We start from the raw sequence: 72089 nt of genomic DNA, 5'->3' as shown, positions 1-72089 counted from the left end.
AATCTCTAAATTCAACAAAACTGTAACCAAAAATTGCAAAGAGGGATTCCATAGATCCATAGATCTTGAAGAGAAAAGAAAAGCCAAGAAAAGTCTGAGGAAGAGTAAGGTTAGAGAGAGGAGAGGACTCATTCCACTATATGTAAATACTTACCAAAAAACCATAGTAATTAAGATAATGTGGTCTTGGCACAAAGGTAGACAAATAGACCAATGGTACCGAATAGATGCCCAGAAATAAATCAACACATATTTGTACAGGGCTGTCACATTGCACAGGTTCAGGGGACACCATTTACATTGTATTCTCTGTTCCTCAGGATTGTTACATTCAGACAGAATACGATGTGAATGCTGCCTCCTGCAGTTGTACATAGCAGTAGCCATGTTTATGTAGGAGAGAGGAGGCAAAAGATTAACTTTTCAATAAATTGTGGTAGAACTAAAGACTGACGATTCATGCAGAAAAAGATAAGGTTAATTAAATTAATTTGTTTAATGCAAAAATTACTTCTAGATGGAGCCATGGCCTAGATAAGGAAAGAAAAACTTTAAAATTCTAGAAGAAAATTTAAAAATGGCTTTATAACATTGGCGTTGAGAATTATTTCTTAAGTGAAAGACAGATAACACAAAACAATATTTTGGTAAGTTTGACTATATAGAAATTAAAAACTTGTCCTTGACAAATGACATCATGAACAAAGTGAAAATTCAAACAAAAGACAGAAGGCATTTGCATCATATATTTCCTAGGAAAAACTGATATTCAGAATTAAAGAATGCCCATAAGTCAGTAAGAAAAAGATAAATAATCCAACAGATAAAAATCAGCAAAATAAATGAATACGTCACAAAGGAAGAAAGTCATCAAATTTGTGAAAGGATTTTCAATTTTATTTATGCTCAAAGACTTCAAATGCATGAAATTTTATTTCATACCTAGATGATTAGGAACAAATAAGAAGTGTATAATTCCAACTAATTCTGATTAGTAATACTATGGGGACAGGGAAATTTCATGCATCACCAGTGGGAGAGTAAACGGGTACAACACTTTGTAATGCAACGACAAAATCTGGTAAAATTAAAGACATGCATCCCCTATGATCTAGAAATTTTACTTTAAGGTAACTACCCTAAAGAAATTTGAACATAGACACAAAAAAATCATGCACAGGTCTTTTTTGTGTACCATTTCTAATAGAAAAATATTGTAAACAATCAAAATGCCCATCAATACGGGAATGGATAAATTGCTGCATATTTATATAATTAAATATTTATATACTATATAGTTACATAATTGCAGTTTAAAAAATGATCCAGAACTACATTTATCATCATGGAAAAACAAACTTTAAATAATAATATTGAGAGAAAAGAAAAAATGCATTGCTAGAGGATACTTGTTAAGTGATGTAGGAATCACTATTTAAAATTTTACAACTCAGAAAATAATAAAAATTGCAAAATTACATGTTTTTAAATAAATGCATATGCTGTGATGAGATAATAGATTAGAAGGATATATAGTACCTTTGGGATGATATTCATTTATTAAGAAAGAAAGAAAGGAATGAGATGGGGTTCCTTTAGCCAAATATATATAATATTTTGGTTGTATTTTTAAAATTTGAAGGAAATATGTCAAAATGTTAACATTTATAAATTGTGGCTTGGGACAGTACATGTGTATCTAATATATCATTTTTGAACCTTTTAGCATGCTTGTAATATTTGGTAAACAGAATAGAGACAAAGAAGGAAAAGAAAAGGGAGGAAAGGGAGAGGAAGACAGAGATGGTCTTTGGAGAAAGTTCTGCAATTCTGGCAAGAACTGTGGTTTAGTAGAGAGAGTTGGCTATTGGCTCAGGCAGACAATGTTAATTCTAGCAACTTTGAACTTGAAAATGATAACTTTTGAAGGACTCTGCTTACTTACCTATTAAATGGATAGATTAAAGTTTAAGTGAAAGTTTTCCGTGGAGACTAAGCAGGGGAAACTATAAAATACCCAGTGCAGAGCCTGGTAACAATGTGTAGTCTCCATGAGTAGTGATGCCTTCTCTCTTCCTTTAAGCAGTAGGACCTAATAAAGAAAAAAATTGCACCATCTGATGGAAGTCAAATCCTCCTTCTAATGTTGTTTCTTTTTTTTTTTTAACCTCAGTAAAAAGTAAATTTGAAAAGAGATTAAATGCCCGTGGCATGATCAAAGATGCAGACTTTAGAGAAAATTGTAGGGCTTCAGTTTCCATCAAGGTATCCATTAAAAAGGTAGTTGAGAGGGGCGGGCCGCGGTGGCTCAGCGGGCAAAGTGCTTGCCTGCTATGCCGGAGGACCTCGGTTCGATTCCCGGCCCCAGCCCATGTAACAAAAACGGAGAAACAGAATACAAGAAAATGTTTAAAAGATGTTTCCCTTTCTTCCTTCCTTCCTTCCTTCTCTCTGTCTTTCCTTTAAAAAAAAAAAAAAAAAAAGGTAGTTGAGAAAGTTCTCATGGCTCTGCATTTAAGCTCAAGTGATTTATTTAAGGAGATCATGGCACAGGTCCTTTACCCTTAGTTGTTAATGACCTTTCTTTGTAGAACTGAATGGAACATGCAGTCCGGTCAATTGTAGACTCAATGACAAGAATTAAAACCCAAAGCTCCCTAATGAGATCTGTGCTTATTCCTTGTGGCTCAAAGAACACTGTGGTTAATGGTTTACAGCCTGCCAGGTCAATCTCCTTGGAGAAGCAGAATTAAGATAGGCATTCCCTGGGTTGTATAAACAACTGTCTGTAGTAGGACCCTTGGCCCTTCTTTTATCACGCCAGAAAATTCTCAGAAGGCAGCCACTGTCTGATATTTATGGTTCCATAAGCATTTGAGTCTGAAAAGCCCCTAATTCTGGAAAATGACCACTAGTCGGTTGTTAATACTGAGGTAGAAGGAAAAGTCACTCTTAAGAAGGAAAAAAGAGCAAAGGGAAAAGCTCATGAGGATAAACATGTGATGCGTGATGTCTGCTAATAGAGTAAATGTACATGTAGATTTAATACATGCATAACAAAGGCCTTGTGCCTTTGCTGAATCTGTAATACACCCCAGAAAAGAATGTGCTATTTTAATCCACTCTTGTGGGGGTAGAACTATTGTGGGTGGGACTTTTTGATTAGGCTACTTCAATTTTGCATGACCCAACCCATTCAACATGGGTTTTAATCCTTCACTGAAGCCCTTTTGATAGAATAAAAGGTAGAGACACCTAGGAGAGAGCCATTGAAACTAGAACATAGGATAAAATACCCACAGAGGCTCCAAGACATTTTAGACAGAAGGATCAGCAGATGTCACCATGTGCCTTCTCATGTGACAGAGGAATTCCAGATACCAGAAACTTTTTGTCTGAGAAATTACACTTTTTTGTGTGCCTTAATTTGGACATTTTCACAACCTTAGAATTATAATGTGTAACTTAATAAATCCTCATTGAGAAAGCCAATCTATTTCTGGTACATTGCTTCCTGACAGCTTTAGCAAGCCAAAAGAGATTTTGGTACAGAAAATTGGGGTGGCTTCTGAGCTTGCAAATGCAAAACATGTTGGAACAGCTTTTTAAATGGATATGGGAAAGATTTTGGAAAAGTTGTGAAGCATTTAATAGGAAAGGCCTAGAATGCTTTGAAGAGACTGTTGGTAGAACTATGAAATCTAAAGATACTTCCAATGAGGCCTTAGATAGAAATGATGAATGTGTTGTTGCACACTGGAAAGAAGGTGATCTTTGCTTTAAAGTGGAAGAGAATTTAGCAAAATTGAGTCCTGGTTGAAAGGACTGGATGAAAATGATAAAAGGGAGAATTTAAAAGTGATGAGCTAGAATACTTAGCTGAAGAGATTTCCAAATTAAGTGTGGGAAGTGTGGCCTGGTTTCTCCTTGCAGGTTGTAGTAAAATTCAAGAAGAAAGGTACAAATTGAGAACTGAACTCTTGGGTACAAAGAAATCAGAAATTGATGATCTGGAAAATTCTGGGCTTCCAGCAAGTGAGATCCCAGAGGATAGTGCTCCACATGGGCATTTAACCAAACATTAAGCCAGTCAGCCATATCAAGATAAGCCAAATTTGGAAATGGAATTATCCAGGAGGGATCTGAAGGAAATCCTACTGTCTGAAAATTTTGACCCCTGTATACTGCATGCCAAACCAACAAAGTTTTTGCAAGATCTATATGAATGGAACAACTGCCAGTCCAGACTAAAAGGAACAGAAAAGGAACAAATTGTAGGAAAAAATGACTTCAGAGGCAGAACCCTGGAAACTAAGATCTGGAGCCAAGAAATCTTGGGCCAGGAGAGAAACCCCAACATGCACGTGGACAGAGTGAGTCTGCCCTGAAGGCAGAGGGCAGGTCTTCTGTCTGGAAGAGTTTTGGTGCCCTGGGCTCAGAGAGGATAGAGAACATACCCTGGGGATTGTGGAGAGCCTGTCCACCACCCCACTGTTCTGAAGGGGTTGACCATTTACCCCACAGATGTCAGTCTTGGTGCTAGCCAGATGCTTGAGAAGGCTGGCGCCAAGAACAAGGTGATCTCTCAGTGTTCCCCAATGTTGCAACCCTCACCACAGTGTTTGGAGAGAGCAAGACCACTGCATAACTGCTTATAAAGGGTTGGACTGATGCTCTTTCAATCCCCAAGGATAAAACATCTTTCTATAAATGACTCTGAGACTTTGAAATCTAATGGAGTTTGCCCTGTAGATTTTTTGGAACTGTTGGGGAACTTTGACCCTTATTTTCCTTCTAATTTCATTCTATAGATGTTGGAAGGTTTATCCTATGAGTGTCCCTCCTTTGTACATTTTAAACAGATAACTTATTTTGAGTGTCACACATTCATAGCCAGAGGGGAATTTTGTCTTTAGGACAAACTGATTTTGATGAAACTTTGTACTTAACTGTTGTTACTGAAATGATTTAAGATTTTGTGGTATAGTGATGTAATGAATATATTTTGCATATGAAAGGAACATGTCTTTTTAGGGTCCAAAGAGTGGAATGTGCTGGTCTGAATCTGTTATGTGTCCCAGAAAAGACTATATTCTTTTAATCCTTTCTTGTGGGGACAGACCTGTTATGGGTGGGACCTTTTGGTTAGGCTATTTCAATTGAGATGTGACCTGGCACATTTAAAATGTGTCTTAATCCTTCACTGAAGTTCTTTTGAGTGAATAAAAGGCAGAGACATTTTGGAGAGAAGGACCAGCAGACATCACCATGTGCCTTCCCATGTGATAAAGGAACCCCAGATTCTGAGCAGCTTTTCCTCTGAGAAGATGTCTTCCTCTTGATGTCTTAATTTGGACATTTTCATTGATTTATAACTGTAAATTTGTAATGTAATAAATTTCCATTGAAAAAGCCTACCCATTTCTAGTATATTGTGTTATAGCAGCTTTAGCAAAACAGCAAAATAGATATTTCAAAAAGATCTATATTTTTTGAATAGAAAGAAAAATTGTGACATAGAGTATTGGTCAAAAGAGTGGATTAAAATAGTCTAAATTCACATAGGCTTCAGGCCTGGTATAAACTCATGGTCTTGGGCTTGTTGGATTGAAAGGAAACTAGAGAGGTTCTCTCATACATATCTCTCTTCTCTGCACTAAAATAATCTTTAGGGTAACCCAGGCAATTCTTTGCCTTATTATGTTAAAAAAAAAAGATGGACATGGGGAGTGCATGAACTTCCTCAGACACAAGTGTCCCCATGTCTTAAAAAATAGCCCTCCATTTTGAATCCATCACTACACATTATCATGATTTTAAAATTATGTACAGAATCGCATAAGGTACCTACTACTAACTAAGATACCTAATAACTGAATCAGTAGTTGTGATTCATACCTTTTCTAAATGTCCTGTCTCCAAGGTAACGTATTTCTACCTGACAGGCTGGAGGGGCTAGAGAGAAGTGAGAAGTTGAAGACATGATGAAGTTGTAGCCAAGAATGAGGTGGTCACTGGCTGATGGATTGATTCTGCCAAGAATAAAACAATTCATAGAAATCAATGTCCCTGACCCCAGGTGCATCTCAGAATGCCTGTTGCATTAGAGTTGAGTTGCAAACACTACACTGCCTCATTCAATAACACTAGCACCCAATAGTCATATTAAAAACTACCTATTAAACCTGAACTCCATGATAGAGAATCACCTGAGATCTGCAGGTTAGGCAGGCCTAAGAAATCCAGGCAGGTGTTAAAGAAATCACCAGTATCTTGCTAAGAGTTTCTAACAGAATTCAGGGAAGGCATGAAATCTCCTTTCCAGGATTATTTGAAAGCATCTAACCTACTTGTGCGGGGATAATCGCATCTGAGAAGTGGCCCAAGCTTGAACAGAGCTGCCTGGTTATTATGCGTCCATTCAAGGTAGAAACCACTCTGGGCTTGGCCCAACCTAGCTAGCATATTTAGTACTTGTGGTAGGTTAAAAGACATCAGCCATGGACATGTGATGGCCTGCAGTTTATAAAAGAAGGAAACTCAGTTCTAGGCCCAAAGGAGCACAACAAATAGTGGATCTTTACATATGTTGGCCCTTTCCTATAGCTTCCACTATAACTCCTTTATCTCCTTCCTACTATAACACCTCATCTCTCACTCCTGCTACTGCTATCTGCCTGAAGACACAGAGCTCTTATTCTGAGAGAGCTGAATGTCTGGGAGAGAGCAGGGCTGCAGATGCAGAATGCTCAGTAGTACCTGCTCCTGTTACTAAGCAGCCAGTCTATGCTGGGCACTAAGCTAAATGTGGACACTTAAACATTGCACCTCCATAAGGAGCACTATTATTATTTTCATTTTAATCATAAGGAAACAGAGGCTTAGGGAAGTTAGCTTATCTAAGGATATGCAATGAACAAGTATAAGCAGTCGAGCTGATACTCTAACGCTGGGAATATTACTTAAAAATGCACGCTTTTAGCACTGTATTCCACTGTGCACATTTGATATAATTTTGTCACTTGCTATTTGCAGAAAATGGCCAATCAGAGTCTCTCTGGCTCTCAGCCTTCTCTTACATAAAATAGGATAATTATCCTTTTTATCTTTATTCCGAAAAAAGTTTACTAAGTCAATGTGAGGTTCTGGGCTACTTACTTAGATACAGAAGTGAAAAAAGAGGTGTGAAGATGGAAATAATTTTAAAAAGGTGAGAGAAGAAGGTAGATATTAATGTGTTACAGTGTGTGGAAAAAGCTATGAATAAAATTAATAGTTGAGTGGTATAACCCGGGTGTGCAGGGTGGGTATAATTTAGACGGGATGCTCAGGGAAGGCCTCTTGCAAAAATGACATTTGACTTGAGGAGATCTTAAAAATAAGAACGTGCCATTCCTGTTAAATCCATTTTCTAGTTGTGGGCACACTGTGTGCCAAAACCTCGAAACAGAAGAAGGCGTGGCATGTTTGGGGAATAGAAAGAACCAGTAAGAATCGGTGTGGCTGGGAGAGTCAGTAAGTAGGAAAGTGAACAGCAGGAGGCTGGAGGGTTCTAGAGGTTATTCTTGGCATCTTTTTCTCTCTTATCCTATCCTATCCTGTCCGCTCTATTTAAAAAATTATTTATCAATTGGATAATTTAATCAGTGTAAACAAAACAGACCAGATTTTTGTAAACGGTAATGGGAAGTCTCGAATGTAGAAAACTAGTGGTATAGAAACAGTAATGAAAAGTGTGAAAATGCTTTGGGAAAGTTAAAAGTTTTAGACCAGTTTAAGTTATTCTTTGTTATTGTTACTTGTTTGGCTTTTGTTTTGTTGTGTTTCTGTCTTTCTCCGTTCCATTGGAGGAAATATGTGGACTGAAATGGATGGGTATAAGAAGTGGCTTTATTCCCAGGAGGAGCCTTGAAGGTGCTGGGCTTCTAATGCAAAGCCAGTGTAACCCTTCACTCATTCATCCAACAAATATTCATTGAGTGCCATGAAAGTCACTGTTAACTGCCTACCTGACACCAGTTCTCCTGGTATCCCTTGCTAATGGCACCCCAATTTTTTTGTTACTGCATTTTCTCTGTGCTTAGTCTCACAATTTCTCAGACTCCTTTCCAGATAGGGAAGGCCCTATGACCCAGTTCTGGACAATAGGATGCAAATGGAAGGTTCCTCTGGGAAAACTTGGTCTTTCTTAATATAAAAGGGCCTGGCAGACCTCCAGAGATAGAGGATACATTGACCAAGGGCCCAGCTGCTATGGTCTAAAATTCACCTGTGCATCAATATTTTCCTGGGCTGCTACAGCCATTAGTTGTGCACAGCAGAGACAGTAAGTTGGACTTGCTCCTGGGACGTACAGGACTCCTGTGACAGGTGACTATGCTTCCACGTACACGTGTCAGATTGGAATGCAGTCTAGGATGCATCGCCTAACTATCCTTCTCCTTGTCTTTCCCTCACAGCCAGACTGGCATCTTGGTCTGACAACTCTCCCAGCCTCTCCTGGCTCCCTTCCAATTTCCTCTCATAAGCAGTCAGTCCTCCTACTTATAATTTTTGTGTGTTTAATACTGCCTTGGCATCTTCTTCTCAGAAGATCCAGTGTATCGCAATCAGAGAGTTTGCTGTGTATTCTTATTAAGAAAATCTCCAAGAGATACTAACGGAAAAAAAAAATCAGGGTTCAGAACAGTATGTAAAATGTGACATCAGTTCAGTTAAAATGGAGGGAAAATGAAAATATGAATGTATAGTTGTCCTTATATGTATATATAGTGGTTATTTTGGGGAGGAGTTGGCTGCTGGGAAGGCAGATAAAAGATGGGAAAGAGAGGGAGATGTTTTTTAACTGTATACTTTTTAATAGTTAGCCAAATGAAGATATTACATACACCAAACTTTTTTTTTTAATAAAAGATTCAAGTCTTATGAAAGTACTGCAGGTTTTCCAGATTCTTGCTGCTCTGGAACTTGTGGCACATATTCTTAATAAAGCTTTTTTGTAAGTCTTAAGAAGACATCAATTACTCAGCACAGTTGTATGCTAGAGCCCCAAAGCAATCACACTCCTTATGAAGCTGTGAAAACTATTTAACACTCTTCTAACAGGATTCTACCACCATTCACAATACACACAGCCACATCAACAGAGCCTCTCTTCAGAATCTAAAGCTGACGGTGTACTGAATTGATTACTGCCCAAGTTTAAACATATGGTGAAACCACCTCAGATTTCAACCCATGAGTTCTGAAGATGGCAGATTCAGAGAGCCTCGCAATGACCTGTTCAATTTCCACCCAAAGAGCAGGTTGTTTAATAAGACGAGATGTTGTCTCCCCTGCTGAGTTGTAAGATGAACTTTCTCAACTACCAAAAGCAGTCTGAGAGATTATGATATTTGTAGGAATGGAGGTCAAATTAGTAATAAAAACTCTTTATTATAGGCTTTACAAGTGAAATATATTTTAGAGATTTGTAAAAAAAAAAAAGAGTTTTGTGAATTTGGGTGCTGTTTCACACTGGAATTAACAAGAAAAATTATTTAGCTGTGAATTGAGAAAAAAAAGATAACTGTACTGCCAAGCTTCAACTTTTCAAAGTTAAGTAATTTGTCTGGGAACTTTAGACTATACTATTACCCTTGTTTCCAACCCCCCAAAATGATTTGGGATGTCTCCAAAGGTGAATCCTGTATATTACAGGGCACCTGTGCTCTAGTGAAGAAAATATTATCACCTAGAGCACATTTCCCTACTAACTCTCGTTAGAACTTTTGAAATGTTTGCTTGGAGATCACAATAAGGAGGGCTACTCCTTATTGAACTTTATTGAACTCTTTATTGAGCTACTCTTTACTTATGAAGCTCAGGCCCTGTTTTGAAGACTTTACAATTATTGTCTCCAAATGTCAGACCAGCTCTGCAAACTGGGTATTATTTTTCCTTTGCATCGTTGAAGAAACTGAAGTTCTGAAATCAAGTAACCCCGATGAGGCAAGTGAGGATTAGCCCAGGGCTGTCAGACCATGAATCCCATGATCTTTTCCCTCTGTGAATTGCCTCACAGCACAGGCAATGGGAAAGTACCCCTTACAAAGGACAAGGTAGATGACCAGCCAACGCTAGTTTCCTTCCTACTTGTACTTCAATCTCTTGGCACAGATTTCAGCATCTGTGCCAGTTTCAAACTGGCATGTCCTTTAATCCTGATTCAAAATTGTTCAGTGTGATTTTTGTATTGAGTTGCTTCCGTGGAGATGTGACCCAACCAATTATGGTGGTAACTTTAGAGTAGATGGATGGTTTCCATGGAGATATGTCTCCACCCATTCAAGGTGGAGTCGCTTACTGGAGTCCTTTAAGAGGGATCTATTTTGGAAAAAGCTTCAGAACTGACACAGACAGAGATATCTGGAGATGAACAAAGAAAGCACCCTTGAGGAAACAGTTTTAAATGAGAAGCCAGGAGAGAAAGCTAGCAGACACTGGCCACGTACCTTCCCAGTTGACAGAGAAACACTGAACGTCATCAGCATTTTCTTGCTTTCTTGAGTCAAGATATCTTTCTCTAGGTGCCTTGGTTTGGACATTTTTATGGACTTAGAACTGTAAACTTGTAACTTAATAAATTTCTTTTTTTTTTTTAAAGCTAACCCATTTCTAGTATATTGCATTTCTGGCAGCATTAACAAACTAAAACACCGTCTGTGCTGAAGGTGTCTGAATAATTGCATTTTCAACTGCTTGTGGATCCAGGGAAACCAAATGGGGAAACGTCACACACATCAGTTAGGTCCTATTTTTAAGCCACATTGGAGCCAGTGCAAATGAGCCAGGGAAAACTAGAATCTCACTCTTTCAAGGGAGAGCCAGCCCCACTTTTAGGGAAAACATTTCACCTAGTGATCCTATTCAGTCTCTACCAATCAGAGACAGAAGTTATTCTAATGTATGGAGACTTCCTCTACCAATAGGAAAAAATGCCAATCATTGGCAAGGCCATTCAGCACACAGCATGTGAGTGCCACCTCAGTTAGTATCTACCAGGCGTGCCAAAGAAAACTGAGGAAACAGAGTTGCATGATGTTAACAAGAGCTCAAGAAAGCTAACATAGGAACAAACTACCTTAGCATTCTTTAATTGAGACACTGGCTACCACAATATTTTGTTTTATTTAATGTATTTATTTTACTGCATAATGCATTGCTAGAAGGCAATGAAAAAATATACTACAGAAGATGTGCATATTAAAAAGGAAACACATAACTACTTTTTTTCTGTGCCATTCTATTTTAACATTTGTAAACAGTATAAAGATATATATTTTTGCCACATATGAAATCATATCATATTCATTATTAGGCATCTTGTCTTCTCTTTGAATACATCTTTGAAGGTGTTGTAGCGAGAGTACATATAGCAGTGTGCAACAGAAATCTGGCTAATTGAAGCAGAAAGGCATTTAGAATTGGGATATTGGGTAGCCACCAGAATTGAGATGGCCTGAGAACCAAGCCTGGAGACCTCACAACAGGGAATTATTCCAAACCTCATTACTGAGCTGGTCTGCTAAAAGCACCACCACCGGGTGCAGCTGCTGCTGCTTCTTCAGCCGGCATAACAGTTGCAGGCCCTTGGATGCCACAACCAGAAATTCTGTCCCTGCTGCCCTGCAAAATGAACAACTTATTGCCTTCACCACTGCTTTGTCAGAGTGGACTTTGCGTAGCCCCTGATATGAAGAAGCCCCTGCTTCTTCATATCACAGCTTCCAGTACAAAATCTGTGACAGATCATTCTGAATGGAAGAGTCTAAGTCCTGTGCCCAAGCCTCAGTGAAGGGAAGCATGAAAAGAGCTTTCAGCATTTTCCCCTTGGATAGTAAATGTTGAGCAGGACTTTTAAGGTCAGGGATCCCCAAATAAAGTTGATGGGTTCAAATGCTAGGCATCCCCCCCAAATTATCAACCATCCACTAAACAGAAGGCTTTTTTTTTTTATTATTAATTAATGGAAAAAAAGAACTTAACCCAACATTTAGAAATCATACCATTCTACATATGCAATCAGTAATAACAGAAGGCTTTTTCTTTGTAAATTGTTGTACATCATATGCCTGTATCAAATGCATTTAATCAATCCTCAACTGTGAGTCTAAGTAGTAATTCAAAGACATGTATGTACGTAATTTTGCAATTATCTCCATAAGGTGAATTCAAAGCAGTTGCCTTTCAGAGTCAAGGAACATGTGCATTTCTAATTTTGACAGTTATTACCAATATGAGTTCCAAAATGTTGTTCCAACGCACCCTTCCAAGCAGCAGTGTGTGAGAGCCCCTGACTCAACACACCCTGGTCAGTAGTGGATCCCATGTATTCATTTTTGTCAATCTGACTAGTGAAAAATGGTGCCTTACTGCTCCAAATTCCACTTCTTGAAGTATAGAGTGATGTTCCTTTTTTTTTTAAATGCCCCATTTCTTTTTCTATGAACTAATTTGCTATACTTTCAAGTGAGATTGTATTGCCCATTCCTAAAATAAATATTTGGCTCATTGGACTTAATTTCTCTAAATCTTGAGATGTTGGTATATTCCTACAACAAAATTCCATAAAAGACAAAAGCTCCTTTAAGACAGTGTCAACAAGCATACATGGTTTTGAAGTCAGGTACCATTTACACATGTGAAAGACCAAATAACTGGGGAATAGGTGGGAAAAGAAGGACAGCTTATTTTGCCACCCAGTTTCAGCCCTACAATAACTGTAGGTCTGACTGAATGAACTTATCTCCTTCATGAGACCCTTCCAGCAAGTGTCCCAATTTTATCAAACTCCTTGTGAAGTGGGAAGATGAGGAAAGCAGTGCCGCTCCAGTTCAACACGAATATCTGCAGTTTAAAATTTCTCATCACGTGCTTTGGCTTCAATGAAACTTGTAAAGTGGGGCAAATGGAGAGAGGCAACATTGCTTGTTTAAGGTGGAATTGTGTTTCCAACATTATGAATATGCGTAATGGATGGGTGCAAAGCATAAATCAGTGTTTCTCAATGTGTGGGCCCAATCCGGCAGCATGAGCACCACCGCACCACCTGGGAACTTGGTAGAAATGCAACTCTCAGGGCCCACCCCTCACTTAAGGAATCAGAAACTCTAAGATAGAAGGTAGGACCCAACATGAGAACTGGGTAGTGTAGAGAAGAACTGTGGTGGTTGGTTTTTATCCTTTATCTGGAAGTCTCTGTCAACATGTCTCCTAGCAGAGGTTTCACTGGCTCCCAAAAAACAATCACGGGGTCACAGGTAACTACAGTTTCCTTGGATAATCTCATCCTTCTCAGGAGTCATGGCAGACCACCAAACAAATACCTGGAGCAAACTGTACTTTCAACCAAGTACTTTAAAGTTTTGCTGGGACTTTTAACTCTGGCATACCTATTTAAGAAAGGAGGGTTCAATGCATGTATATTTACGCATCCACAACTGTGTCCATCAGTAAAACTACCACCTGCAGAGCATAGCTGTCCAAGGGAAGTGAAAGATTGGCCTCCATTAAGTTTGCTCACTGTGGTGCAACTATATTTTTGGACTTCTCCTTATCACAGTGTGACGTCCATTTGCACACCACATTTTCCCAGTGACTGAAAAGTGATCGCTGCTGCTTGGCAGCCTGCGCTGCATTTATTTCTCACAGTACTCAGTCCTGGATGTCCCCATTGAGCACAAAGCCTTTGAAGTCTATGGTGCATATAATTCAGCTGACAGTGGACGACATTGGAGTCCATCTAAATAAAGGCCAAGCCTGAGCAGGCATCAAAATATCTCTCCCCATAATTGGCAAGTTCTATTATTTTACTGAACTGTAAGAAAAAAAATCAAAACAAAATTCTTTCTTGGCTACATATTTTCTCAGCTTTGCAGTAATGAATATTTCTTTCCATTTGAAAGTGTTTGTTCTGTATGTCACAAAATCCTCATGGGCTCCATCAGGCTCGCATACTTTGTTAATATTTACCAATACGCAGACTAAGAAAACATGGAGATATGGTTAAGAATTTCTCAGGTCTTGTGACCTATGAAGATATGCTGGTTTCCCTGGAGTCTTTTGATCTAATTTGAGTAATTTTTTTTTTTAATTAGGGTTTATTTGCTTCATGTACGATGTTGGCAATGATGTCCTAAAGCTAATTTCAGAAGACAGTGGACATTTCCAGGAGAGACACTTGTTTTCTAAAAGGATCTCTAAGAAAGAGGGAGGACAAGGAGGAGAATTTCAAACACCGAGACAAAGACGGCCAATTCACTATAGTCCTAATGTAGCAAACACTGAAATAGTTACAGTAACTCCAAGCTTTCTCCTGCTCCCTTTCATGGACCCTAAATCAGGATGGGAAACATTCTGCCTGTTACTATTTTTAACTTCCCTGTGCAATATAAGTAAACCTGGCCTAATAATAAAAACAGGACACAGAGGATGCTAAGAGTTGGCACAAGGGCATAAAAACACAGAGAATATAAAATGTAATAGCAATTGCAAAATGTAATACAATTGCATAAAAATGCAATTAAATCAGGTTGGATAAATAGCTTCCAGGATGATAGCAAGAAGAGGGAGTTCATTTCAATGGAGTGAAAATGGCAAAAAAAAAAAAAAACAAACCCACAACTGTATAAATAATTTAAAGCTAGAAATGAAAAAAGTTCCATGTGGAGTTTAGAAGACAATTGAGCTCATCTGACCTTATGCAAGTTGGTTAACCTCCTGGGGCTTTCTTTTCCTTATTAGGAGGAGGGGACAGAAGGGAGGGCTAGACTACAAGATCTCAAAGGTCTATTCAAATTCTAACTTCCCCTCCTGGGCATGGGAGGGAATGGAAATGTAGGATATCAGTACAACAACTTTAGTGACCCTGGACGCAAAGAAAAAAAAAAGTACTGACAAACTGTGAATTTGGGTTTCATATGAAGCACTGATTTTATCTACTGGGATCCTTTGTTATTCTTATAAAAATAAAAGATAAGAACAAATGCCTGCAATGGTTGAATTTCCCTGTTTTCATCTTTTCTAGCTATAGGTATCACTTACCTGGGTTTACGAAAAGGCAGCCTGATAGAGATAAAATAGCCCAAGTGGACAATGCTACCCTGGGGATTCAGGCTCAATCACTCACTTCACTTTCTGTCCATTTGCTGCCTTTTATTTGCTTGATGTTTGAAGATACAGAAGTTAGCTGGGAGCTAATGAGTGGAGAGGGAAAGGGAAACCTGTATTATTGCAAATCCGAAGGCTCATGGACCATGGGTGAATAAAGCAGGGACTCTAGTGAGAGCTGTTAGATATTTAAATCATCTATCCTGAAAATGTGTTGAAGGAAAGGAAAGCAATACCCTCATGCAACGTAGAGACACCAATCATAGAGGCCAAGGGAGAATGTTGTGTTTATAGTGCATAATCGTAAATCTATGGGATCTTGAAGAAAAGCAAAGAGATGTTTTTAATCTTGCCCTCATTATGCTTTAATATAAACAAAAAGGTAATCAATCCAGTGTTCTTCATTGTCAGTTGAGAATGTATTTTCTATTCTTCTCTTCCTCAAAGCAGCTTACCAGTAAAGATGAAATTGAAACCCAATGGTTGTAAATGAAAGGCTGTTGACTCACCCATGGTCTAGCGTTCAAATTCCCAATGGAAAATGCATCTGTGTGTCAGTCATATGATGGTTATAACTGTTGATGACCAATGGCATTACTGATTTCTCCATAATGGGAGAAAGGCAGGGGTTGTCCTGGTCGTGTGATTAAATGATGAGCTCTGCAGTCAGACTACCTGGATCTGAATCATTCCCTGACTATGTGACCTTAAGTGAGGAGCCTCTGGGTAGTAGTGCCATTATCCATGAAAATGTTGTCTTCAACAATATCTGTGAAGATATTGTCAGCAACAAATCTAGAACAGGTTCATCATGGTGATTAAAACTGTCATAGACTATGCTTGTGGTGCTTGAAACAGGGCCTTGAACACAGTAAATACCATGTGCATGTGCAATTACTACAAAGAAAAGGCTTCAGGAGGAGACTGACAGCAAAAAGAATATTCCCATAACTTCATGTCAAGACTCAAGTGGTCCTGAATTCTGTGCAAGGGTCATAGCTGAAGAATATCCTTGTCTAGTATCTCCTTCTCCTAAGCAAATATTCCCAGCTCCCAGTTATATTATAGATTATTTTAAAAGGAATGAGTCTGATGAGAAAATATTAGGAGCTATAGCTGGTGTTCTGTTTAGGAGAGCAATTTGATGGAAGTTATGTTATATCAACAACAGAGGAAACTTGGCCTTTCCGGTTCATTCAGGTTACAATAACACACTCAGGTTACCAGCAACCACAGGAGTTAATTTTGTAGGAATACAGGAAGACATGTAGCACAGAAAGCAGTCTAGGTTTAGAAAACCCGGAGTTAATGAAGAACGGAATCATCATTCAGAATAGAACAGCAATCTTGAAGTCCTCTAATCTCATGACTCAGCTCCTCTGACTCTAACTTCTCCCTCTTTCTACTTTTCTCCTCTTCTACGTGACAGTCATTAGTATTTCTTGTAGCCAACCCCACCCCCCTTCACCCCACCAAAAAAAAGAATCTGATTGGTTCAGTTGGGTCTTGTTCTGTTTTTATTTATTCACTTTGTTTTTGTAGGCGTTAATGTACCCATTTGGCAGAGTTCCCAAGTTAAGGGCCTCTATCGATCTCTATCTATGCTATTTGTTGACTTAAACTCAAACAGCACCATTCCCTGGTCAGTGTGAAAATTTTACAGTGCAAAGCACAACAAGGTACATCAAGAAATGACTGCTTGGTTGCACTATTTAGAGGCCAGAAGCTGTGGGTGTAACAGCCATCCATAGCATCATAAACTTATTTCTAGTGCAGGACCAACTTTGTGCACCATATGCTGTCATATTAATCTTCATAGGCTAAAAGGCAAGTATCATTAGCCTTTAAGTTGTCTTGAACTCCCCATTATTTTGATGATTTCTACAAGGCCACAATTAACTGAAGCTGGTGTCCTGACACCACAACTGCTAATAAATCCCAGTAACAGCAGCAGAAAATCTTTGATACAGGTCTGGTTATAAAAATTTTATGAAATTTATAAGCCTGGATCAACTGAGTTACTAAACTAAAACAACTCAATTACTCTTGGGTTCAAGCAAATACTGTAAAAGATGTTCCCTCCAAAAGAAAGAAATCTACCTCTTAAACAAATTGAAACCTTAATTATGGAAAATGCATTAAATGGTGCAGCATGTGACAAACTCCATATTTCTAGGACTTCATCTTTCAAAGATTTTAAATGCACTCATCTCAGTATCAAGTACCATGATGATTTAAAATAAGATATCCTATTTAACTCAGTAGAAAACTGGAAATTTGCATACCTGAAGATATTGAGTATTATTACAGATACCATTGATAAATACCTACACAAATAATATGATTTGTGAATTCTCTTGGCTCCATACTGGAATAAACTGAAGAGCTTCTTAAAATAATGATGGCTGGACTCTAGTCCCAGGGATATCTGGTTTAATTTGTGTGAGGTGGTCCCAAACATCAGTGTTTTTTAGTAATGTTTCCCAGGGATTCTCTAATGCAACCAACCCTTAATGAAGGGAAGGGTTAGTGTGAACCAGAAGAGTCTGAGAAAAACTTGTGTATAGGCAGGTTTTAGAAAATACATTTTGCTCAAGGACAGCTTAAATCATTTTGTGAATAGATCAGGTAGAGCAAGATTATGGAGAAATATAACCCCCAAACTGAAGATTTGGACTTTTAACATAGCACTGGGTTTAGTGAGAAATTTGTATTTTCATCACTGTACACTGGAAAAAGAAAGGGGAGATAGACACTTTTGGAAGGAAGAACCAACAGGACTCTGAAACTGAGTGGGAAATCTTCTACTCACTATGGTTTTACAGGTTATGAATTTTTTTCATGCTGAGAAATACCCCAATTTCATTCAGAGCCTAAGAAACTGCAGTAATCTAACAATTGTATGTATCCATACAACTTCTAATTCGTGCTTCACTGCAATATCACCTTTAGTCAGTAGATTCTACTTTCTGAAACACAGTATAATCCAGTCTATGAAATCTTTAGCATTGAGGTGATGGGAAATGAAAAATAAATTGTATTTATTCCCTATCTTTCAAGTTCATCTAAAGTAAATAATATCTATTCTGCACATCATGTACAAGGATATATATCTTCTTGAAACTTTCTGTGTAATAAGTAATTGAACTTTGGGTAGCTTTTTGTTGGGGTACAATATCAGAAGACAGCAATCTTATCTCTATGAAAACCTTGAAACTTTTGCTATATGGGAAATAGAAATTTGTTTAAATCAGTTTCTTCTATCAAATAACTGTTTGGACTCTGAGCAAGTCAGTTAACCTATTGGGGCTTCAATTTTCTATCTGTGAAATCAGGAAAATGACCTGGCTGATATGTAACATTCTTTCTAACTCGAAGATTCTATCATCCAATTGCTCCTCTAAGTTCTCTTTCATTGAATGGTTAATGGTTTTGAAAATAAATATTCTTTGGATTATCTACTTCTCAATATTTTTACATTTTGGCATCTCCAAAGACAGACGTCTGTTTCCTTGATATTTAACATGTGTAAATGCAAATGTTGGTTGAGTTTGCACAACTTATCCAGTGGAACTGAGAATTAGGGTCAGTCTCAAACTTTACCAGGTAAAATATCCAGTTGGGTTGCTATTGTCATTGTCCTACTCTCAGCAATATCTCCTTCCTTGTCATTGCCAAGAGATAAGAGCAGATGTCTTAAGAATGGCATTCCCTCTAATTTTCCATTAAGAATTTCCCTATATGTACCTTCCCTGATAAGTATGTTCAGTGTTCCATGAAAAAAAAAACAAACTTTTGCCTCCACTGAAATATTGGAATCTCTTAGTAATGGTTGCCTCGCTTGCCATGATTGATAGGATAATAAGGCATAGACTGGAGTTAACAAGAAGGACAACAGGATTCAATCGAAATGTTTACCATGAGCACGCTATAAAGGAGTTATTTCCACATGTAACTGACAACTTGGCTTCAGGCCATTGAAAATGCATGAATAAGGACAGGCTCAAAGTCTTACTTCTTTCTCAAGCCACAAAGCCATCATCAATCAAAAGGGAGGTTCTGCAGGTTATTCATTTACACACCGAAGATAAGAGGATATCTCCCGTTCCACATTTTACTGAGTACAGTGCCTGAGAGCAGAAAAAGACCTGGAGGTCTTGCACCAGCAATTAAATGAACAACCCCAAAGTGAAATGCATCATTTCTCTTTACAATGAATTGGCCCCTACACCCAGAAGGGGACTTTTATGAATTGAATCATGTCCCCCTCAAAGACGTTTCCAATCCCCAGTACTGTAGATGTGAGCTCATTTGTAAAAGGGACTTTTGAAGATGTTATTAGTTAAAGTGAGGTCAAACAGCCATGGTGAGCCTTAATCTATGTGACTGTAATTCTTGTATGCAGAGGAAATTTGGATGCAGGATGAAGAGAGAAAAGGAAAGAAGGACAGCTATATGATAGAGTACAGATTGAATTATGGATTGTCTGCAAGCAATCCTCAGAATGCTACAGAATTCAGAGAAAGCATGATCCTGTTGACAGCTCTCAAAACTGTGAGACAATAAATTCTTGTTTAAGCCAACCGGTCTGTGAGTTTTTGTTGAACAGCCTTGGCAAACTAAGACAGGGACCAAGAAGCACATTCCTACCTTGTGGTTAGAAGGCAAAGAGTTAGAAGTAATCAGACAATGGCACCTTGAAGATAATGTTTAGATGTTATTCCTCTAGAAGTATCTAAAGATTCTGGGTGTTGGAAGCGCTATCTTCACCCCTAGGATAGTAGCTATGTGTTAATTAAGTTAATGCTGAATAAAATGAGATCTTAGATTCTATCCCTTTAAGAATCGTTTGTGTTTAACTTTATACCACCAAGGCCAAGGATAGAAGCTTTCTTTAACTTCAGCCTCCTGAGAATGTGAATAAAACAGAATGAAGCCAGAAAGTGATGGATTGGCTTCAACCAATATCACAAATAGAAAAAATAGCTTCAGTCCTTGACCTATAGCTGCAGATGTTTCATCCACTTTGTGTTTCTGCATACAATGAAAACACTTTTCAGTAGCCTCATTTTTAGAATAAACTCATGCAAAAATGCATTGGGAATAAAAGGTACTCCCTTCAGTGGACGTCATTATTTGATATTCCAAACATCATGTAGCTCACAGTTTATTTTGTAGAAAGCAGAAGAACCAAGCTGTGAAACCACATGTGCTGAGTTAGTTTCAAATATGATAAAATACTGAAATATTTCACCTTCTGTATGTAACCCAGAATCCACAAGCACCAAAATATTTGGCATCTCATTCAGTGCTGACAGAATACAAACTGAAGGGTGCTTTTGGAGAAGGTTCAATCAGTATGATCAAGATAGGCATTCACTTCAAATACTTAAAATTTTTAAGATCCATATTGCATCCTCAGTTTATCTGTGTTGTTTTTCTTTTTTATTACAACTGTACTCTAGCAGCCTATTCTTTTCTTCATTTTGTATGGTCTTAATGAAGACTGAGTCTGGTTAAATTGCAATTTCTTTTTCTCTGTAAGGGAATAGCTCAGACTAGAAGGGAAGCACATCCATTGTTGGCTCCGCTGTTCTCTCTTTAGAGCTCTCTACACTTATTCTGGTCTGTTTTTCTTCTTATCCAAGAACTGGAAAATCCCTTTATTCCTTGAGTTCTGGTGGGGCTCTTGGGATTCCATCTGGCAGTAGGAAGAGGGGGGATTCTGAGAAGGAGTACTGAGCTCTGTATACTTTATAATTAGCTTCATTTCAAAATGCAGTCAGAGGTAGAAACCCAGGTCCAAATATCTGAATAGCTCACAAGACTATGCAGATTTCCAGATTTAGAAAGCCTGAATCATCATGAGACCCAAATATACCAGTTCGCTTAGTCCTTTCTAGAATCTGTCTCTTACTGCTTTCTCCTTTTACTTCCTTCCCTGTCCCCATTCACTCTACCGTTTCCCTTTCTACAAAATTTGTTATTGATATTTGTGCGTAATTATGTAATATAAATGTTATTCAGAAAAATGACACATATTTTTATTAAGCTAACACTGTAATTAAAACTAAGACATTGTCAATATCACAGTTACTACTTGTATGCTCCCCTAAATTCCATTGTCTGTCGTTCACCACTATCATGAATTTTGCTTATGGTCCCATTTCTTTTATTTCTAGTTTTACTGTATAAGTATTTCTAAATCAGTGTTTTTCAAAATGCAGGTTATGACCTATTAATAGTCATCAAATAAAATTAAAAGGTTACAACCAGAATTTGACTTTAATGAGATAGAATAGAATAGAAAGGAAAACATGAGAGTGCATGGGACATGGTAAAGGTAAGTAATGTGGCATAAAAATTTGTTTCAGTTGCACGCGTGTGTGTGTGTGTGCGTGTGTGTGTGTGTGTGTGTGTGTGTGTATGATGTGTATGTGTTTGGGTATGTATGTGCATGAAAAAATAATTTCCTCCTGTGGTCCATGGGTCACAGTGTAAAATATATTTCTTTCAGTGGCCAATTGTCAAAATAGTTTTAAAAGCACTGCCCTAAATAATATATTATTTCTGTTTGTTTTCAGCTTCTTAAAAATTATATAATGCTGTAAATATTCCTTAGTAACTTATTTTTTATGGTCTAAGATTCATCTATTTTGATTTATTTTCATTGCTGAATAATATTCTATTGTGAGACTATAAAGCAGTTGATTTATACTTTCTCCCAAAAACTATCATTTGGGTTGTTTCCAGCATTTTACTATAACAAAAAGTACTGCTGTGAATATTCTTTGGTCTCTTGTAGGATTTGTACGAAAGTTTCTATAAGAATATACCTAGGAGTGAAATTGTTAGATCTTAGCATATACTCATATTAAGCTATACATGATACTGCGAAATTATTTTCTAAGGTGCTTATGACTTTTTTCTTTGAGTGCCTTCTTTTCCTCTACTGTCATAGGCACCACAGGAAATACCCTTGTGTTCTGAATTTGTAACATGGCGCTTACATTCCAAGCTGCACTGGTCCTTAAATCCTGTGCTGGTCCTTATTGGCCTGAATATGAAAGGCATTTTCTTTCCTGGAATCTGAGACACTCCTTTTAAAATCAAGTGAAGGTCTCAGCAGCTCTGAGCCCTAGAAATCTTTTCATTACCAATGATCTGTTGGATTCTTAGGAAGGGTTATCATACAACTACTTGTTAATTAAAGTCAAGACCTGTCTCTAAGTTCTTCTATAGAAGAATTCAGGTATAGATTCTCAGGGTATCTGCATTAAGTTATTGCCATCAATTTTTTTAAAGAACATTTCCATTTCATTCTTTTTTGTAATTCCTCTCTGTTAGGATAATCTAGATTATGCTGCAATAACAGACATCTCCCAAGATCTCAGAGGCTTAAAGCAACACACTTTCTTTCTCACTCTCATCAGTCTGCACAAATCTCTGCTACACATCATGACCCTAACTGGTAGAACTCTTCCTTCCTGTGGTTGTGCCATGCACAGCAGTCTCCTCAACCACCCCGGCATCGTAAGAGAGAGAGTCTCGGGCATGGGCTTTTCACTGCTTTAACTTGGAAGTGACACATCATATTTTATTAGCCAGCATTGGTGATATGGTCTTGTGTAAGTGCAATGGTACTGGAAAATGTAGGAAAACTAATGGAATACTGGGTGAGCAGTCCTCTCTCAGCCATACTTTATTTGAACTTCCGATTAATTTCCTTTTGTATGCTTTGGCAGTACATCCAACCCGCTTTTTAGACTTAGATTACTGCATCCGCTTTGTCTAGATTTTTTCATGAGTCTTTTTGATGATATTTTTACTCACTCCTCTAGAGCACGAAATCAGTACCCCATCCCTATAGCTTTATAATATTAAATGAGATTGACATAGTTGCCATTCCTTACAGCAGGCGAAACACATACTTCTATCAAGGGAAAAGGAAAGTTGTCCTCGTCTATGATTTATGTTTCTTCTTGACATCTATAATGGATTCTCAGTGTGACTGAGGTGTGCACAGAGAGCTCAGAGTGGGAGGCACTAAATCCAGAAGAGGTGGTTCTGAGACTATCTTTTGATTCTCCCCGTAATACCTGAGCAGAATATTGAGGGACAAGTAATAGTTCAGCTAAAAGGAAAAAAAAAACAAAAAAAACAAAAACACAAAAACGTGAAAGTCATTCTAGAAATAAAGAACAATTTGTCCAAAGGCAGAGACATGAAAGAGCATTTTTCTGTTTTTAGAAATGCAAGGGCTTTGGTATGGCTGGAGCAGGAGGTGAATATCAGGAGGTTGCAGGAGATGAAAAAGGGTAGAAGACACAGATAATGAAAGAACAGATTATATGTAAAAACAATGGGGAACTATTGAAGGATTTTAAGCATGACGATATTGCTGTATCTGAAAGATAATTCTGATAAAATTATCAGGGATTGGGAAAAAAAAAAAAAAACCCCGAGGGATTGGAAGTCAGTGAGACTGAGTCAGTAGAAGTGTTAGGAGGCTTGTACACTTGTGGCAGCATAGATAAAGAGGAGGAGATGGGTATATACAACGTTAAGAAGATAGAAAATCAGAATGTAGAAATTAAATATATGTTGGCAATGAGAGAGATGATGCAAGCGTTAACTCCCTGATTTAAGGGTTAAAAAGGAGAAGTGCAAATTTAAGTTTGAAAATAGAGTTTACTCTTTGTTTGGCGGCTGTGGAATATCATGGTATATATTCCGGTCTTGAGTGCAGATGAAGTAGCGATTAAACAGGACGTCACCCCAGGAAAGGGAGAAAAACAGAAGACAGAAATAAAGAGCAGGCCATGCCAGCCTCCTCACCGAGGACAACCTGGGGAAAAGGTGTGTCTCTGCCAGCGGGATGGATGAGCCTCATATGACCTACGAGACAAATGATGTGGTGAATTAAAAAAAAAAAGATTACTAAAATAATTTTGAGTTGCTTTACCTCACCAATTTTAACTTCCTAAGCACATTTCAGAATGAATTCAATGATGAAGAAAATCACAAATTTCAAGGAACTAACACATTGGAAGCACCTGTGATTCACCAGCAAACACGAAATATATTTTATTCTCCAGAAGCTCTTATCTTCTTCAGTGCACCGCTGGAATAATCATGATAAACCTGACAAGACTGCCAGGAGGTGGGAAATGAGTGTCGTAGTATTCTGTGGCATCCTTATAAATAAGAGCTGATGTTTATCCATCCACAAAACCATTTTGTGCCAGCCTGCCTTAGGTCATGGTGTGGTTAAACAAAGGAAATCCCAGTTTTCTACCTGCCCCAGCTAACAAGATTGGTATCAGATGTAACTTCTATTGAGCCAATTGGACTCAGGAAATCTTATGCGTGGAGTAATACCGTGGGGTATTAGAACTTTGCCAAGAAGCTCAAAGCTCATCTGAGTCATTGAGTCAGTAGCCACTAGGAAGTCTGTGTGGGATAGGAGATGGTTTTGTATCCAGTTTTAAAGGATTTGAACCTTTAAAATCAGCAAATCAGCAGCCAAGCCAGAATTCTAGTAAAGTCTTCTTTTTTACTAAACCCAAATTTAGCAATATCACCTAAGTACCAGGGGGGATCTTGGAGGATGCTTGCTTTAGAAACTCCCTCAAATGAACCCAGCCACATCCCCAGTTTGCTTGGTGCAGAGCCACTTGGATTCATCAGACAGTTCTTGGGGAGGTGGCCCCATCTTCACTCCGCTCCCTTCTCTTACCATCCTCTCCAGAACTGCCGCTGCTCCTTTTAGCCTGATTCCAAGCCAGAGGCCCTGCTGCTTTTACTAGAGGCAGAAAATGAATAAGGAAGAGTGATATTTGCCATCAACAAGTACCCTGGGACTTGTACTTGTTGCTTTGGCAATACACTTCATGATATTTTGAGCTTCTATTTCACTAAAGTGACGATGGTGATCACACTGTCTTGCCTTTTAGGCTTATTATATGGCTTTTAAAAAAAATCTGAAAGCATTAAACTCAATGGTCTCACATAGTTTACAACCTCTAATAGAAAAGCACATTTTCAAAAATATATCTTAGAGAAAGGAAAACATCACTTCTCCTTTAAAAACGGAAGGGTAGAAATCACAGCAGTCATTATTCCTTTCTACTCAGAGCTGAATTGTTCTTCTGAGAACCTTTTCCATTGTGCTTTTAAATATTGTATTATGTGACATCAAATCCTGTTTTAATGCAACATATTGATTCTCTTATGGGCTAGGGTATTATCGTCTTAAAGGGATCCAAAGTAAATGATTAAACACAGCTTATGCCATTGCAGTCACCAGCAATTTAGCAGTTTCTTTTGATTGGTATGTTTAATGGCTGGCTGCTCAAGTGATGAGGGATAGAACTTCTTACATTTGTGGCTATAAAATGAAAGCAAATGACAACCCAAAGCTTACCTTCCCCCTAAAAGACCTAATACATATAAATTTTAAAAATACAGCAGGCCTAGTTATTTTCGCATAGAGGCTATTTCCCCAAAATTGGTACAGCTGGAAAAGCAAGAGGTAAAATGTGAAAACTGTTTTATTTTATTCAGTGGACTTTTGTGGCAATGGCAAGTGTTATGCTGATGCCCAGAAACCTTCACCATGTTTGCTCTCAGTCAAAGCACACCGCTATTGTTTTGGAAAGCACAGTCCTGACGTAAAGCATTGCAGTAATTGCCTTACCAGCAGCAACATGTAAAATGGAATCAGTGTTACTCTCACAGAACAGTGCCAAATGGAGAAGATCTGGGCAGGAGGAAGAGATCAGAGTGCTGTTCATGCACTTATTTGGAAAGAATGACCTGAACTTGCCCTTCTATGATTGCATAGCCTCCTGTGCCATGAAAAATGCAAAGCCCCAAATAAGCTCCCTGTGTTTGGGGGAAGATTGAAGACTGTTGCCCGAGATAAATCCTGCTGGTCATTCCTGGGGCATATTTGTCTATCAGATTTTCAAGGGGGTGAGACAGAGAAGGGAGTAGAATCAATGGCATATGGGTTTTAAGGGTTTGAATTCAAAAGAGCATTTAGATGCAGGGATCATTTTGGAGAGAGACTTTTTACTTGGGAAAGGAGCATGTATCTTCCCAAGACTTTTGGAATTATCCCAAAGTGAGTATCATAGGGAGGCAATTTGCTAGGGGTCCCTTCCCCTATGTCCCTTCCAAAGATGATTCTTGAGATTTCATGTAGCTCAGCCTCTCTGTTTACATTTAGGAAAATAAGGTTTTAATTAGTAGTGACTTGACCAAAGTTACTAGGTTGGTCATTTGTGGAGGTGGGACTAGGCTTCATTCAAGCTGACTCACTTGTGATGTTGCATTTCATATCATCATTTCCATTTCAGTTCCTCGCTATTTGGCTGGAGGAAAAATATCTAAAATTACTTTTAAAAGAATTTTAACAGCTTTTGCAAAATATACATCTTATTTCAGATAATTCAAAACTAAACATAATCACATTGGGCTGAATGGTGACATGAAAGCTATAAGAAATATTTCCAATAGGTTCATTTTCAAATTAGCAAAAGATTTAAGATTGTTTGTGTGTGTGTGGGGGTCAACCATCTCTAAGGATGATATATGCTTCCGGTGGGCAGAGTCAGGGGACAGGCATCCATGTCTAACAGTGAGATATGCCCCTTGGAAGGAAAAGTGGGATGGGCTCGTGAAGCTGTTCATCTTTAAGCATGGAATATGTCCCTTGGAGGGGAGAGTGGAAGCTATGACAGAGCAAGGATTAAAGCAAAAAAAGAAGCTGACAAGTGGTAGCCCAACAGCAGCTTCTTTTCAGAAGAAATATGGCTTTCCCACTACAAGCGTGGCACATTATTAACAAATGGACATTTAGGATGAGACAGCCAAGGAACAAGGAGCAAATGATAAGCATTCTGGAATAAGCACTTAGGGCTATCTGGGGTGATGTCCCTATTTTGGGGAAAGAGAGAGATTTCTGTCAGCATGCCCATAAGCGACATCCCTGTGCAAAGATCTAATTTGACACAATCTGAGAGGTGATAGCGTCTAAGAGTATGAAGGCAATCCTGAGAATGAAAGAGGTGCCCTAGGATGCGATAGGTGTGGTCATACACAGGAGATTGCCCTACAAAGGAAATTTTGCCCCACAAATAGATATTGTGAGTGCAGAGGGAAATGGACTCCAAATAGGAGATCATAAATTATAGGTGATAACATAGCTCTCTCAAATGGGAAGTGGCTACTTCCTATAAAAAGATCCTCAAGTCAATGTCCTGGGAAAGTTAGGAGCATCCCCATTACTTTTTCCGAGGTGTTACAGAGAAGCAGAGCATCCTATTGGTGGGGAAGGCCATGCTTTTATAGACACACACACAATGTCCTGCTAACATTTCAGCTTGTGCTGTTGGGTTTACAGCAATACTCTTTGGACCCTGTTCAGGGAATTTTGCTTGTACAGTATTAGGCTATGAAAGGAAAATTATCTTTGCTATTTATTGCTTAATGAAATAATGAAAACACAAAATCTTTGGTGGTGGTGGTGGTGTGTTGTAGGTGAAAATAAAAAAGTCTAAACAAAAGAATCATTCTCCCTGCCCTCTTTCCCCAAATGCGTGTACCAATGGGGCACTGCCTCTGGGAAAGTCATGGCAAAGGAATCTCTCCACATTCAAATTTAGACATGAATACTTGAAATGAGGAGTACAGTAATTGGGAGAATGGCTTTCAGCCACTTGGTGAATGAGAAGTGGCAGCCAAGGAAACACAGTCATTCAATCCACCCCCAAATCAAGAAAGCTGTTGATTTCTTCATTTATTATTTTAGTATCTTATGGAGAAAGTAAAATTACAAAGTGATTTGCAGCCAAATTTTTCACCGCACCTCTAGAAATTGCGATGGTATAAAGTAGGGTGTGTGTGTGTGTATGTGTGCAATTTTAGAATGTGATAATCTGATTAGGATGGTTTTAAAGCTGAATGGTCATGGGGGAGGAGCTGGAGATGGATCAAGGGACTTTGGGTTCTGGTCTGTTCAACTCAATTCCAACAACTGGAACACTCTCTTCCCCACCCTGGAAAAATCCTCACCTGGACTGGGCTAGGGCTACTTTTTATAGCTATAGCAGCCACTGGATACTAAGAACCACTAGGTGGCATTTGTGATTTATTACTTTAGAAGATGAGAGTTTGAAACCTCACTACTGGTCCCTTACTTAGGTTGAACCAAACATTTAACATACCAACGCATTTCATTCAAGAAATGCATAGTTGATTCTTTTATCCAGCTTGGAGGGGGTGGGAGTGGGGTGACTCGCTTGGGAGGTTGCATTTCAGATCATCTACACTCTTCTGCAGGTCCTCTCTGACCTCACACCATCAGCTCACAGAAGGAATTACGTGTCTACAATTAAGCTGTAAATAATGCAATCATTCCATTCTTGTCCCATCACTCCAGTCCCAACCACAACAAATAGTGCTAATCACATACTTATTCAAGTGTGTAATTATTCACAGTTAAACTTCTGTCACTTTCACCCTGTTTGGAAACAGCAGAACACAACCTGTAATTAGCAAATGTGGCTCCAGGCACTTTAGCTTGGGAGTGTGCCAGGGACTCAGCACCTAGGCGCCCCTTTGATCTGGAAGCTGGCAAGGCGTCTCACCCTGAGGCCACAGGGCTATCGGCTCTCTCTGCCAGTCACCCAGATCAATGAATATGTCAAAGGCATCTATCCCAAACCACATGTTACTTCCCTCTCTCTCTGTGGTTTCTGTCTGTAGTATGTATTTCATAGACTTTCCTTTCCTTTTTGAACCCTTTGACTTCAGTGGAAGGGGTTACCGATAAGGTCTCCTAGCCCGTGTACTTTCGACTCAGGTTAGAAATGAAAGTCCCAGTGGTCCTGTGTGATGGTTCCTGTTCTTTCTTAACTTGGCAGTTTCCTTAAACGCACACACAACGGAGGAAGGAGGACCTTTGTTCTCTCACCATGCCCCACAAGGAAGAGGAAACCAAAGGCTTTTGTCCAATCGCTGCTGTGTGGACCACTTCCTCCCAAACTCTAGCTGAGCTGCCCAGCATATGGATGTTCTGGTTTCCAGGGAGACCAGGTAAACCTTAGGCATTTCTGAGCAAATCCATTACTGTCTTAGCAGAGGAACAACCTGGCAGCATAAAACCTTCCCAGGGAGAGGTAACAGTGTTCTAGGTAGAAAACACGACTTAGTAGCCAGCTTCTTTCTCTACAGGGTTGTTGGATGCCTTGAGGTGTGAGGTAGTGCTTTGAGCAAAAACATATGGAGCCCATTGAAAGAAATTGTGAGGCATAAAGGCATAGTATGAACATTCGTGTACTAGATTTTTGTTTACGTGTTTTATTAAGACCGATGATTTGCTTCTTACAAGAGAGAAAGGTTATTCTACCTTCATTAAGCCTTCCAACAGCAATTACCTAATAAAAACAAGTTTGCATATCCAGCCTAGTTTAACGTCTTCTTCTCTTGACATATCCAATTAAGACAGAGGTTTGTACTTCAACCAAAACATGAATACTCCTCATAGGAGAAGAGTGAAAAAAAAACTGCAGTTCAGTCTTTGCACATAAACATTAGTCAGCCTTTGGTTCTAATCATAACAAGGCTAGGTTTTTTTCAATAATATTTTGAAGTTTCGAAGGAAAGAACAGCTATGCAAGGTTCTCTGTCAGAGAAGATTGAACTCAGCATATAAAGTTTGTGAGAGTAGAAAGTGAAGCATGAGCAATACAGAACAGTGTCTGGCCAGCTACTTTAACCAAATGAGCCAAACTAGCCCTGGCAATCAGGTGATGACAGGTGTATGAGCTAGGTTGCCATGATGTTTTTATTTTATAAGTTTTTTTAAAAGATAAAATACTATGACTGCTTCTGCATGAGCAGAGGAGAACAGTACTGAGAAGTTATCTGGAGATTTTGATTAATGTAGACTGACTAATGCAATCTGGAGGATTAGTTAAAAAATAAACCAAAAAGGACTTCTATTTCTCTAACAGTGGTGATCTTTAACAGAGCTTTGCTGATAATAACACTGTTGACTTTTAAAACGCCACTTAATTTAGTCCATGTAGATACAAATAAGATTCTCACTATTATTCTCTTCAAAATGAATTTTTAGATGATCTTAATGTCCATGCCACTAACATAATAAAAAGGTGATGAAAACTATCATCACTGCTGGCTTGTAAGACAGGTACAAAGATTCTCCCCCACCCCACACTGTCCTGTTCTTTTATTCTTCTATTCAGTAGGACTAAAAACCTTTGTAAAAACTCATTTCTGTCCTAGCTTCAGGGAACAGTAGGGTATTCAGTCCAGGAACTGTTTTCTGTTTCCAATAAATTTTTATATATGAATGTATAATACACGTGGATAAATGCACACACACATACATGAGAGCAGAGAACTAGAACCAAATGACCAACTTCGGTACCCATCTCCTTCCATCTCCATTGCTGCCACCTTAATTTGAGGTCTCTGCCGTTTCTCAAGGTCACTGCCGTCTCCTAACTCATCTTCCAGTTAGGCTCTCCCTCTCTCTAGTGCATTCTCCTCATGGCAGTGAAATTGATTTGAAAATGTAAGACTGATCATGTCACATAAAACCCTCCAGCACCTTCTCATTGTACTTAGACTATTCCTTGCCCTGGATTTTGAGGCCCCCCTGATTCTGTTCCTGCCTGGTTACACATCTTCATTTCATATTCCCCTCTCTGACTAGCCTCACTGGAATTTCAACTGTTTGAGTAAGCTCACAGTTGTGCATACACTTCGTACTTTCTGATTGGATTATTCCAGTAGCCTCAGTTTACATGGCCAGTCTTTTAATGACCACCCAACCTCCAATGGGTGGTGCCCGCTGTCCTTTCAATCTCAGCCTTGTGATTGATTCTTTCATGGACATCACCATTTGTAATCCTTTATTTATCTGCTCATCTTAGGTTGATACCTGCTAGAATATAAGCTCTATTGCACAGCGTCCAGGACTATCTTATTCACTGCTGGATCTCCAGTGCCTATCCTTGTACCCACCATAAAGCAAACCTGTGAAAATGATTTGCCAAAACAAATAAGCAAATAAATGTAACCAATCCAAAGGCCAAAAGGAACAGTGGGGAAACCATCTTTTGACAGTTCTTTGAGTAAATGCAAATAAATTGAGGCAGAGAATGACATGTTTTCCCTTCATTTTATTTAGGAAATTTTCAAACAAATTGGTGAAAGAATTTTGTTCTGAAACCACCCTCCCACCCAGATTCTGCCTGGGTTAATTAATGAACATTTCACTATTCTTGCTTCATTACTCATCTAGCCATCTTTCCATCCCTCTATCTTTTAATCCATCTGACTTTTGATGTAAATTTCAGACAGCAAGACACTTCCTGCTAAACAAATCAGCATGCATATTGTTAACTAGTATTCAATATATGTTTACAATTTTTCTTTGATATAAAGTTCATGTATAACAAAATGCATAAGCATAAGGTAATTTTCAGTAATTTTAAATAAATGCGCACACCTATATAACTCAAAGTCCCATCAAGTATCACCATCCAGGAAATTCCCTCCATGTCCTTAGTAGTCAATCCGTAACTCTGCCCACCATTATAATTTTTCCAACAGAGATGAGTTTTGCCTCTTCTAGAATGTATGTGGATGGAATTATACAGTATGTAGTCTTTTGTTTAAGGCTTCTTCTACTCAAATATGTTTATGAGATTCATCAATGCTGTTGCATATATTGGTCATTCATCTTTTTTAATTTGCTGTGCAGTGTCTCATTGTATTAATCCACCAAGGTTTATTTACTCATTCTCTTGTTGATGGAAACAAGGAAATTACAGTTGGACAGATAATGAATACAGCTGCCATGAATATTCTTATATGAGTATTTGTGTGAACTTAGTTTTCATTTCTCTTGGATAAATACTTACAAGTGAAATCATGAGTTCTAGGTAGCATTGGGTTATACAGTATATGTTTATTGTTGTAACAAACTTCCAGACTTTCTTCCAAAGATATTGCACAATTTTATTTTCCCATCAATAGTGTAAGAGTTCCTCCACAACTTGGCAACACTTGATGTCATCAGTCTTTTTAATTTTAGCTATTCTCATGGCTGTTTAATAGCATTTCATGATTTTAATTTGCATTTCCCTGATGGCTAAGGATATTTAGCACTTTTTAATGAAACAATATTATTATTTTGCTGCTTTTAACTATGGTCTATAATTTATATTAGGGTTCATTGTTTATGCTGAACCATTCTATGCTTTCTTAAAATTTTTATTCTGTAAACATACATACAACCTAAAATTTCCCTTTTTAAGCATATTTGAATATGCAACTCAGTGCTGTTAGTTACATTTATGATGTTGTGCTACGATTACTCCAAAATTTTCCATTATGACAAACAGAAACTCTGTGCCAATTAAGTATTAACTCCCCATTCCTTACTCCCATCCCAGCTCCTGGTAATCTGTATTCTAAGTTTCCTGCTCTATGAATTTACATATTCTAGTTATTTCCTATCAGTGAGATCCTACAACATTTATCCTTTTTTTTTTTTTTGGTCTGACTTATTTTGTGCAACATGATGACTTCAAGGTTCATCCATGCTTTTGTACATATATTAGAACTTCATCCCTTTTTATGGCTGAATAATATTCCACGGTATGCATTTACTACAAATTGTTTAGTCATTTACTTGTTAATGGTTACTGAAGTTCCTTCAATCTTTTGGCAACTATGAATAATGCCATTATAAACATAGGCATGAAAATATCTGTTCATGTCTCTGCTTTCAGTTCTTTTGGATATGTACCTGGAAGTGGGATTGCTGTGTCATATGGTAATTCTATGCTTAACTTTCTGAGGAAATGTCAAACTGTTTACTGCATTGGCTGCACCAATTTACAGTCTCACTGACAACGAATGAACATTCCCATTTCTCGAAATCTTCTCCCATCACTTGCTATTTTCCATTTTTTAATAGCAGCCATTCTAATGGATATCCAAAGGATCTCTTGGTGGTTTTGATTTACATTTCTTGAATGGCTAATGACATTGAGCATCTTTTCATTCGCTTATTGGCCATTTATACATCTCCTTTAGAGAAGTGTCTATTTAAGTCTTTTGCTCATTTTTAATTGAGGTGTTTGTCTTTTTGTTGTTGAATTGTAGGATTTCTTTATATATTTCTTTTAATAAGCCCTTTTCAGATATATCATTTCCAAATTTTCCACCATTCTATAGATTGTCTTTTCACATTCATGATAAAGTCCTTTGATACACAAAAGTTTTCAATTTTGATGAAGTCCCATTTATCTATTTTTTTTTCTTTTATTGCTCATGCTTTTGGTATGAAGTCAAAGAAACCATTGCCTTTCACAAGGTCCCAATGACATTTCCTTGTGTTTTCTTCTTGGACTAATGATGTTCAGTACTTTTAATGTGCTTATTCACCATATGCATACTCTCCTTGCAAAGTGTTCAAATATGTTGCCCATTTTCTATTAAGTTGTTGGTGTTTTATTAATATAGTAATAATAATAATAGTGCTCTTTCAGATACATGTTTTACGAACATTGCCTGTGGCTTACCTCTTCATTTTATTAACAGAGTTTTTTGATAAGCAGAAGAGAAGTTTTAAAATTTGATACTGCCAAATTTATCAGTTTTTAAGGATATTGCTTCATATAACCTCTAGAAGTTTGCCTACTCCCAACTAATGAAGAATTATTCTACTATTTCCTCTGAAATCTTTTACCTCTAGATAATCTCTCTCTTGAGTTAATTTTTGCTTGTGGTGTAAGATAGGAATCAAGGTTCATTTTCCCATATGTATATCCAATTATCCCAACAGCATTGGTTGAGAAAATGTTCTGCTTTGGGATTTTTGCTGAAAATTAAATGACTGCCAGAGTGTGGATTGAATTCAGAGAGCTCTGCTCTGTACCACTGATCTATATGTTGATCTGGATGCCAATACTATGTCTTGATTATTGCAACTTTCTATTAAGTCTTAAAATCAGATAATTTAAGTCCTCTGACTGTGCTCACTATTTTTTAAAGATTTTTTTATTATTCTAGGTCCTTTGTATTTCCATATTAATTCTGGAGTCAGCTTATCAATTTATACAAACATACTGCAGGGATTTTGATTGAGATTACACTGAATTGTGGATAGCACTTTTCTGATGCAATTTTAAGGGCCTTGAAAGGCATCTGTTAACCAATTCTGTCTTACGAATTGTAGAGTCCTGTCAGTTCTCCATTAAAAGTTTATTTATTTGGATTAAGATATTTTGTCATTGGGTTCCCTCTGCTACAAATAATAGCTAGTAGTTTAAATGTATTTATAAGCAGTACACTCACAATCTCATTTAATACACAAACATCAAACAATAAGAAATTATTTTCTCCAATTTACATGTGACATACCTGAGGCAAAAGGGCTTTAAATAACTTGTCCAAGGTCACACAGATAATAAGGGAAGATTTGAAATCAGAAGTATCTTGCTATAAAGTTTAAATGTCCAAGGAAGCTAAATGTTATTATTATTATTATTTTATCCATTGTCATATGAGACTGGAATTTTGCATCAGCTTTTATCTTTCAGAGCTGGGAGTCAAATACGGAAGGATGGGAATACGGAGATCAGTTTGTTTTATCATGGTGAAACAGGCAGAAACCTTCAAAGAGAGACCCTGATGTGGCTTTGTCTTGGGATGTCTATGGCAAGAAGATACAGGATGAGGACTGAGAAACCAGAATGAGGAGGCATCTGAGCAGAAGGAAGATGTTAAGACCTGAAGGCAAGCTGAGCTTTCTTACAATTTGGCCAGCAGGGCCCTGACTACAGTCTGACCATCTGAAAACAGCTTGTTCTAATGACTTTGCTGCCTGGGAATATTTATATCTTGAGAAACTCACATGTGATACACTTGGCAATAGTGCAGGGTGCTGGGCCCTCCCCCTCCCTGCCTGATAAGCTCAAGGCAGAAGAGAGAACATAGAGATTCACAAATGAGCTTTCTTTGTAGGGCACTGGCTGCTTTGAAATTCTTCATTAAATCTTTTTCACAAATAAATTGCCCAATGTCCATGGGGAATATTTCCGTCTTTTAATCCTACGCAATTTGAATTGGCTCTAACGTTGAGAGTGTGTGGCAGGAGTTTGGTGTGGAGGGTCTTGGCAAGGGAAAGACCCGTGTCAGAAGCCCAGCCCTTGCAATCGCATTTGAATAAGTGACAAAAGGAGGCCCCAAAGGGGAAAATTGGAGTAAGGTTATATTTTGTGATGTGTTTAGCCCACGCAGTGACTGTGAATTTTTGAAATGGTAAAAGTTAATTATGCACCTTACCTATTGGTTTAGTATCGGTTCCAGAATTGAAATAGCAGGGTTCAACTTTCCTCTTACATGCTGGCGAGCTATTCTAGATTAATAGTTTAAATAAAATGTCAAGTATCCCATTGCCATGGAAACATTAATACAATATAGCACTTGGTGCTATAAAATTACAATGTTATGAATTACCTTCGTCTCAAGACACCTTCTGAAATGGCCAGAGCTGCATCGCTGAAAAATGAGTCATTCAGGCTCAAAGCAAGAAATGGTGTGAAATGCTCCTATTCAGCCATGTCACCCTGAATATAGTGAAAAGATGGACAAATGTCAGCTTCTTTCAAAGGACAGGAAGAGGTAGGATTAGGGTGGGGTTCTCATTCTCATGGAGGAACCGCAGCAGGGGGCTATCAGTTTTAGTGGTTTTCATTTCTGGGGAAGGGGTTGTGTCAAGGCTGTGCCAGTCACCTGGGGCTAAAGTTCAGGAAGGCGCAGCACACACTTTGGGGCCTGCTCCAGGACCTCCCAATGGAACACATGTTCCACGGCCTTCTCCAGCCTGATTAGCAGAACACTGCTGATTATGTTATGCAAATGGTAGGAGATGGATTTCACATTTCCCCCAGCCAGGCTTTGCACAGCTTTGCATTTATTATCCCCCTTTAAAAATACAGAGTCCTCAGAGAAGGGGAATGGCTTGTTTTCATTTGTTCTCCAGCAGAGTTGGCACAGACCTGTCATGCAATCATCTTGGGCTGTGATCTGCAAAGCTGCCCTTTGTTGTTCAATTCCCCCCAACCTCCAGATTGTTTACAAGACACACACAGACATCTGCATGCCTCAAAACAAGTTATTTCCCGATTTGGCAAAACTGTCAACCTGGGTGATGAAAATGTTACTGCATTTGCTGACATGCCATCTGATAAACCTGGAAGTTATGTCCCCAGCATCTTGTCTCATTCACAGCCCAGGGTGGTAAATACTCAGCAGGTCCTGGTTCTAGATGATTGTGCAATCAACCATCTGCCCCTTAGCACTTCTGATACTGTTTTCCACTCATTGGCATTTGTCACTAGGAAAGCAGTGACTACATTTCCCAGTGTTTGGAAATGGATTAAGCTTTTGTTTGGCGTATTACCAATAAAATCTAGAAATCAAGGTTGGGTGTCTTGATTTTAAAAGGAATCTTTAGTTTCCATAGTGAAAATATTTCTGAACTATATGTCATGGTAAGATTTTCTCCCTGCTATTCCTATTTGTAGTCATGAAGGCTAAAAAAAAAAGATAGAGTAGCTTTCTATTAACCTCTCCTCCCTCTCCCACTCTCTCCTTCACTCTGCCCCCCAGTTCTCAATCCAGGAAGGAGCTGATATAACTTGCGTAAAATGAGCACTGGAAATTAATGATGCAGAGATCAGCTGACATACCCAATTCCTTCACAAGAATTTGTATGATGATTCCCCATAATTTACAAGACACAGCCCAAGAACAGTATGAGCTCATCAAAGTAGGGGGAAAAATGGCCTTTTGTCACAATTTGGTAAGAGCTCCACAGATCTTTGTCAAACAGGAGTAAAACTTTGTAGGTCTAGAAAGGTTTATTAAAACAGAGATTTATAATCCAGCTTTGCAAATAGCTACTCGCCTCCTAGCTCTGGTGAATCATATTTCATTCCAGAAATGTGGCATAAAATACTGATATATACACATACTCGCACACACACTCACACACATAAATTGTATACATATATATATTTTTTCAACAATCATTGCTAACAATCACACTGAGCATCTATGAATGTGTAATGTACTAAGCCTTATAGGTTAATCTAAATTGATTGCTAATTATAACAAAGGCCACCATTTGTTGAATCTCTGTTATGAGACAGAAGATTTACAGATATTATCTCTAATTGTCACATCAAATCTGCAGAGTAGATATTGCCTCCACTTTTCAGATGGGGAAGCCGGCATAGAGTTTGCAGTTTGTTATATGGTGCAATCAGGATTCAAATACAGATCTGTACTGAATCAGAGTCCATGCGCTATGTATCAATAAGGAATTTTGTAATTTCAAGTGACAGAAAACCCAGTGAAACTGGCCAAAATAATAAAGGGAATTTATTGTCCTACATAAACAAAAAGGCCAAAGGTTGGCCTCACTGGGTGTTTGCTCCAGCAGTTGAAATCATTTCTCAAGAGCATAATTTCTTGCAGTCCTGTGTTTTCCTGAAGTATCTTTATCCTCAGGCTTCACATTGTGGTGCAGCAGCTCTGCCTCTCACCTCAAGATACCAAAATCCCGCCCCAGCGATTCTCGATGGCACTTTAACATCTTCAACATGTTAAAGAGAGGCTAATATCTTAATTCTCAGAAAAGACTGAGGGAGCTCCTTGGATTGATTTGGAGCTGTTACCTACCCCATGAAATGCCATATTCTTTTACTCCATCCTTGGGGAAAACCTATTGTGGGTGGGACCTTTTGGCTCAATTGAGATGTGACTCAGCCCATTCAATGTGAGTCTTAATCCCTTTACTGGGCTCCTTTATGAGGATAATAGAGAGAAACACCCTAAGAGAATGAGCAAGGACCACGAGAGCTGAGAGAGAAAGCCACTGAAACAAGAAGCCAGGAGAAATGGGTCAGCAGTACCACCACGTGACTTCCCATGTGACAGAGGAACCCCAACACCATCAGCCTTTCTTCAGAGAAGGTATTTTCCTCTTGATGCCTTAATTTGAACATGTGCATGGCTTTAGAACTATAGATTTGTAACTTATTATCTATTAACTATAGATAATAAATCCCCATGGGAAAAGCCAACCTATTTCTGGTATATTGTATTCTGGCAATTTTAACAAATTGGAACACTCCTCTTTCCTAGAATCCTACCAAATGTCTTCTGTTAAGTCATTTGGTTTGCTAGGATTACATTCCCATCCTTGAGTCAATCTCTTGGCCAGGGTAAATGGGTCTATTGGGGCCACATCTGGAACTGGGAATGGAACCAATCCCACCCAAACCACAAGATGAAGAATAGAGAAAAGATGTTTCCTCCCAAGCTGCCAAAGCCAATAACAAGAAAGTAAAAACAAGAAAAACAAGTTTTCTGTTTGTACCTCTATTAAAGGATATATAATAGACATAATGAAGGAAAAGATGCACTTTTGCAATGTATATAAGAACAAGGATAGCAAACAAGAGCTGAGAAGGGCACTTTAAGGAATTATTTAAATTAGTTGAAAAGTAAATGAGGCTAGAATCCCAGAAAATAAAATTTTGAACAGTTTCATCATTCTTGGTGGTGGTGATTTGCTGTGATTTTGAGTTTTGTTTTACTTTGCTTCTTTTGCAAGATTAACTAAGAGATGGAAGAGAAAGCTGGAGTGCAAAAGTTGACAATTAATCCTTTCTTCCAGAGAAAAAGACAAATGACTTTGGTAAGGCTAAATGATATGTAATAAACGGCTGAAGAATCTAAGCTTTCTAATAATATGTAATATCAAACTGTTGAGAGGTGTTGAACTTAAAATTAATATGGTAAAAATGATATTTAAGGGAGATTCTTTTATTCTGTATTATTAAAAAAACACAGAGGTGAGGCAATCAGTGTAAATAAAAGATTAATGGTAAGAAGTTTAGCCAGAATGATATTGCAGTGCCCGGGATGTAAATTCTCAAAAAAAGCATATGTTAATTACACGTGTCTGGATACTCTTTGTGCTAGCCACAGTCCTAGCAGATGGGATTCAAAGAGGAATTAGGTAAAACGCTGCCCTCAAGGAACTCACAGTCTGAATGTGGAGGCAAGTGTAAAGATATTTCAACCAAATATGGTAGATAGCATATGGAGACAAGAGAAAAATACTGTGGGGTGTATAAGAGAAACCAACCTGACCTAGAGAAATAGGAAGCAGCCAGACTTGAGTGGGAACTAAAAAGGTAAATAACCAAAATCAGCATGGAGGCCTTGGAATATAAATTCTGGATCCTACTTAACCTGTTTTGCAAGCAAGGCAGGTTGAAAAAATATTTTAAAAGGTAGGAAGGAAGGAAGGAAGGAAAGAAGGAAAGAAGGAAGGACGGGAAGGAGGGAGAGAGAAAGGGAGGGAGGGATGGGGGAGGAATGAAGGAAGGAAGGAAGGGAGGGAGGGATAGAAGTGGGAGTGGAAGGGAAGGAAGGGGGGTAGAAGGAAGAAAGGAAGGGCAATTGGTTTACTTGGTTATACTTGTTTTACCTGTTTAATAAGCCAGGTCTTTCCTTTTTCCTTTTTTAAACTTCTCATTAGACCCGGCCTTAAAATGTGAACTTCAGTAGCAGAAAATGGAAAGAAATGAACTAGTAATTCCAGATATAATCAGTGGGGTTACCTAGAGAAAAGGGACACTATTCTTAAACTGAAACGTTGATTTGGCACTCGGGACAGAAGGTCTTGATCATTTAATGATATTCTTTTTTCCACTAATTGGTACTCTGCCAAGACACTAATGTATGCATATTAGACTGGGAAAAGGAGGATGACAAACTGTTGTTTTGACTTTGTAAAATAAAGCATTATAAAGAAGCAATTTCAGACATCAGTAGTTTCAGTCAACTATTTTTCTCTGCTGTGATTGAGAAATGTCACCCTGACAGATCTTCTGGAAAGTAGATCAGGGGTAAGGAGTAGAGGATGAGTTATGATCTCACCTAAACCTGAGATGTGCTGTCTCCTACCTCTGGAATTTCTTACACCCCTACAAATATTCATTCCTTTAAAGGCATTACTAAGAACCCATATACTTTATTTATATCCTACTGAACCCATCGCTGATTCATATAGTGTTGAAGCAGTTTTATATTATACTGTTTCATCTTGAACTTCATGGCTGGCATTGTAAACTTTCCATGCTCTTCCTTCTGTAACTCGATTTTGTTCAATTATTCATTGAAATAGACACCTCTTAAATCTGGGAGAAATTAAATGCTATATCCACATTCATACCAAATTAATTAATCATGATCAATGTTCTTACAATGAATACTAAAGGAATTAATCATGCCTAAAAACATATTGAAATGTGCATCTCAGAATGTGAAGATTCCCCCTTTCGGCAGGTAGTGTATAAGTTTGAAAGGGTGTCCAAAGTTTTCTGCTTCTTCATCCTTTTCTCTGTTGCTGTAGCTGCTGTAAGTCATTGTCTAAGGTTCATGCACAAGAATGCCCATAAATGAAGATGATGGTTGATTTTCTTCCCCTGGTATTCGGGTCTTAACTCCTTTAAGGGGAAAGGAATCATAAACATATAAAGACTGTCAAATTAGAGCCAGGGGCCACATGTACACCGTCACCTGTTTTGGAATAAGGCTTTATTGGAACACACCACACACCAATGGTCACTGTCACTGAGAGAGGCCTTATCATCTGCAAACCTGACAATACTTACTTTCTGTGCCTTTGCAGAAAAAAGTTTTCTGACCCCCGCTTTAGACAGGTAGAAAGGAATAGATTTTTTGTTTATGGTTTTTCACAATCTCAACCCTTTGAAGGCAAGTCCCCTTATATTATTCTAAGAGAAATTTCCATAAAGACGGTGGCTCTGAATGTGTCTCCCAGGCCCAGAGCATAACAGGTCCCCACCACACTGTGGCTGAGTGAATTTTAATAAGTTAATGCTCTATCCCAATGTGAGTGAGGACATTTTTATGCCTATGAAGTAGGGAGAGATCTTTGGTGTTATTTATAACAAATTTTGAGATTAAATGTAATTATATAGAATCTTATACAGATCTACAGGGTTCACTTTTGCATTTTAATTAGTTAGTGAACACTTATAGTAACCACCATATGCTAAGCTCACCGAACTTTGCAAATATCAACTCATTTAATTCTCATGCAACCCTTGGTGACAGAGTTACAGATGAGGAAAGTGAAGTGACTTGCTCCAGGTCACACAGGGAGTTAGTGGCAGAACCCGATTGGAGCCCAGCATTCTAGCTTCAGAATCTGGATTCTGTCCCCTGTGCTAGGCTGCACTGCATTTTGTATAAGGTGTGCTGCTTTTCAAAGGCTGGCCCTCTACTTTGGGTAATGAAGCAGACACTTTGATCCCATTGGTTTCTTTTGTCTCTTTCCATTGGAGAGGGCCCATCAAGGATGACACACTAGTCCTTGGGGTCCCCAAGTCCCTGAAAGTGCATCTGGAGATATCAGCTCCTTTTCATAAAATGATCTTTTTTGTTCAAAATAAACTCCTGGAAATTTGTTTTAATCCTCCAGGAAATTCATCACATTCTATCAATTCCTGATCTCAAGATTCCAAAATTAGTAGGTAGGCTTTCAGGTAATCATTCAGCTTACTCATTTGATTCACTTTAAAATCAGTGTGAAGGGTTTAATCAAAGTAAGAAAGCACAAAATTACGATTCTCTATATCAGCCAGTTCTTGGTTGAAAGCAGCAGAAAACAGAAAAGTTAAGTCAAAACAAGAATTTCCAGGAAGGATAGTAGGCAGTTCACAGACTTGATTCCTGAAGAATGAAGCTCTGATAATGGGCAGGAACTAAAGGAGTCTGGGCATCAGAGGACGAGCTAATTTTAGGATGGCATGCCTGTCTGGGTAGGGGACATGACTCAGGTACCACTGTTCCTGGCCAAATTCCATCGCCCTGATGGACTCATGGGAATATTTTCTCAACTGCCCATGTGTTTTTGCATTACTCCCTCAAGATGCAAAGTCCTTGAGAGGTCAAGGATAGATGGCTCAGCTGCCAGAGGTAAAGAGAATATTGGACTTTCACATCAACCTTCATACACTGGGGATGCCTCAAAAATCAGAAGAGTGCCCCAATTCTGGGTAGCCAATATATATATACATGTATATCCCGAACAACAATCCCATCCCTAACACTTACAGCTCTTTATTTTCACTATTAAAAAAAAGTAAATTTTGAAAGAATGCTCCTTTGTCTGTTTCCTGTAAGTAAATAAACAATGATTTTATGGTTTTCTGTTTCACCAAGCATTTTTTACCTGATGTGGCAAAAAGTCAGGAGTCTTGGATAAATGGATAAAGTTCAATTCTTTTTTTTTTAATAGAGTATGTATGTTAAGCATTTGTGAATTAATCATTATAAATTAATGGAACTCAACACCTTAAAGTGATTTTTCATACTCAGAAAAAAAAATCCTGTATTTATAACTTTATTCTTCTGGGAGCAAACATTCATTCAATATCAAATATCCAAGGGCAAGGAACTAAATAAAGGAACTTACAGATAAGTTAGATGTCCAGTGTGAATTCTTGGTGAAGAATTAAATGCTGCTCTCAAATGTGTATCTGATTTGAGAGTTTTAAAAAGGTATAATTGCCTCATACATCGTTATTCCTTTTTTTATTCATTCATTCAATAAAAATTCATTGAGCTCCTCCTATGTGCCAATGCGCAGAGTGCCAGCAAGTGGCCATGTTCTGAATGGAACCAAAGCCCTGCTCTTTGGGGAATTATATTCTACGTAACTTTGGTAGAGTCTCATCTACCAAAATTTTTATCCTACGTCTTAAATTACTACAATGAAAACTTTTTTAATGAAAAACCATGTTTCGTAGAATGCATTCTATTTCAATCAAATAATAAATTGGGAAATGTGGTAGATTATTACCCTAATGACCCTTAATAAATCATGTCCTTTGCAATGTTCTGTTGTTGCTCTTGCTATCAAGAGGTGGAATCAATTTCCCTACCACTTCAATCTGGGTCAGACATGTTGCTTTCTTCAACCTGAAGGTAGAAGAAATGATGACTTGCAAATTCCGGAGCCAGGGCCTCAACAGGCCCTGCAGCTCACCTTCGCTGTCTTGGAACCTTGGTACCACCATGCTGTGAAAAAGCCCAGACTAGTCCACTGGGGGATAAAAGACCACCTGAAGGCAAACTGGTCCCCCGGCCAACATCCAGCACCACCTGCCAGACAGGTGATGGATCCACCTTGGGCCCCTGCTCCCGTCGAGCTGTCAGATGACTGCAGCCTTGTGAGTGATTCCTGGTGAGACTAGCAGTGTAACCACCTACCTTATCCTCAGAATTGTGAAAAATAATCAGCTGTTGTTGTTTTAAGTTACTAGGTTACTTGGGTGGTTTGTTAAGCAGCACTAGATAACTGAAACTGCAAATATTTATTAAACATCTACTACCACTACACTTACCATTCTTGCATTCAGCTTTTTTGACTAGACCCTATTTCTTCATATCCATCTATTATAGTTGGTCATTTACCAAAATTGGGTGGCATTCACTTACCTTATGCAATTAAACGTTTCCAATCTGGATGATACTGGAGACTCTTCAGTTTTTTCTTTGTGTATTTATCCCCTTTTCTTGGAAAATAATCATGGATTTTTACATAATAATAGCCACAATTATAGAGATTTAGAAAAAAATAATTATATGTCAATTTTTCCTAATTGTCTAGAGTCATAAACTTCCAGGAAAGGTAGGACACAGGCAGAAATGGAATTGGACAAAACCCTTGGACTTACATTACTAAATTTCAAGTTTTGCTTAGAAAGAACACTTGTGAGTCTTTGTGCCGGCTCCTGTATCTAAACATTTGGGGCTGCTTACATAGTCTATGCTTACAGTTTGTCCCAGAGGCATCAAAAATACCCATAAAAACTTCAGATTTATGTAAAAGCTAAAATGCTTTGTTTAACAAAGAAAGGATTTTATGGCTTGTTAAATGATCTACACAACTGTGACACACTTCCAAATACAAAAGCAGATACAAAAAAAAAAAAAGAAAAACAAATCAAAACACACAAAAACAACAATAACAAAAAGTTTCCCTTGATACCCCCACCCTATACGCGCGCGCGCGCGCACACGCACACACGCAAACATGCACACACACACGCACACACACACACACACACACAGAGATATGCTTATATTGAGGAAATCCCAGCTGAGAGATCTATTTAGCCTCAATAACCATGCTTCTTACTTCAAGGTAGCCAAAAAAAAGCTGGTTTCTGGCCAAGCATCTCTAGCTCTTTCCTACCTGCAGTTGTGTCCAGCATGAATCTGTGCATCCTGGAGAACTTAGTAGAGTGTGTGTGGGCATCAGAATTATTCCTTTCCATGCTGGAAAAAAGACTACTTTGTTCTCTGTAGGTGACACATTAGAGGCTTCTTGGGCTGCTTATTTGTTTTGAAGCAGAACCATCATTGCCTTCCTCTCTGCCTTAGAAAGGAAAGTAGGACCTCTACACATGCAGGAGTGCTATGAATCAAAGAGGAACATGTTAAGAATGTTCTTTCCTGTTATTTGCATGGAAGAAGCCAAAAATAGTAATTTTTTTCCTTGAACTGTTTGACAGGTAAAAGCCTATTAAATAGTGCCTCAAATTGTCTCATGGAAATTAGACTCATTCTTCTAAATTAAAAAGATGTACACAATCTCACCTTATTGCACAGCAAATTGATAGGCACATTTTTTTTCTTTTTCAGCAAGGTAAAAACTCAAGGCTTATCACATTTTCGGTTCAAAGTTATTAGAAATCTATAGGACAATTAAAATTTTTAAAAAATGCCTTGTAAAAAGAGAACATCAATTTTAAGCCTGATATTTTAGAATTCAAATTGTTGGCTTGAATTGCATCTCAGATTTAACACATCCAGCCCCAAGGTAAATACTGCTAAGCAAGCATGAACTGAGCTTAACAGAATTTAATATGCCCCAATATAATATTTATTTTAATGGAATAATTTCTTGCTCTTGTTTTAAGACGTATATTTGCTACAACTCTTTAGAGCTTTGCCTCTTAGATGCAACTCCTGTGTCTCCAAGGGCTCACTACTCTATTTGGGGGTGGGGGATGGGGGTGCAGGGTGGAGGTGCGATGGGAGGTGTACATTTGCTTTTACCATCAGGACAACTGGACAGATACTTTGTCTCAATACTCTGTAGGAATCACATCTAATAGAGTGAGTTCACCTTTCAAAATTCAGTGTAAGCTTTTATTATAAACCACAGCTCACTGGATCCATCCAAACAGTAAATAATTGTCACCATATGCATCAGAATGGCAAGAAAGTTTGCGTTGTCAGGTCAGTGATATGTTATTCTATAGATAATGTTAGCCAGATGTTCTTTGTACTCTTGGAGATTGTTTGAATAGTATGCGATAGGCTTATACTCCAGTTAGAAAACTGAGGTTAGATTTCTCTACTGATAATTAGTTGTTGGGTGTTAGAATTAGCTAATAAGGAAACATTTACAGGGCTCTCCTTCTCAACAAGATGTAAGACGCTACTATCTATGTATCTATCATTGTGTTTCAATCTGTCTATTTAATATCATGGCTCAATATTTATCAGCAGTTTGGCTAACAGACATCTCATTTAAGAAAGATTGCTTATAGAATGTGATGGTTATCATGAAGAAATCATCTACTTTCCCATACAATCAAAAGTTTCCCATGGATCAGATGCAATCAGGAAAGAAGTTAGGTGCTTGGAGTATGTGAAGTTGCCACCACCTTCTGACCCCCATAAAATTGTTTTACTAAATTACACGTTTTACATGATGCTATGACATTACCATAGCAATGGCTACTGCACGGATGCTGTCAGGTTCATTCTTCTTTCCTCTACACAGTCTACTTCATGAAGGCCCCTGGGGAGAAATGACTCCCAAGTCTCAATAACAAAGAGTGATTGTTTTGTTTTTTATTTAACATATAGAATGATTATCTAATCATGTTATGATTTTTAAAATCTAATTATGTTAGATAAAAACTGCAAGGTTTCCTATTTTATGGTGGCTGCTAGAAAACTTCGACCCAATTTTTGAAGGACCTGTGTGCAATGTTATGAATGTATTTCGGCAAATTTCCCAGCTTATTTTATATCTACATCCATTTACTCTTTGTTTTTATACCTTTGCTTTTTTGTTTGTTTGTTTTTGCATGGGCAGGCACCAGAAATCGAACCCGGGTCTCTGGCATGGCAAGTGAGAACTGTGCCACTGAGCCACCGTGGCCCACCCTGCACCTTTACTTTTAACGTGTGCCATTTTGTTGTAATAATAATAATAATATTTATAATAAAGTTTCTATTGGTGTGTGCTTATTATCTGCAAGCATATGAACTAAGGGCCCAATATATAGTACTTAATTTTCAGTATCTCAATATATATAGTGCCTAATTTTATCCTGACAAAATACCAGTAAGAATTACCATCTCCATTTTTAATAGATACGTGAATAAAAGGTCAGCAAGTCTTAGTTTTCCCTCTAGCTATTAGTGGAGGAATTTGGGTTTCCTCAAAGATGAGCCTGACTCTAAATTCTGTGTTCTTAATAAGAAGAGTGAACATGGGAGAGCAGAATCTGGGTATCAATCATTAGTGTTTCATATGGATTTTCCTAATTAAAGGCAGGACAATTCTATAGTTCCTATAAGCACATTAAGTATTAGTAATGCTTATTCATAAATAAGGACTATCATCCTCATTGTACTGATAAGGAAACTGAATCAAAAAAGTCAAGTAACTTCCCAAAGTCCAAGGTCGGCGATAGAGCTGGGATGTGATAATTCCAGGGCCCATGACCTACCGTAAAGTCATCCTGCAACAGGTGAGGAGTATTGATTGCCAAGTACCTGTGTATGTACAGGTATATTTGCCATGTTTATCTCATCCCATGTGGAAAAGATCTTGTTCAGTGCCAACTAAGGTAAAAACTTATTTCTTTATACAACAGGGTAGGTAGCTGTGCCTGACATCTGCGGGAAAGGCTAGAGGACTCTTGAAAGTACCTTCAGTCCCAGTTCAATTGGATTAAATACTCTTTGAGGGCAGAGGTTATGCACGTGTACTTTGAGCAACAATAAGCCTGAACTGCTCTTTCCTGTTAGTGGCCCTCAGCTTTTTATGAGTCCCAGGGCTGAACTGACATTCACATTCCTAGTATGCTTTTAACCAAGAATGACTTCATTTCTTTTATAATGAATTCTGCTCTGCTGACACCACACCCTTTGGTCTCTAACCAGTAACAGCTGCCTATTGAAAGCTCTGTTTTCAGGTTCTGATGTTTTACCCTCGGGATGGGGCTTTTTGGTCTGAGAGTGCTCTGGGGCCTGGGGTTGTATTCTTGTGTACCTTCTGGAGAATGGTGTGTGCGGGACACTGCTTGCAAATCTGGGCTGGGCAAAGAGAGACTGGTGTAAGTTAATACATTCTGAATTAAGTAGTACTTTGGGTTGTAAGTAAATTCCAATCAAGATAAGACAAAAATGGAATTTATTATAGATCCATCAGCATCACAGAACCCCCAAAATGAATGTTGAGGCTTTCCGTGATTCTAAACCAGGATTCTTACTAGATCCTCAGCAAATTAGAATGGGCTCAGAGTCACTCATCACAACAGAGAGAGAGAGAGAAGGGATTGTGTGTGTGTGTTGCTTTCTTTTGTTTGCTTGTTTGTATGTGAAATAAAATGGAGGCTAATCAATAGAGACAGTGGCTGAGCTGTCAGGAATATGAGTACTGGGCTAAAATAGAAATGAATTCTTTGGGGATAAGCACCTATGATTTGGTTTTGGTACTATAGATTCTGCCACATTACAAGCTTTACTTCTTCTCTCTTACAAGTAAGTAAAATGTCCAACTTGCCTTTGGTGGATATTCCTTTCATCCACATAAAGTACAGTCAGGAAAAGTAACTTTGAAGTGGTCAGTTAACTTCTAACCACTGGAGAAGGAATTGGCTGTTCAGGAAAATCAGTGATTCTCCTCAAGCACTGGCATCCCCACTATATGGGAAAGAAAGGGGGTATTTGCTCTGCCAGCATGTGGGCTGCATTCATTCCAACAAGGCTGAGGAAGGTCTACTGAGGAGGGGAGGGGTGTGTGCGTGCTTTATGAAGATCAAAGAATTTTCCCTCTCCGCACTGTCTCTCATGAAATAGCTGATAGTGCCACAATGTAAAAGCTTGTAAGATAGTACTGGAATGACTGTTTATCATGAAGTGCAGTATACTGTGTATGGCTAAGAACAGAGATTTGTGGACCTGAGCACCCGGTTTCATCTCTTAGTCTTCTGTTAACTATCTCCGTGGTCTTGGCAACCCATTTGTACCTTCTGTGACTCTATTTTCTCCACTGTAAAATGTGAGAAATGGCAGTACCCTCCTCATAGAGGTGTAAGAATTATGTATGCCTTAGGTCTTCAGGAGTATAATAAGTGCCACACATGGTTAGCTGAAGACCAGTAAGTCTTCACACAATCATCCTTTGAATGTTGTCCTCTTTTCCATTCTCACTTTTACCTCCTGCAGATCCTCATTGCCTCTCTCATCAGTCTAGGGTAATTGTTTGCAAACTAGTCTCTCTGCCCCTCCTCCTTTTGAATCAGTCTTTCATGCAGGTTCCTTTTTAATCTTTCTAAAATGCCACTTTTCATTTATTTCATTGGAAAATTATTTCCCCCAGAGTAAAGTTTGCATTTCTTTGCCTGGCACTTAACCCCCTCCTCAATTTTGCGCCTGCCTCATTGTCAAACTATATTTTCTACTCTATCTTCTTCTCTGGAAGTGGCTGCTTCTTTGTGGTAGAGGTAGGATGGAGAGAGAGGTGAAGTAGCTGAAAGGAAGAGAAACAGAATGGATATTCCTAATTTAAACTTGGCAAATCAAGGCTTCTGAGGTCAGTACTAAGCAAGACCTGGTGTTGAAGCCTCAGGTTGGGCTATTTCTGTGGAATCCAGGAAGGCTCTGTGGATGGAGAAGTCACATCCTCTCTGAGACGCACACTGCTCCTTAACCACCCTGTCTCATGAAAAGCTGGCCCGAATGGCCTGCAATTGGTCAGAGCTTTATTGAATACTTACTTGTACAATGAGAGGTTGCCACATTAGATGCTGATACAACCTGGCCTGTACATTACATTAATATAGCACAATTTTATAGTATGAAGAAATATTAAGTAGGAATGAAGGCAAACAATATATTCCTAATGGATTTATGGCATCTTTTATCCTACTCCTTCACTTTGGCTATTAAAAACTGAAATTATTTTCCCTTCTTTGTGAAGTAGAATAGATTAATTTCCAATCTTGCATTCTGTTATGTCTTCTTATGGAATCTGTGCATTGGGAGAAACAAAGATATATATATCATATTGATCTCCTTTTTTTTGCCAGCAAAATGTGTATGTGAATGCTGCGTATTGGATCTCTGTGTGTGTTTACGTTTTAGAAATATTCATAATTGGCAGGGGCTCCCCTCTGTGCTGCTTGCTTGTCTTATTCTGCACCCCATGAAACTGATCATGTTGCCAAGTTCTTACTGACATCAAAGAGGACTCTTGGGCTCAGATAATCTCTGTGGGATGCAGAGGAAGAGGAGAAATAGCTCTTTCCCAGAGAACACATCTCTGGCTGAGTTATAAGTAAATTTTGGGGCTTATTTGACAGTTTTTCCACTGGCCAGACTCTGAGTTAGGGCCAGTATTGCAGCTGACGTCAATCGGCTTATGGCCAGGTACTGGGCTATGCTGGGCAAAGTCTCAGGCAACAGATCCTTCCCCCTTGGATCCTGATTTTCATAGTTCCGTTTTGCATGATGTTCTCTCACATAGCAATAAAAATAGTAAACCGATTAAAAAGCACAAGCCACCCATGCATGCATTCCTTTCTCCTATACCCAAATGACTATACAATGCCAACCCTAGCCAAGGTTAATTAATAGCACAACAAAGATTCTGATAAAAAAATTTCCTTTTCTCACAGGCTGCAGAGCTAGACCCATGCCAGTCCTGTGTTTCTTAGTTGCACATTTCTTTGCACTGATTAGTCACATCTGTGCAAAGATATTTCGTTCTCTTCATACCTTCCCTATGGAGACATATGCTAGGCTGAAGTTGGTGAAACTGTGAAGTGGGCAACCTTGATTTATGAGTCTAGTATTTCCCCACGTTTTGATAAATTCCTATGGGTTTTGGATTTCTCCCTTATTTGTTCAGGCACCTGCTGTTTCATGCCCTCCCGTGGTTTTAGAGGCCCACCACTGAGAAAAAACAAAGCCTTATGCTCCTAAACATATTGTTTCCCAATGTCCAGAACATTTACTATTTCTCATCTTCACAGATCCTTACCAATCAATGGATCATCATTGGTGATGATGAGTTTATGAAGTCGGAAAGCTACTGTGGAAAATTTCCATTTGTGAGGCCATTGGAGAGATAACACTGTCCTCTGGTTTTGAGCAGGGGACCCATTCAAACATATGTAGACAGAAAAATCACATTTGGACTTAAGATAACCCAGGCATGTACAACACAGTGAGCATGATAACCTAGATCTTTGATGTGTTTTCTTATTTCAAGTGGACACAGGGAGTTTGCTACTCCTGGAAACTTTTCCATCTTTTCCATCATGGATGTTCTCCTGAACTACACTGTAGAGACGACTTGACTCTGAAATAGAGACTTGACTGTGTTTACTTTAGCAGACACTCTCCTGTTTATTTCTTGGTATGAATAGTCTGAATTGCCTATAAAAATATTAAAAAAAAAAACACCTATAAGTGATACCATCAAATAGATGTAGATGTTTAAAGGACTCAGAGACCAACTATTCAGCTTGTTTATTCTATAGCTGAGAGAACTGAGACATGGTTGTTGGAAAAACCATGTCTAGAACCAAGATCTATTTAATCCCTGAACTATACTTATCTATTTTAGTTAAATAATTAATGAAAACAACTCACAATAGAATTTTCATACCCCCAAATTATTTTTAACTCTCTGATAAGAAAGTTCTTTGCATTTTAATATTGCAAACTCACTACTTTATTTCTCTTAAATGTTTCTGAAGCATGTTGGAAAATAGTGTGAGTAAAATGAAACAAAGCCATGGAGGCAATTACAGCAGATGAAAACAGAAGTATAATCATGCCCTTTATGAATTCATTGTTAATAGTTTTCCCCTGGTTTTTCAAATGTGCCATGGCTAGCATATGCATAAAATTGAAAAATTGCCTTCATCTTTCCAGCATAAACTGAATGTTAAAAAAAATACGCAGATGCTATGCAATGTTGAGCTATAATGTGCCTAATTATTGTTAGTCCTAAAAGCTAAAGACATTCTTATTAGTAATCTTTATGCTCTATCGTACCCCAAACCAACTCTAATCACATTACCCTTCTCACCGTGTTCCAATTTAATTTCTGAGGCTAAGACCTGGGTTATGTGGATTCTTTGTACTGATCTTCTTTCATTCTGAATTTAAGTTCTCTGTACCTTCAAATTCAAATCCCACCTCCTTCCATCAATTCTTCTCTCTAGGAGCTATATTTTTCCTTAATTCAAACACTTAAACCATAAACTCTAAACCACAAAATTCTATGTTTAATTCTATCCAATATCATACAAAGTGCTGATTTATATTCATAAACCTTGAATTTGCACTTAGATTGTAAAAATATTTATGCAAAAGTATGTATCTTCTCTAGTTTCATACACTCTGGACTTAGAATGCAGAAATAGATGCCTGGTAAGTGTTTGCTTTTGTTGAGCCTATGACTGATTAAAGGTTCATGTGACACAAAATACAGACTTTGAAACTCAAAGTGTGGTCCATGGACCAACAGCATTGGAATTCTCTAGGAGTTTGTTAGAAATGCAGAAAGTTAGTTTCAATACCAGACCTGCTGATTATAAAAACCCAGTGATTATTAAAGTTAGAGAAGCAATTGTTTGGGGGAAAGGGACTTAGTTGGGCCACTGACATTGAGTGCCGGACAATATGTTGCAGGTACTGAATCCTTCTAGGCCCAGATCTGGTATAAGTGCACAGAAGGAAACAATTCTTAAACATTTGTGCTCATCTAGACCTTAAAAATCTAGTGACAGCTATGGACATTCTCTAATGAAAATGAGAATAAATGTACATGAAATATTTTGCATTATTATTATTATGTAATTATATAAAGGACGTTTAATCCTATAAAGAGACCCCTTAAAGGTCTAATGATACTATGTTAAGAATTCCTGTTGAGTAATATAAGTATGTAAAGGACAAGGATAATTTGTGGCTAGAGTGTCTAGATGTGTTACATGTTTATTGTTGAAAAACAAGATAGGTCTATTTGACCTTCTTCCATGGAGGTAGTCTTTGGTATTTACAGTAGATGTTTTAGTGAACAATAATAATCAGTAGGTAATGTTGCTTCTGCAGGTGGGGTGACCAATATATGTGTGTAAAACTAATTTAGCAAAAAAAAAAAAGAGTCTCTTATCTAATACATTTCATTCATCTTGGTAACATAGCTTTGATTTAAGCTATCAACATTAACTTTCTACATAATTGTGTACTTAATTTTTAATTAATTATCTCTCTCTCCCTCTCTCTCTCGCTCAACCCAAACCAAGAGTCATATCTTTCTATATTTTTCTTTAAAGTCCTTTGGGATGATGATCTGAATTGTCTTTAATTATCAATTAAATTTTCTCCAAGTAGACTGTTAAACATTTAGATGAGCCCAATTAGGGAGAACCTCACTTGAACAAAGTTGCTAAATTTGACTCTTTTATTTGAGAAAAAGAAAAGATCAGGTATCTCAGATCAAATGTTACGTATATCTTCTGGAAATGGATGCTAGATTAAATTAAATTAAAAAGTTAAGGTGAAAGAAATGACCTTTTTGTGTGGCATTAGTTTTTTTCAGATTCTAATAATATTAATTTGAAAATAATATGCTACCATATTTCCTAAAGCAAATGACAAATTAATGGCTGCATTTATCCTAGAAGACTATTTCATAAGATATTCTTTAGTATTGCTTTTTTTTCTTGGAAGGAACATGTATTAAAGAAACTGTGTATTTGCCAAACCAATAACATGTGAAATTGGGGTTATGGTACTCTGACTATTTGGACAAGGCATTTGTGAGCACACGAGGAGATATATAGTCCTTTATCAGTGATGGCTGAAAAGCAGTGTTCAGGAAAAGATGGCAAACTGAAAAATACTCCGAACTTCTTATAATAGATTATGGCTCAGGGGAAACCAATAGTTTAATAGAGAAGAAAGTTCTCATCACCTGGTAATAGCAAGATGTACCTCTTGCCATTGATCTCCAAAGTAAGTGGCAAACCATTTCACAGTCTTCGTTACTTAGGTGCTATGGTGAGAATTAAGGCTGAAAAGAAACAAAAACTCAATTCCATTTAATATGACTTAATTGGAAACATTTGCAGAAGACTTGGTATGTAACAGTTATACTTCTTGGTTAGTAAAGGAGAGAGGAGTTAGAAAGAGAAAGGATCAAGGGGAGGTACAGGGACTAAGATGCATGTTTTATCCTTAAGAATTTTGCCATTTAGTTGAAGAATCAACACATGTTGTTGAGTTATCAGTTAACTGATAACTGATAACATCTGGAAGTAACTGACAACATCTGGAAATGTTGACTTTGGGAGACTGAGGAAAGCAAAGAATTGAGGCTGCATTTTTTTTTTTCAATCCTTTATGCTTTTCTTTTTTTCTTGCCTTATTTCATTGGCTTAGAAGGCTATATTTTTAAAAGATAAAAACGATTATTAAAGAAGTGAAACTAAACTAATCTTATTAAAGAAGTAAGCCATCAGGGTCTAAGATATAATAGGGGCAACTATTCTTCATGGAACCCCTAAAGTCACATCACTCAAGCAGTCATTGCTAAACAAGGCTTTGGAAAAATGAGTGATAGTGAAAGTCAGTAAGATCAGCAGCTAGGGGCATGAATTCCCAAGACGAATTTTGAGATGGTGTTAGAATATCTAATTCAAGACTGGTGAAAGTCTTTATCTTATTTATTTATCTAGCAAATGCTATTACCAAAGGCATTGATGACCTCATGAACAGAAGCTCTGATATAGATGATGGCAAGCTTAATACAGGTTTGCTTATAGGAGTTCAATATGTTCCATTCCTTCCTTCCTTCCTCTTGGAAAACTAGTTTAGGAATCAGGGAAGGAAGGGAAATATAGGGTAGATAAATGATAGACCCTTCATTCATAATAGAGACTGGAAAGCCAAGCAGAGAGATTAAAATAGCTTTGTAGTGAATTTGGATTACAGATGAGCAAGTTTATGTGATAAAATCTAGGATGAGGAGAGGAGGCTAGTAATTTTTGTTAATTATTTGAAATTCTGTAGGTAAGCATTATGGTCTTTAATTTTTGTAACTAAAACATTGACTACTGTCTACAGGTGGAAGGCATATGAAAGATCATTTTAACTCCCTCATTTTATAGAGATTAGGTCTTAAAGCTCTGAGAAGTCAAATAATTTGTTGGTTATAGCACAGCCAGTTACTGGCAGAATGACAACAGGCGTACATGGATCCTAATTCTCTTCTGACAGCTTTGAGAGGAAAGTGGGTTTTCACAGAGGTTTCAACTCTGTGAACTGATTAAGCAGAATGGGACAGATGGACTGTGTTTATCGCTGCTTCCACCAATATGTACAATTATCGGGATGTGACATGGTGCTAAGGTTTAATATTTGCTTGTGGACCGCTATTATTTACTCATTGTTTACTGTGCAGCTTGAGGAAATCTAAACATTTTATAAACAATATAATTTATTTTCCTGTAAGTCTATATAATCAAGTAAAACCATTAACTGGAGTTAAAACTACAGTTAAACTTTATTTTCAAAACAAATTACTTTATCACCTTTGGCTACTGGCTTTCTATCGGGCACTTAGAGAGAAGGAACTAAGTCTGTGTGTCTCACTGTGGCTTTTGTTTGGATCATGTAACTCCAGCATTAACTCCAAACTGTGGGTCTTTTTTTTTTTTTTCCCTTCCTTCGGGGATTCTCCTGTAGTTACTGTGCCTATGAGTCTTTTAATTTGCCTTTTGAGATGACATCATTGTTTTAAAGGACTTTAAACTTGTGTGTTTTTGTCTTTTTTTATTTCTAAAAATGCATGTTTATTACTTTTTATCCTGATTGCTTTGGCCTCAGAATAAAATAACCACCACAGTTAGACAATTGTCCATTGCGGCTAGCTTCTATAAAATTCTTTTGGTTTTTCTGTACCTCAGTGAATAGTCATTGTTCATTCATCCATCATTCATTCACTTGTATAATTAATATTTTGGAGTTCTCTCTCTCTCTCTCTCTCTCTGTCAGGACCAGTGTAATCGCCTGGGCTGTGAAGATGAATGAGACTGCGTATTTGTCCTGAGAAAGTTAAAAAATGCAGTGGTACATAACGTCATTTCAAGAGAGTGTATCATTGCTCTCGATGTGCTTTAACTTACAAGGTTTGAAACATACTGTAAGCAAGCCTAGTGTTCCTTAATCATTGGGATTTATCAATCATGATTTTTTCCAGGACTTATTGTTTATATTGAACCTATTTTTATTTCTAGCCTGCAACATTTGAAAATAAAGGCTCTTACGTGAGCTTACTAACTCTTTGACTAATTTACTTGGCCCTGGACAAATGCATCTTTGCTGCCCTCATGGCAGCTTCCTGGGTCCTCAGGGCACTGGTGCTAGTCAGTTCTTAACCCACAAGAAGGATGCTCAGGATGCCGACTCTTCTGTACTCTGAAGGTCTCATCTGGTAAAGCCCCCTTCAGCTCCCCTTTACTATGGTGTTATTGTATTCATGACATATTCTGGATTAGAAATTCATTTTGCTGAGTTTGTTTTTTAAATATGCTTTCTCATAAATTTCATCCTCTATAATAGGCTCAGGCAGGCAGAACTGAGAGAGTTAAGACGAGGGAGAGATGCACAGTAACAATCAGTGCCACTCCTCTGCCAGCTTCTACTTCTTCCATCTGGATGCGCATATTGACAATGAGCATGGAGTGGAAATGGGAATTTTCAATTGATTGAAATACCTAACACTTCTAAAAAGATAGGCAACCAGATAAATTAGATTCATCTACAATGAGATTTGCATTTCTTTTCTGCATTCATGAAAAGGCAAAAAAAGAAAAAAGAAAAAAGAAAATCCCTACAACATGTTGTCCTTTACTTTTATTGCAAGAAAGAAATTTCTTAATAATTAAGTTCAGAATCCAAAGGATAAAAAGAGATGAAGAAAAAGAAAAAAAAAAAAGACAGTAAGCACAATCTAGTGAGATTTAATAATGATTGTGGAGACGAGGGAATTAATATGTTGAGGGCAAAAACCTGCTATCAGAGGACTTGTAATTTTATGGGAGCAGGTAGTGAAGGAATGGATATGTATTTCTTTATAAAAATGTAGATTTTGTTTTGAAAGTTAACAACCAGGAAAAGGGCTTGAATATATGGCTTTACATATGATTTCCTGGCAACAAGTCTTAGTATGTGTGTGTGTGTGTGTGTGTGTGTGTGTGTGTATCAACTAGATGAAACTTGGACCCTATACTGTGCCCCATGCTGCATTCCAGACAAGGTTGTATGATTGAATAGATAATGAACTGCATTATCAAGGAGTGAAATGTCTCCTGGGAAGTAAAAATGCATCAAGAGACCTCTTAGTTTCATGTGCTAGCAAAGTAAAGACTAAAAGTGGTCTTTGGCAGGAGTTTACATAAGCTAATGAATAAGGAAAATGAAATCTTATACTTCATAATGCTGACAAGAAATCAATCATATTTGATGAACTAGTAAGTCAGATTTAAATGCCAAGAGTTCCCTAAGAATACACAAACCTAATATACCTATGTGCATAGATCAAAAAGCTACCTGCCATCAAAACTTATAATTTCAGTACCTTGGAATTCAATGGAAAGCCCCTTCAGAAGTAGACTATTCATTCTTTGGAAAAATCTCTGTATGAACATCTTGGTAGTTCTTTGCAGATTGCAACAGTAGTTTGCTGCTTGGCACCTATTCGTTTATGTTCTATTACTTTGGAACAGTGATGTAAAAGAAGAGGAAGTCTCTAAGATTTTTCATTTCCATGACCCAAGTCACATAATAGAGACTGGAAATCAAGCTTGGGCAAAGTGTTATGGTAGGAAGAACCACTGAATCAAAACCTATTCTAAAGGAAATCTGCCTTTATTCTACTTCCAGAACAAGCTGTAGGACCTTGGGAAAATTTTATATTCTCAATCTGTTATCAGTTTCCTCATTGGCAGAGGCATTCACTCTTTCAACATCTTTTCTGACAACATGTTTTGAAATGTTCTTTCTAACTCCAAAATTCTATGGATCTATGTCATTATATAATTAATCTGAAAAAATCTTTAATAAGGCAAGTTTTTTTTTCTCCCAGAAAAATCTTGATGAGATAAAGTGAGAGTATGCTTATTAGTAATACTGGAATAGTGACTCAAAATTCTTCCTTGGTTTTTGCTAAGAATCTTAAAACTATATAATGAGAACATTGTAAAACCTCTTTTAACTCTGACTTCTTATAGGAAATCACAATTAGATCTGGATTTCAGGATTATTTGTGCTTTAAGTAGAGGATTTATTGTGGATACAAATTTATTAGTTCAATAAGATGTAGATGTGTAAGCCATCATGAAATGTCATCCTTAGAATATCCTCACCTGTATAAACTTAGTCCAAGATTATAAAAACCCAACAGATTTCAATCTTTCCCCAGATAAAAAGTCTGTCTACTCTTTCCTAAGTGTATCTTCTCATTGCTCAGTACTTTACTCACAAAATACTAATAGAATATTTACTACCTGCAAGTTTCAGAGATATAGCTGCTATTTTTAGGAGAAATATTGTTATATTATGTGCTTGTTAAATTTTATTGACCCATAAGGCTGACGTTGGAACTAGTCCTTTAGAAGAAAACTTATTTGGAATGATTTCTAGCAGGTACTCTAATTTCTTAATTTTGTAAAAATTCAAATGAGGAGACAGAAAAATTACCAGGGTGACAGAAAATCTGCTGGGAATAGAATTTGAAAAGTCACTACATTATCTTGCTGCCATGGGAAGTCTATTCTTAAGATAGCTCAGAAGAAAATATGACTACCACGTTCTTAAAATATTCCAAGAGGACTCACTCATGATGAAGTACTATAGTAGTGCATTTTGCCAACAGTAAATCAGTTCCCTCCACCAGAAAACCTCTTTGTGACATTTAAGATTACTTCAGCTTGCCCTTTTCTAGTAAAATAGAATATCAATGCTTACTAACACTTGACATAGCCCTCCCTCTAAAATTACAGCTGGTTAACAATCATCATTAGCAGTCTCTTCTTCAAACTAAGTCACTTTGTCTTTCCAATTAGGACCTTAATTCTGAATTATTAAACATTCTGATGAAAAAGCTCTTTTGAAACTTGATATATAACACTTTAATGCTGATGAGGTATTCTATTTTATTTTTTGCTATGTAATTTAAAGGCAAAAAACATGGGCTGGGTGAGTAAAACATAAAAAGAAAGACAATTCGCCCCCAGGACATTCTAGACTGGGGGAGTCCCTGGGACCTGAAAATGGGTGGGCCTGGGGTAGTTTAAGTAGGCAACTGGATCTCTATGCTGGAAATTTGGTCAAAGCTCTAGAGACTGTGTGCAAGCTCATTACAATGGATAAATTCCTTAAGAATGGATCTCTGTCTCACATCCTATAGGGTCTAATTGGTGGTGAGGATATGTTTTTACATAGATTTTCCCCATCAATTGCCCCAAAAGAAATAGGAATGCAGTACAACGCAACATGGTAGAAGTCTGACTCAATTTCCTCTTACTCCCAAATATGAATGTTCATTGCAACTTGAGTCAAATGGATGGTGGAAAGGAATTCCTAAATTTAGAAGAAATTGAAACAATAAACATAATTTTAAAACTCACACTTCCCAAGTAGATATAAGCCGGTATCACCTGCCCCTAAGCTTAGTTTCTTTTGTATCCCCTCTTATGATGGCCTCCTATGAAAGGCCAGACCAATTACTGAGAGGTGAGGTGACAGTTCATTATGGCTGGATTGATTGCTTGAGTAGGTTCTATGTTCCAACCTGCATTCTTCTCCCCTCTCTGACAGTCGTCGTGCAAAGCCAAGTTCTAATACAAGGTACACACTTGGGACTGGGTCTCTTCCTCAGCAACATTCTTGTTTAACAAGAATGGGAGGAGATAAAGACAGAATGGGAATTTGGTAAAAGTAGAAAGTAGGGAAAGTGGAGAAAAGGGCAGATGACAGAGAGTTTTGAAAAAGGAACAATGAAGTATGCATAGAATACTCAAGAAATATGTGGGTAGGCATTCTATGAAGAAGGTGAACCATATTTGTTGCTTTGTGTACATTTCTTTCACTGGCATTTCTTTAATGACATCCTCCTCACACTTCCCAAGTAGATATAAACAGGTATCACCTGCCCCAACACTGTGTCTTCCTCTGCAATAGAGGAGTTTGTTCTGGGTCTAATGTCCTTATTTACTTTTGGGCTCTTTCTTTTGCTTTCAATTCTTTGGATTTTATTTACTCAAATCTACTTTCATTATACTCAATAGGATAAATTCATTGGCATAAAAATGAGAATGGCTTAATGTGCCTTATTCAGTAGAATTTTCATTTTAACAGAAACTTTTAATGCTTTCTTCACCTACCCTAGTGTGTTATGTGGGGGCTGTGGCAGGAGAAAAAGGAAAAGCTATTTTGCATCAGTGGGTTGTCAGCTCCTTAATTCATATCCCACAGGCCTCTGCCTACTCCATATACTCATAGGATTAGCTCTTACTCAACGTCGCCACTAGACCTGAGCCTATGTTTCACTGTTCACTATGATATGTTGATACTCCATGCTATTGTTGGCTTTAGAAAGTAGGACATTTCTTCCTAAAAATAGATAATGCAAATTATTACTATTGGCTCCAAAGTGTAAACACCCTCTCCATTCCTCACTCTATCTAGTTTTGGAAAAAGCATTTATTCTTTTCACATGTACCTGGTTTTCATTGTCACTGGAAGTTAGTGTACCATATTAACGGTGATTGTGAAATTATTTTAATGTCAGGGTTCATATGCTAATGTTCACAAATTATGATTTTTAAATTCAGGTCTCAGAACATAATAACACAATAAGATTTTTCTTTTTAGACTCTTTTCCAGTCATTTCTTTTCTGGATTATTCTATGCTTTCATGAGTTTTAAAAACAGTTTCCTTTTTATGGAAGCAGTATATCAGAATGAGCGTTTTCCTAATTAGATCAATTTATGGAAATGGTATGGATTACTGGAAAGCAAACTTGGTTGAGGATCGATCAGGAGGTCTGATTTTGCAATCATACCTCTGTCATTTTTGCCATGGGATCATAACTGACCTGCAAAAAATAAAAAATCACCTGTCTAATTTGCCTGGCCAGTTCCCCATCTACTATTGGCTCTCCCTTTGTGTCTTTCTACTCATTTCGTCATTGTCCTATAGGATACATCTTACATATTAAATACCATAGTATACTGTAATCCTTGGTTTCCTTTTATATTTCCTCCAAAGTAAGGGGAAGATCTATGTTTTAATCACCTTGGTACACCAAAGGCTTATCACAATGCCTAATGAATTTCGACACTTAAGATTTGTTTAATTAAAGAATGAAGATCACAGACAAACTGGCCAGTGTCTGGTAAGCATTTGTTTCCTCATCTACAGACAGGAATAACTAGCTACCTCCGGCTCTTCCTGAGTCATAAAGCAGGCTGAGAGACTGGTAAAATGGAGTCTTGCCTTCTGCGAGTGATCTTCCCTGACTTCCCTATTGGAAGTTGGGTCTCCTTCCAGCTCCATTCCAAGTCATGGTCTATTACTTTACCCTATTTTATTTTACTGAGAGTTTATATTTGGGTGTTCCCACTGGCATGTTAGCTCTGTCATGCAGTCACCTTACCTGTCTTATTCTACACAGAATCTGTTGAGCTTTGTAGAAAGCAAGACACAGAGTAGGTGCTCAATAAATGCTTAAGTGAATAATGGATTTCCATATGTGGCACTGGAGAAACTCTGCCTCAATAAATGTAAATACCCTATATTTTAAGGCATAGAATTCCCATGCAAAAGCAAAACATTTTTATCATTAAAATTCTCCCTTGTTCCATAATAAGAAAATATGCTAAATGAGAAAAGGCTCTTATTTGAAAACAGCTGCAGATTTTATTTAGTTGTCTAATTATCCTTTCTTCAGAAAGATTATAAGTATAAGGAACCTTTTAAAAAGTAACTTATTTTCTTAAAATTTCTCAGATTCTCTCTCAAGGTACCGAGGGATACTTCTTGAATCCTTGATTAAGTTTATTTTTTGAAGTTGTTATGTAGCCTTTAATATGAGAAAAAGTAAGTCTATCTTTCAGGATTAAAGCATATGTTTGCTTTTATTCAGTATGAAGATTTTGATGTGATAATTATAACGTAGGATTGTGGCTTGAAGGTAGTTTAGGGAATAACACTGAGCTGTAGGTGATTTCATGTTTCCTACCCAATTTGTAGAATCATAATTTCACAGCCTGCTCACAAAAGGAGTCATTTAGTATTGGGTCTCTTGTGCTGTCTGTGTTTTAAAACATTAGTGTAAAAACTTACCATCACAGGTGTACGTTGATTTTGATGACATCATCAAGCAGGGTTTGACCCAGTCATTTCACAAGTCTATTTTCACACCTGAGCAATGAGGATGTTGTTGAGAAATATGAATATCACAATTATGTATACATGGTTGTATTGGCTGCACTCATACTTAGGAACCGAACCAGCATATATTGTTTGTACATTTTGAGGACTGGGGGCGATGTCTACAGAAGGCAAGAGTTTCGTATTTCGCAGCGTTATTTGACTCCAGCTTTTTCATATTGTCATTTTACAGGGTGGTAACAATAAAAAAAGTCCTGCTTCCCTCAACCCCTCACCCCCCGAAAAAGAGCTGTTATAAAGCTAAAGGTATGAATTTGATTATGAGCCAGTTGTTTAAATTCAACCAGGGGATTTTATTCTACTATGCTCCAGCACATAATTCTGGAGAAATAAATGTTTAAAACCAAAGTGAGAAAACCAGGCTTTAATTAGTTATAATTCTCAGAGTCAGCTGACATGTCCACAAAATCTGGTTTAGTGCAAAAAGGAAAACTTTAAAATATTTAATATAAGATTCTACAACTAGTACTACATAGTACAAATTTCCCTCTTATGCCTCTCATGTTGTGACTCTATTTAGTTGAGCTATTTGAAATACGCAATAGCAAATGGCCATTTAAAAAGTTTATTATGTCAACGGTGGATATATCTTTATTGCTTGAAGTCAGCCCTCTATAACTAATTATATTTTAGAATATAGAGAGTGCAATTCAAGCACGTTTTAACTTACTTTCTCAGGTTCTGGACTATTTTGAGAGCTGCTGAGCTGGGTGGGCATCAAACAGATTAGCATTTTAACAGTTTATATATTTAAATGTCATTGCTGCCATTTTTACTGAATTATGCGTTTTATTCTTCACACACACTAAATACTAACTGACCATCATAGACTCGGCTTTAATCATCAGATATTCAGCATATATGTTAGAATTTTAAGTAATATGTAAAGATTCATATTTAAAATTAGGTGTATTTTTAGGTTTTTTAGACTTTTAAAGAACTACGCTATTCTTTTTTTCTGTAGAAATTCATTTATTCTTTCAAAAGAAGCATTGGTGTGTGCTGTTTTTCTAAAAATATTCCTTTATAGATTTATATAGAATATGTATTTTATACAAATAAACTATTCTTGAAGGATATTATATACTGTAGTGTGGAGGTATACACAGAGATAAGCATATTTAAAATTAGTTGATATTCACATTAGGAACATATACTGTCTAATTTTCGCTTATATTTTGCATTTTGAAATCAATCAAAATAAACTCTGTATTTTTTAAATGAAAAAAATTGTGAATAATGATTTTCTTTAGTTTTCATTATTATATTTCTTGGTTATGTTGAAAAAAGATGCAATAATTGTAAATATTTAGAATCTGTAATATTTATAAAGTTAAGAATCATTTTTGTGACTAGGTCAGGGGAAATACGCTTTGTCTTAAATTTTGGGATGATAAAAGCAGATCAAGCTTTCTTATTATTGCTTGAATTTCATCAATACACATCATCACCTTTCTAGGCTGAAGGGTTGGGGAAGGGGTGGAACATTTGAGGTTATCTGCATTTGTACTTCAGACAGTTCTTTGCTCTTTACACTAAGAGAAGAGGCTTTTCTACATGAAGCACTTTCATCTGCTGGTTTTGTTTCTCTGATATTTTAAGTTCAATAGTACAAGTCAAGGTATATTACCAAAAAAAAAAAAAAAAAGAAAAGAAAATTTCATCTTTTTAGTTCAAGGATTTTTCTGTTCAGGTCTCTCTGAAAACAGTTTAAAATTAAGAGGAATTCATGTCTTAGAGAACAAAATTTATGGGCTAGATTTGAAAACTCAGTACTCATTTTTTGTTTGATGCATAAAAATATGATATGTTGCATATTTTAAAAATTCATAATGTTAAAATTAAGTGCATCTTAAGGGCTGTTAATGGGTTGTTATGGGAAATCAAATGAGATAATTATATGAAAGTGTTTTGAACTCTGTACAAGAAAATGCAAGTGTAAGGAGTGAGTCTTCATCTTCGTTGCACTCATCCAGCAAGACAACCTTCAGTGTTCTCACTGCCCACCCAGTGCCGAGCTGGCATTTCTCTTATTAGACCTGGCCCATGTTTCCTGTTTCGCATGTGTATACAATTTCCCCTAATGAACGTTCACATGATTTATGGCGGAGAATTCAGAAAAAAACTAGACATGAAGAAATATAAAGTTGGATTACTTATTCACAAACAGTGCGGTGCTATGGCTTTTCTGTTTTATTTAAAAAAAGACAGATGTGTTATTATGTTGCAGAGTAATCAATTCAGCATATAGTTTTAATATATTTGGCAACATTTTTTCCCATAATTATGTCAGGAAACCTAGGAATTTGAAATGGAATGCTTTTAACCTCCTGTAAAAATGTAAAAATGTAAAAAATACATTTCTCATGAATCAAGGGAGGTGGCTCTAAATTTTACATTGAGAAATTCATTTTAAATATCCAAAGACTGAAACACTAAAGGGTTCTGAATCACAAATAATGACAAAGTATTTCCTTCAAAATCATCAAAACCACCCACCTCCCCTTTTTTAAAATCATGGGTAAAATTTTCGGTAGAGTAAATATAATAATATATAAAATCTATTATATGTTGTGTGTATATATATATATATATATATATATATATCAGCTGAATTCTATGGACCATTGATCAATTCTCATAAAATAAGCCTTCCTTCATTTAGCATCATTACTTGTAATTCACTTTTACTGGTCTTATTATAGATTATTTAGAATTCCATATTACATTACGTAATCCACTTTCTGAAACTACATTATATTTAATATTATTTTTGTTGGTAGCGATAAAAAGAATTGGCTAATACATTTAAATTTACTCCATTAAGAAATAATTTTAAAGTTTCTTTTTAAATATCTGTTAGATGTTCTTATTCTATTTTCCTAATGAATAAAATCATCAATCAAAAATGATTAAAATGATTACCACTGCTTATTACACACCAGAAATAGTAATAAGCATAGACAAACCAGACTTCATAGTTCAATTTGAGAATGAATCATTTTGCTTTTATCTCTATTATCTGCATGTTCATTTACTTTTTTTTTAATTAAGAGGATTCAACATTTTTTGAGAAAGTGTATTTTGAATATTAATTATAATATTCTATTTAATGCTTTCAAAACCATGGCAAACAAAATTTTCTGAAATTATTGCTAAGATTCCAATTTAGTAAGAATGAAAAATTACTTTATGATTAAAATCTGGTTGTTTTCAAATATCAATAGTTATCAACAACATCTTAGTTTACTATTGGATAAATACCTTCCCCTTTTGTCACACTTCTAATCTTCTTTTCTATTACAGTTGATCTTAAAAAACATTTTTATTATTATTATTTTTGGGGGGCATTGGGCAGGCACCAGAAATCGAACTCAGGTCTCTGGCATGGCAGGCGAGAATTCTGCCACTGAGCCACTGTCGCACTGCCCTTAAAAAGCATTTTAATGGCAGCAAATATTCTTTTATTTCAGAGTTCTAGGCTCTTGTGTTACAGTGAATTTCATTGGTTTCCTTTTATGGAGTACTTAAATACATCTTCACAGTGAATAACTCTTGTGCTCTGTGAAAAAGCAATCCTGTCGTTGGGTTTCTTTTCTGGATTCATTTCAGAAACATGCTCAGACTGTGCAAGATTTTGTAATCGGATTTCTATGAAACTATTGGTATATTAAGTATATAATGAAATTACACACATTTTAGCAAAAAAAAACAGCGAACTGTGCTTTAATTTTTACCTCATACACCAACATGTGATGATGATTGCCTAATAGGAGTTAAGCTCGAGTCAATTTCAGCAAAACTACTGATTATTCAAATTAGGTAGGTTAATGAGTGATTTACCCAGGTTTAAAAAATATATTCTCATTAGGTTTTAAATATTGTGCAACCAATAGTTGTTACTTAAATGGGAGACATTTGGAGGACTCAGAGGCCCAATTAGTTTTCATTGAAGTGCCAAGTTTTCTTGTGAGATTTTTCAAAATACCTTTCATTTTCTGTTTTCAACCAGGTAAAGAAATACTAAATACCTCTTTTTAATTGTAAAATGGGATCTTTAATCGCCCCAGAGCTACCTTTTAAAAACATCAGTCATACAAACGTGGTGTGTGTTAAAATTCCCATGAGTGACATTTATGTTTTCCTTGCCCAATGTTCAATATTGAAATTGGGTAAACTGTTATCATGGTTAAAGGAGAAAATATTAGATTTGATACTGCTTCTGCCATTTTCAAGAGATTATTTTGGAGAAGAAAATCAATATTGATGCTGTGTCAAAGCACTATGAAAATTTTAACGTACAATTATGATCTTACTGTAAAAGTGTTGGGCTCTTCCTACTTACTCAAATTCTAAATTTGCTGTATGAGCAATAAATACACTCTGCAGAATGCTGTATGGCAATAAAAATATTCCAGAAAATGTAACTCACAATGATTGTCGAAATTTCCTCTCATTTTCTTTATTGCGTAAACTTATATTTCATCATTTGCAAACCTTCAATGACCTGAATATTTAGCAGCTTTCCCATAATTCTTTCACTAAAAAATACAGACATACCTCAAAATCTTGTCATTAGCTTTCAAGAATTCCTTCTTAGAAGCAGATATTTACTACCTTTGAAATTTTTAGCTCAAATTTCCTTTTCCTTTTTGTAATAGTATGTATACATGTCTCTTTAGGTATAAATATCTTCAGTAATTTTTAAAACCTTTACTATATATTAACTTCACTAAAAATGAATTTAGAAGGAAAAATATGTATTTGAAATGTAAAACACTAACTACTAAAATAAAAAAAACTTGCTGAGATATTAGTCATATTTTATTAATATTTGACATACTACAATTGTTGGAGAATTCCAAGTTCTTCATTAGCTCATTATTTCATTTACAAGGTTAAAACAATAGTTTTCTTGGTGGGTGTATGGAAGATTATAATGAAATAAGACTAATTTATGAAAAATCTGACAAACTTGTCTGCTCACTGAACGTATTGTCCCTAATAAAGTCAATTAATTGCCAGCTTTTCATTGAATTTTAGCAGATCTTTTTTATTAATTGCCAGTTTTTCTGCTCTAAACCTTTAGAGTATTGCAACTTGTAATTTTTCCCATTCATTCTCCGAAGTTTATGGACATGTGAAAGTATGTTAAAATGTTTTCCTTAAGTGTTCATAAACATTCTTGTATCTATAATTAGCATTTTCATTTTAGCAGATAAGTCAGCATTAAAGTATCCATATATCCTTATATAATCATTTTTTCCTACTTTTCAGTTAATTTATGGGATTGCTGCTGTTTGGTTTTAGTTGATACGAGGAATTCTATTGCTTATTTAATAAAAAATTATACCCAAATAGAGCTGGAATAAAGAAATAGATATGACAGAATATATATTTAAATGCCTCTTTTGTGATTGTTTTGTATGCATTTTTCCATAGTCTAAGATTTTCAAATTTACAACTATATGTTAGATTCCTTTATGTTCATATATTTTGTAAAACGTATTCATAAATTTTCCTAGGCTCTTGTTCGATAATTCACAAAATTTTTTCCCCTATTTTTAGAGGCAATTTGTGTTTACTGAAGACTTCTTGCTTTCTATGCATTAGTTAGGGTATTTAAACCAACATCACCTCATCTAATCCTTATATGTTGTAGCAATGGTGATCCCCATATTCTACGAAGGAGACTTGAATCTACAAAATGCTCAGTAACAATAGGAGTGAGACTAAGATTCAAATCCATGATTGTCTACTTGAAGGCCCACATTGTCCTATCATGCTGTGTCTTTGGGATTTACATTCTCTAGCTAATGTTCTTTAAGTCAAAATTTCCTATAATATACATAACTTCTAAGAAAGAATCACCAATATTCTTTCACTAATTAGAAAAATAAGCATCCTGACAATTCTCGTTTGAACTTTTGAGATTGCAGAAATCACATCACAATTCTTAAATATTATGCTTCAATTTGGATATCATTATTTATTCTAGAGAATTTATTTCAATCCATTTCAAGTTAGACATACTATATTTCTTGCCCATGACAGCCTAGATTCTGCCTTAGGGTAGTATAAAAAGTCAGAAAATCTAATAAAATCAGGTAAGATTTTGGAAAGCAAGAATGCAGGCAATAATTTTAAATTACGTGAGATTAAAAATGTATTTTCTATTTTCTTCCTAATAAGATACTATTGCCTAATGACTAATTTAGAGAAAAATAATTCTACCAAGGAATAATTCTACCAAGGAATGATAGCACTAATCTTAATTTTTTGTTTTCCCTCTGATGTGCAAGGCAAAATTAGGCATTTTATAAAGATTATTTTCAAAAGTTAGAAAAGATCTTTGCTTTTTCTGATATTAATAGTGTACTTAACAATCAGTAAATTGTACAATTTGATCAAATAATTAGGGATTTATTTCTTTTAATGCTTTTAGAATGTAAAAAAATTACTATACAGAATGTGTATAGTAAACACTCTAAGATTTGTTTTGATTATCATAACTATTGTACAAAGGAGCAAGAATCTCTGAATATGTTCAATTGATTTGTTTTTGCATGGGCAGGCACCCGGAATCGAACCCAGGTCTCTGCCATGGCAGGTGAGAACTCTGCCACTGAGCCACCATCACACCACCCTGAATATGCTAAATATGATGAGCAAAATGAATGTGACTAATTGGTTCTCAACTATTTTGATAATCAATAAAGACAAAGTACGTATGAACTGTGCATGACCTAAATGATACTGGGGGGTAGTATGTAAAAAAGGAAAACAGCTAATAAACTGTGTAATGTGTTTATGTCAGATAAGGATATTGCCTACATCCTTTTCATTTTCCTGCTTCTCAGACAAAGGAAGGACAAAAAATTATAGCCAAGGAATTATTATAGAATAAAAAAAATTCTTTCAGATCTTATTTATATTTTAAAACAGGTCTCTCATAAAATGTCATTTCTGAAATTTTCTGTAACACATAACTATTTGATTTATAAGAAAATATTAGATTTTGATAAATATTCTTATAAAGTAATCTTTATAGCTTAGTAAACTTAAGGATTTAACAAAACTTACTATTTCTCCTATGAATGAATGAATACCGAAAATTTAGATTTCCAGCAGAACTGTCAAGAAACAATATATTTATTCTTACTCACTAGGGTAATGAAGTAACCATTAAAAAAATCTGTGCTAATAATTCCTTGGCTATCACTTGCTGTCCTTCCTCTTCCTGAGAGGAAAGAAAATGAAAAGGATGTGGGCAAGATACATACCTGTCATGAACATTGTATTTCTATGCTTTTATTCTTATTTAACCACTGTATGATACCGTTTATTTTTCCAAACATATTCTAGTTAATCAATTTTAAACTGAAGTGGATTACTTAATTTTGTTTTGGGTTTTGGATGTGCACTTCTTAAATTTTAAACACTTTCTAAATTATTATGAATTTTTCCTTTTCACAGGTTTGGAAAATAAAAAACATATTCATGTAAATATTATCAAACTTTTTATCATTTGAGTCTTCTATATCAAAAATTATTTGATAGCTTCAATCCATAATTTTTAAATGAAAAAAAAAAAACAACTGGACAAGCTTTCAATACTTACTTTTAAGAACAAAGTTGACCAACATTAGGACTTAGAAAGAGCTTTGAAACCATGTAGTACCTTCCATCTTGTGAGCTTTCAAAATGAAATAAAATGAATTTTCTCCAGGGCCAAACAACTAATTGTGCATTGCTCAGAGGAGGAGTTACACGTTTACTCTTTCAAGCAATTCCATAAATCATTACCATGTTCACCTGTTTGAACATGTTTATTCTCAAGAAGTGCTTTAGTTTGCATGGGGGTAATGGGTTTATTTCTCCACTTTACAAGGTAACCTTAAAGAGGTAATATATACTGACAGACTTTATGATACAACTTAAATGGCAAGACATTTACCAGTGTATTTTGCTATGTATGATAGTTATGATGCTAAAACCTTCAGACTTTAGAATTTTTTGTAAACAAGACCATTTATCTTGCATTAAAGTTGTTCATTATTTAAAATATTTAATGCATTTCATTATAACTGTAATTTATAAATTTGAAATCTTTACACACTTAGTAAAGTGGGATGAGTCTTCACTGTAACAATTTTATCTTAGTGGCTTGAGACACAGCAATTGTATATTATTTCATTTTCTGTAAAATCAGGAATAAAATTAATGCATAAATATTACAATATGAGAATTAACTAAAGAACAAGAGTATATTTTGCATATGATAGAAGATAATATAAATATTCATTATTAAATCATCACATACTGGGGAATCATTAGTGACAATTACTTTTTCTTAGTAAAGCTTCAGAGAAAATGTTTTAACTTTTTGAGTATTAAAAAATTCCTGCAAAAAATTCATTTTAAAAATTCAACTTTTTAAATACATTTAAGACTTAATGGCAATGCTTAGCTAATCAGAAAAATATGTTGTAATAACACTATAACTTTGCTTTTCCCAAACACATGAAGAGCTACAAAAAGAGGTATGATATTATACTGGTCTGTTTTACCTTAGAAAAGTGATGCCATTTTCATGGTGAGAGAAAATAATTTACTCTTAGTTCAAATTTAGAATTGATATTAGAATCAATATTTCAATTGAGAGTACCTAGTATTCATAAAAATAGGGATTTTAGTTTCCCGGTGCCTGCCCAAGCCAAAAAAAAAAAGGATTTTATATTTGTATTTTTATTATAAAGTTTGCATGCTTGGATATAATATTGTGCTTAAAATTTAAAAATTGGGGAGTCCTCCCTGGTTTCTTGTCAGGATAATAAAGTGATACAGGCAGGAATGAAAAAAAAAAAATAATCCAAAATTGTGTCATTCTATAAGCATGTTGTGTAACAAAGATACCAGGAGAATATTACTGCTGTAATTTAACATGTTACATTATGTATTATGTATTTAATATGTTAAATTATGTGGAATTCCTACATTCCACATGCCACTTCATTTGTAATTTAGTTAGTCTATATCTTTGGTTATCACCTGCTCTATATGAGATCCATTAATGATAGTATTGATTTGAAAATAATACTTAAGGTATAACAAACCAACAAATTATGAAAATGTGTAACAGAAATAACCTTCTATCTTCATTGACCCCGTATGCCTAAGCAAGAGGAAGGTCTCAGGATGAGGTACTGTGGTGGCTCAGGCTCTTTTGAGTTGGTATCATGTCATTCTTTGAAGGACTCTGGTTTTCCAGTGCTTTGCCTCCTTTCTCAATATTTCTTTCCTTTTTGTCCAAGCTAGGTATTTAGAATATCTGACTGCTCACAATGAAGAAACTCATATGAAAACTAATATATAACAGATTTGGAGTTTGTACATAGATGTTTTTAGCATAGTGATGATGACCGGATCTATTGGCATATTAGAATTGTTTCCAGAAAGTTTTTTTTTAAAGAAAATATATCATTATAATCACAGTCTACAAATCTTTCAAGTATCTTTAATATCTAAATTTTAATATCTAAATTACTTTAAAATAAGAAAAAGCTAGTGCATAAAATAAAAACGAATTGAGATGTCCACTAAAATAAATGGGTTTATTTATTATTATTATTTATTATTATTGTTTTTGCATGTGCAGGCACCGGGAATCTGTTTTTTTTTTTTTTTTAAGGCTATTCAATTACTCTATCTTAAATGAAATAGTTCTTAAATGTGACATATTTACATTTATGTCAAAATATAAAACTATGTTAGTTACATTTTAGGATTTATGTTAAAAAATAACTGCAATGGCAATTACTTAAAGCTTTTAATTTATTAACATGTTCTTAAGTCAAATGGGCAATGATTATTTTTAGCTATCTGCCAGAAGGTATACGAATATCAGTCTCAAGAAATTGGTTGAAACTTT

At 36.7% G+C, this 72089-nt stretch overlaps 1 long non-coding RNA gene across 1 annotated transcript; it reads left to right on the top strand.

Moving 5' to 3' along the window:
* Nucleotides 1–37944: 37944 nt before the first annotated feature.
* LOC143654855 (uncharacterized) lies at nt 37945–68910 on the top strand. The gene is made up of 3 exons (XR_013162009.1): nt 37945–38241; nt 38885–38968; nt 68733–68910. It is a non-coding gene; the product is annotated as an uncharacterized LOC143654855 (long non-coding RNA).
* The last annotated feature ends 3179 nt before the right edge of the window (nt 68911–72089 follow it).

This window comes from Tamandua tetradactyla, chromosome 14 (assembly GCF_023851605.1).
Source record: "Tamandua tetradactyla isolate mTamTet1 chromosome 14, mTamTet1.pri, whole genome shotgun sequence".
Classification (NCBI taxonomy): domain Eukaryota; kingdom Metazoa; phylum Chordata; class Mammalia; order Pilosa; family Myrmecophagidae; genus Tamandua; species Tamandua tetradactyla.
This window is presented reverse-complemented; position numbering and strand designations above follow the sequence as displayed.